At 33.4% G+C, this 72,089-nt stretch overlaps 6 protein-coding genes across 11 annotated transcripts; 2 read left to right on the top strand and 4 right to left on the bottom strand.

Annotated features, from left to right (window-relative positions):
• The first annotated feature begins 14,764 nt into the window (after positions 1–14,764).
• LOC111882275 (uncharacterized) lies at positions 14,765–16,003 on the top strand. The gene has a single exon (XM_023878624.3). It carries the CDS (start codon positions 15,146–15,148, stop codon positions 15,878–15,880), a length of 735 nt encoding a protein of 244 aa, XP_023734392.1. The 5' UTR covers positions 14,765–15,145; the 3' UTR covers positions 15,881–16,003.
• Positions 16,004–20,482: 4,479 nt separating this feature from the next.
• Positions 20,483–24,685, bottom strand: LOC111882284 (uncharacterized). Of its 4 annotated transcripts, none has more exons than XM_023878639.3 (6): positions 24,444–24,685; positions 23,807–23,874; positions 22,507–23,719; positions 21,082–22,413; positions 20,930–20,972; positions 20,483–20,828 (listed from the first exon to the last, which is right to left on the bottom strand). In XM_023878639.3, the coding sequence occupies exons 1-6, from the start codon at positions 24,565–24,567 to the stop codon at positions 20,678–20,680; spliced, it is 2,931 nt and encodes a 976-aa protein (XP_023734407.1). In that variant the 5' UTR covers positions 24,568–24,685; the 3' UTR covers positions 20,483–20,677. The 4 variants fall into 4 exon arrangements, with proteins under 4 accessions (XP_023734407.1, XP_023734406.1, XP_023734405.1 ...); XM_023878638.3 differs by having other exon boundaries at positions 20,930–20,975; positions 24,444–24,684; XM_023878637.3 differs by having other exon boundaries at positions 20,483–20,834; positions 24,444–24,683.
• A 2,707-nt stretch (positions 24,686–27,392) lies between these two features.
• On the bottom strand, positions 27,393–34,266 carry LOC111882289 (regulator of G-protein signaling 1). Of its 3 annotated transcripts, XR_006185866.2 has the most exons (12): positions 34,014–34,266; positions 33,069–33,189; positions 32,917–32,980; positions 32,736–32,820; positions 32,568–32,641; positions 32,291–32,482; positions 31,757–31,845; positions 31,024–31,262; positions 30,799–30,923; positions 30,591–30,712; positions 27,620–27,771; positions 27,393–27,547 (listed from the first exon to the last, which is right to left on the bottom strand). XR_006185866.2 is itself a non-coding variant. In XM_052766670.1 (11 exons), exons 1-11 carry the CDS (start codon positions 34,247–34,249, stop codon positions 27,682–27,684), a joined length of 1,437 nt encoding a protein of 478 aa, XP_052622630.1. In that variant the 5' UTR covers positions 34,250–34,266; the 3' UTR covers positions 27,619–27,681. The 3 variants fall into 3 exon arrangements, 2 of the variants coding, with proteins under 2 accessions (XP_052622630.1, XP_023734411.2); XM_052766670.1 differs by lacking the exon at positions 27,393–27,547 and having other exon boundaries at positions 27,619–27,771; XM_023878643.3 differs by lacking the exons at positions 27,393–27,547; positions 27,620–27,771 and adding an exon at positions 29,943–30,398 and having other exon boundaries at positions 34,014–34,259.
• A 6,198-nt stretch (positions 34,267–40,464) lies between these two features.
• Positions 40,465–47,204, bottom strand: LOC111882281 (trans-Golgi network-localized SYP41-interacting protein 1). Its single transcript, XM_023878632.3, has 9 exons — positions 47,006–47,204; positions 46,773–46,891; positions 46,131–46,403; positions 43,172–46,027; positions 42,613–43,093; positions 41,922–42,481; positions 41,666–41,819; positions 41,461–41,542; positions 40,465–40,878 (listed from the first exon to the last, which is right to left on the bottom strand). Exons 2-9 carry the CDS (start codon positions 46,887–46,889, stop codon positions 40,776–40,778), a joined length of 4,626 nt encoding a protein of 1,541 aa, XP_023734400.1. The 5' UTR covers positions 46,890–46,891; positions 47,006–47,204; the 3' UTR covers positions 40,465–40,775.
• A 3,954-nt stretch (positions 47,205–51,158) lies between these two features.
• On the top strand, positions 51,159–53,148 carry LOC111882287 (GDSL esterase/lipase At3g48460). The gene is made up of 2 exons (XM_023878642.2): positions 51,159–52,136; positions 52,612–53,148. The coding sequence occupies exons 1-2, from the start codon at positions 51,159–51,161 to the stop codon at positions 53,146–53,148; spliced, it is 1,515 nt and encodes a 504-aa protein (XP_023734410.1).
• Positions 53,149–53,288: 140 nt separating this feature from the next.
• LOC111882286 (E3 ubiquitin-protein ligase AIRP2) lies at positions 53,289–55,509 on the bottom strand. Its single transcript, XM_023878641.3, has 5 exons — positions 55,197–55,509; positions 54,285–54,447; positions 54,119–54,185; positions 53,762–54,002; positions 53,289–53,652 (listed from the first exon to the last, which is right to left on the bottom strand). The coding sequence occupies exons 1-5, from the start codon at positions 55,283–55,285 to the stop codon at positions 53,442–53,444; spliced, it is 771 nt and encodes a 256-aa protein (XP_023734409.1). The 5' UTR covers positions 55,286–55,509; the 3' UTR covers positions 53,289–53,441.
• Between the last annotated feature and the right edge of the window lie 16,580 nt (positions 55,510–72,089).

Raw genomic sequence — 72,089 nt, 5'->3', positions numbered from 1 at the left:
TACTAATTAATAATCATAAGTTAAAAATTCTTGAGTTGTAACTAATAAATATACATAAATTAGAAAAATTTTGAGTTGTAGCGTGAGTTTCAAATGAATGTGGTACTTGGAAATGTATATTTATTATTATTATTATTATTATTATTGTTGTTGTTGTTGTTGTTGTTGTTATTATTATTATTATATTCGTCTAAATAATTGGTTTTGATGCATCATTTTAATCCCTTCAATTATTAAACATAAAGGTATTTCATTATAAATTTATAACATACCTAGGTGCATATACATGTTAAACAAATCACATAATATATATATATATATATATATATATATATATATATATGTAAATGTCATATATAATCTTGTCGTAGTAATATGGATAAGTTACTTTTATATAAAGAACATATCATGATAAGTCTATCATAATTATATATCAAATGTTCAAAATTATGTTATCTTTTAAATATTGTCTTTTAAATATGTTGTGTAGGATAACCCAACAAAAAAATAGAAAATAAACATAATCAAAATAGAAAAACTACAATCAAATAAATAAGAGGATTAGGTGGTTGAATATAAACATGTTACATATGCATACATTTAAATCAAAAGAAAAAAACTAACATTCGTCAACTTTGCTCAAACAAAAAAAACCTATATCCATTTTATGAATCTTCTTTCTTCATTTAATACCATTCAATCATAGAAACTTGATGACAATTTTTCACTAACCTGCAATCAAAATATTTTCCTTGAAAAAGAAGAATCAGAAATATATTCTAAGCAAAACATTCAAGATTGAGTAATACATACAAATGATATATAAAGATTAAATGAGAAACTGAATATAAAGAAAGAATATAAAAAATTCATTTGTTTTGGTTGAAAGAAAAAATCATATTACAATTACCATCGATGCGACATAACTCATTTCTTCAAATCATCATATTTGGATCATGAATGCTTCAATTATATGAAAACTTTTGAATCACAATATCTTCAAATCCTTCATATATGTAAGATTTTATATAACACAAAATACACAAAATATTGGTCTTTTTATAGTAAACTTTTCACTAAATGCTAATTAAACATAATATAAGTTATAAAACTTTTGAGTGTTAAATCATAATTAAGAAAACTTTTGAGTTGCATTAGTTAAAAAAGGGAGTTTCAAATGAATGTGGTTTGAGGTAGTTAAAAAAAGGGGTTTCAAATGCATGAGATTCAAGAAAAAATGCTAGCTTTATAAGTATTTAAGAAAACTTTTGAGTTGCATTAGTTAAAAAAGGGAGTTTCAAATGAATGTGGTTTGAGGAAGTTAAAAAATGGGGTTTCAAATGCATGAGATTCAAGAAAAAATGTTAGCTTTATAAGTATGTATGATATATATATATATATATATATATATATATATATATATATATATATATATATATATATATATATATATATATATATATATATGCTACAAAAAACGGCTCGTGGCCAATTTAAATGCTAATAAATGGTCAGAAATATTGTTTCAAGAAATTTTAATTGAATCTATTAATATTACAACTATTATGATCATCCGCCTTAATTAAAAGGGAAATTGACTTGGTAATTACCTTTTTGTTTTGTTTATATTGGGTAACTTTGTTATGTTATACACATATAAATAACTTACTTGTTGACAGTGTTCACATATGACCATTATGATCGGTTGTAACTTGCTACAGTCGGTCATAATGGTCATATATGAACACTTCCAACATTTTCGTAACCTAGATGTATATAAAAAAAAGTTACCTAGATGTGAACAAAACGAAGGTAATTATTCTAATAAGTCGATTTTCCTTTTCAAAGATGTATGAATTATTGTAATTTTGGTACCTTATTAGGTATGTTGTGGTTTTGGTACCTTAATTTAACCCCAATCTATTTTTGTCTTTTGAATTGATCATGTTAATTTTTATAAAATTACAATTTTACCTCATTATTTTATATAAAATAAAGACAAAATTACAAAAAAAAATGTGTTTATGATTTACCAAATGTCATAAACTCCGTCTCTGCAAATTTATTTTGACAAACATGGTCCATATGATTTTCAAAACTTGTATCATTTTTGGTCACTTAACTTTTGGTTTTGTGCTCATTTGGTCACTTAACTCTTTTTAAGTTTTAAAAGGTCCTCAAACTTTTGTTTTTGTGTTCATTTAGTCACTTAACATTTGGTTTGGTCACATTTAGTCACTTAACTTTTAAAACTATGCTCATTTAGTCACTAAAATTTTAAATTTTTTCAAAAGTTTAGTGACTAAATGAGCACAATTTTAAAAGTTAGGTGACTAAATGAGCCCAAATCTAAAAGTTAAGTGACTAAATGTGACCAAACCAAAAGCTAAGTGACTAAATGGGCACAAAGTTAAAAGTTTGATGACCTTTTAAAACTTAAAAAGAGTTAAGTGACCAAATGAGCACAAAACCAAAAGTTAAGTGACCAAAAATGACCTAAACCCTTTTTTTTCACACTGTGACTTTTCAACTGTTAAGACATATCACATATTTCATATGTGGGGGTAATTAGGTATTTTAATTTCTGGTGCTCATTTAATGTTACTTAGGTGTAATGTATATAAATAACCCTTAAACTAAAAATTACCAACACACTCTTAGAAACCCCTTGTTAGGTGCATTTCATGTACCCATTTTGTAGCTTTATTTTATAAAAGTACATTGCATATAGGCTTAAACTCATGCATTTTGCATGTTTTTCGGGATTTTTCATGAGGCAATTTCATTCAAATACTTTTGTGATATTTCAGGGACTTTTGGAGGTAGGATATTGTTGGAGAAGGTAAATAAAAGTTGCGGACAAAATTTCAGGACTTGCGGAGCACCAAGGAGCAAGATATCAAAGAAATGAACATTTTGGCTTTACAGAGATTTACACGGCCGTGTAAATGCAAGCCTTGCGTTTACGCGGGCCGTGTAAACATAGATTTCTGCGCAGTATATGTTTGCGTTTACGCGGGCCGTGTAAATGACAGTGTTAATTTACGCGGGCCGTGTAAACGTAAACGTGGGTTTTAAAGCAGTTTTCACCATTCTTAAAGGGGGGAACCGGTTTTTTCTTGAGGGGGTCGACTTTTGGAGTGGAGAAGGCGAATTTCTTCAGGATTTTGAAGTTGATTAACACTTGGGAACATTTGATTTCATTTTGTAAGAACTTTAATTTTATTTTCTAGATTTGTGATCTTGTTCTAGTCATGAGTGGCTAGAACCCTAGATTCTCCAACTTTATGTCTTGACTTCTACTTGTGATTTCAATCATATGACTTGATGTTTTCTTTCAATTTTCTATCTAGTGAATTTGATTTTGTTTCAATCGAATGTTTGATTCTAATTGTGATTCTTATTGGCCATTTGAATTAGGGTTAGATCATTCACGTTATCTAATTGCAAAATCCGTAATTGTTTTGTAAATTAGACTAGGTAACAAGCACTAATCTGATTTCTATTGAATGAAATTAGTGTAAATCTTTTCACACATTGTTACGCTCCCGAGCTTGTGAGGAGTATTGAGTGTTGTTGGGAACATTCACATAAAGCTTAAAGCAACCTTTCAATCCAATTCTAAGAGCTTGTTTAGATTAGGTTAGTAAGGTTAGGATTAATCAAAGAGCTTGTTTTAGTTAATTATTGTGGTGAATGGGAAGTGTTAGAGCTTGTTAACACTTTCAAGTACCAACATAGATAGAATTAAACAAATATCTTGTCATCCATGGAATCACATTGCTAATTTGTCTTGCATAGAGTTGGAGTTCTCACAAATCCTGAATTTGTTTCATTTAATTGATCATTTACTTATTGCTTTATTCTTTTGTTTAAATCATTGCATACCAACCCCCCATTTATGTGACCATTATTGTACCTTCCGCAAAAAGGTATAAACATTTGTTCCGTGTCTCTGTGGATCGACCCTACTTACCTTGTATTACATTTCTAGTACAAAGTAGTAGTGTTTAAGGAGTCATTAGTACCCTTTATTTGTTGGGTTTGACACGCCTAACACCCCTTGGTCTCCACTCAACCTTGATCATGCTTTGTCAACATTGTAGATGAAATCCCTAATTTCCGCACTCTCGTTTCTAAAATTATGGTTTATCAACATGGTACTTTTTATGTGAAATGTACATGGTCCTAATACAATTGAACCATGCCTTCAAAAAATTCTGTTACGTCCAGAATTTCAAAGTCAAAAGTTTCATTTTTATTTATTTAAAATATAATTCATACAAAACATTACAATTTCTTATTATATAAAAGAGTATCTTAGTGGAAGTCTATAAAACTTTATTGATGCTTCCATGTTGATACAGTCATGTGTGAGCCTTTCCACGGTCGGATGAACAACTTACAAAGTAGTTATTCAACAATTGTAAGCCAAGGTTTAGTGAATTCCCTCAAAATATTTCATACCACAACACATATACAATACATACACATAAAGCCTTCAACATATAGTTGGTCCGCCCCTAGTCTTCAGCATAAAGTTGGTCCGCCCTATCTTTGCCTGCAGCATATAGTTGGACCGTACCTTGGCCTTTAGCATAAAGCTAGTCCTCTCGAGTCTATTGGCCTTCAGCACAGGGCTGGTCCGCGCTAAAACTCCACACACACACACACACACACATATATATATATATATATATATATATATATATATATATCTATCAACATACGTATAACAACAATCCACATAATAGACAACTAACTATCCTAATCTAATTGCCTAAATGGCTAAATGCATATTACAGGGAAACTATATCCTAACATATAGAGGATACATGCTGGAGTAGACAACATCGTGAGAAGAACTCACATTGACATATTCTTAGAGGATTAACAGTTAACCAGATGATTTAGTTGACGACCAACACATCAACGAAGATTAACCTATATTACTATAGTTTATTAATTCTTATGGTAATCTTGGTAAAGTAGGTTAGACCTATCACTACTCCCAATAAATACCGATAGTTCTATCAAATAAGGATCAACCAGGAGAGACAGTTGGGAGGCAGGACCATTTCGGCATATAACCTTTCTAAAATCCAACAACCAAGCCAACATGACCATTCTAGTCACCTATCCCGTAAGTAGATCCATCAGTATAACAACTAGGAATTACTAATAATTCTTAATTATAGGTTCCTAGTAACGATTATAACTATAATTATAAATTACACGGAGGGAGAGTAAGGGAAGCTCACTTACAGAGTACTATTGATGTGAATTGGGATCTAAGCAGGCAGAATACTAACTCGGGAACTTCTACAAGGTTACAACTAGTTGAGCACTCATGCGGTGTCTCAGAGCTTCGTCGTAGGCCATAAATGAAGGGAAAAAGGGGCTAAAATAGGGTAGAACTCGAGAGAATCAGCTGAAGGGGGTGAAGGAATAGCAGGAGAGATTGATTGCCATTTATAGGACGAATTGGGGGCAGGCGCGCCGCGCACCATATAGGCATGCCTTGCCTCTCTTTGGAATAGGATGACATGGAAAAATGTTGGCCTGAAACGTGGCACAAAGTGGGTGGGGCTGCGTTGTAACACCCATAAAAATCATGCCAATTTAAAACTTTTTTAAAACATTCTAAAACCAATAATTATTAAAAATTTGTTTTCAAAATAGTTTCATGTCAGAGTATCCTATAATCAAATCATAAAAATATAAGGAGGTGCACGATCACGCCTTCACCTTCCCGCGATCATCAGAAGTACCTAAAACAAAATCAACAAATGTAAGCCTAAAGCTTAGTGAGTACCCCCAAAATATCAACGCCATACAAACCATAACAATATCATACAACAACATGCATAATGAACCATCAGCCTGATTGGACCGCCTGGCAGGGCCATCAGCCTATCTGGATCGCTCTCCGAGCCATCGACACGTCTAGACCGCCTTGCATGCCTTCAGCCTATCTGGACCGCTTGTCAGGCCTTCGGCCTGACTAGTATGCCTTTATCGGGTCTGTAGTCTATCTAGGTTGCCGTGGGTATGTTGGCACAAAGCACAAAGCATGACCGCCTCAACCCAACCCCTAACCAAACAATCATGTGCACATAAATATCATACGTTAGCTAGCATGTATAAATAGTCATACATATCTAACCGATCACTACTCATAGCATCATCCTATATACCAGGATACCGATCTAACAAATCACTATCATAGCATCATCCTATAATCAAGATATAGATATAACATATTACTAACATAGCATAATCCTATAACTAGGATACAACCATAAAAGGGCCAGCCTTGGTGTCGAGTTAACTATGCAACTCATCGAGTTCCTTTAGTCCATTTCTCATTCAAAAACTTTTAAGTGAAACCAAAGCTCCAAACCGTAGATGTAGGCTCCTAGGGTGTAGTTACCACGTAAAGTTGCTAACTTTACGTGCATGAAAGGCTCCAAGAAGCTAAAACACTCATAACTAGCTTTAGAAGAATGTTTTGGACATGGAAGATGGCCAAAGCTTCATAAAGCTTGAGGCTTTATGTCCATAAGGGCCTAGAGGAGTACAGATCTGAAACCATGCCCTTGTGACAAGCTCAAATCCGAAGGTGACTCCATTTTGCACCAAGATGCCCATATACCAACATAAGAAGAGATCCAAGAAATGGAAGGCCAAGGTAAAGACTTTTTACCTTCAACTGGATGCCAACACGATGTAGATATTGGATCTACAAGCTTCTTCTCGTTCCAAGCCTCTAAATTTTCAAGCCTCTTCAAGGAATGCACCAAATACACACTTTAGTCTCACACACACTCAACAAATAGGGTTAGATCTATTAGGGTTTGCTTATGGCCGTCAAAAGGTGGTAAGGAGGCTGGAGGGAAGGACTTAAGGTCCTTTAAATATGGTGCAAACCCTAAAAATTAGGGTTTCCATGCACAACCTCTACTCATCGAGTTGGGGTCTACCAACTCGTATAGTAGACTCTAAAATCCATGCGGGCTTACCAGATTATACACGACGAGTTGGGGCCTCCAACTCGTCGAGTTTCCATAATAATATGAATATAAAAGATTATAAATTTGTACCTAGGAGTCAGGATGTTACATGTGTGGTCTTGTCTGGCGCGCCGCGCTCCTAGCGTGTGTGGTACCATTTTTCAGATTTTCAAAATTATGTATCATCTTCATACGAACTCCGTTTTTGACGTTCTTTATATCCACGTAAAGCCCTCGAAAAGATCCATAACTTTAATTTAGACTCAGTCGACAAATTTTGACTTTATTTATTTCACACGGGCTTAGACTGTTAAAGCCCGTATAAAATGCATAACTTTTTTATCTGGAGTCTGTTTTCGATTGTTTTTATATCGTTGAACTCATATTAAAGAGATATTCAATTCTCATTTATATTATGTCGGCTAAAAATGTACCGATCTAAAATTCGATTTTTGAGTTGTACACTATTATGCCAAATCTTAGAAAAATATAACTTCCTCTAATGAAGTCAGATTTAGACGTCTTGGTTTGACGAAAACTATGACCTTTGTTTAGATCACTTAGGTTAAAAGTTAATTTATCAAAATTTTACTCTTTACGATCCACAGAGTCGTGTCAGTTTAATCATGAAACTTTGAAGGATTATAACTTCTTCATATGAAGTCGGATTTACGCGTTTTATACATCTACAGCAATCATATCGGCGTTTCCTATGTAACTATGATGATATTTTGGCTTAAGAATAATATATCCTTTATTTCGTATTTTATTACAATCTATAGTTATAGTAAAAATGAGGTGTTACAAATTCACAGTAAGTTCTTGAAATTTTTTGTTATGTGTTTTTTGGTATGTTTTTTGAAAGTATTTTGATGCTCTTATTGTTCAGATGGTTCCAAAAATTTCTTCACCATAAATATACATCATTGTAGGTTTCTTACTGAGTATCTAGGAAGAAATTACATTGAAGGAAGGTTGTCATACTGCGACTTATTGACACTGATCTTTTTTATGTTTGCGATCTAAACAACATGGTTCCCGAAATATGGTATACTAAGGACACCACAATGTACTAACAGTAAAACCCAAGTTTTGGTAAGTTACCTTTAAGTCCCTAAAGTAAAATCTCTTTCATTTTAGTCCCTTGGCTAGTATGCGAGGCGTATTCATCAAGTACACTTAGCGTACTAGCCACAGTTTGGTCGTGGATCTTAACCGCATACGATGGGCTTACGTGGTGTACGATGGCGTACTAATGTCTGAAGAAAATCCTAGTTTGTAGGGTTTTCACTCTATTTAAGGACCTTAAGTCCCCTAAGTCCCTTACCTTTTCATCCTCCATTGCCCTTGAAGTGCAAATCTCGAACCCTAAGCCACCTTAGTGAATTTATGAGCTTCTTGAGTGATTTTTGGTGTTCTTTAAAGCCTTTGAAGAAGAATGAAGCTTGAGAATAAGCAAGGACGTGGGAAGAACTTGTAGATCTAGAAGTTTGGCACTATTTCTGACACATTGAAGGTATAAAGCTCAAACTTTGACCATTGCATGCTTCGATCTAGTTTTAGGGTGGAAAATATCACCTTTTGGTCCCATAGTTTGGATTCTTGGAATTAAGGAACTTTATACCACATTATTTGTCCTTTTGAGCTCTTGGAGGTGTTTTAAGTCATAAAAATTGGATCTTGATGGTTAAGCCTCAACCATGCAAGTATTAGGGACCAACCAAGTGTGCTTATGGACTTGATTCATGTTTTGCACCCCATCCTTGCATGCAAAAGCATAAAGTTTGCAACTTTATGGCTTAGGACATTTCCAGGGGTCTGGATTTAAGTTTTGGACATAAGGTCTTAAGGGATTAAGACATGGAGCTATGTTTGGGTTGGCAGACCAGTACGACGTGCATACTCAAGTGTACGCTACGCGTATTGGGTCAGCGCCTCATATTTGGTCAACACCAATGTAAGTTGGGGGTACAAGCCAAGTATGTCACACGTACGCGATCTGTGGGCTTGGAAGATTTTAGGCTCGTTTGGTGTTGGGCTTTAGACTTGAGAAAGTTGGGCCTCGAGCCCACCTGATTGTAGCAAGTCCTTTTTGGGCTTAAAGCCATAGTGGGCCTTAAAGGCCCTATGGTGGGCTTTGATGTACTTTTGGGTTTGGTGGTATCGGGCCTTGGAAAGAAAAAGGCCCAATAAGGCAAAGGTAAAGGATCATTATTGCCTTAAGTCAAGGACTAGGATTTTGGACCTTCGGGTTAGATTGTGACCTAACATCTAATTAGGGGTTTTGTACTTGTGCGATAGGGAGAGGAGTTCGTGTAACATTCTGTTTATTAAATAAATAAATAGATAAAATTGATGAATGAATAGTCTCCCTAAATCCATATTATTTAGTGGAGTGTTAGTTTTGGAGAGCCGAATGTTATAATTTGGATTATTCGGGGGTTAAAGCGTAATTTTGGGGCTTATTTTGTAAATATGTTTAGAATACAAGGTGTGTTTGGTATCATTTGGACTTGATATGAAAGGATTTTGGATGGCTGGGAATAAAAGGGTAAATTATGTACCTTAGTTTAAAAGAATTTGTCAAGCAGGGGCTGTTTTGTAAAATTCGGACTTGATTTGGAAAGATTTTCAGAAGGCGGGGTTTAAATGGTAAAATTAGGGATTTGTTTTGAAAGGAATAATACAAGGAGGGACCATTTTTGTTATTATGGGATAAAGCTTAAGGAACCCGGGTATATAACCAATCCCGTAAACTCTAACCCTAATAGAGGGATACAACCGCCATCGTCAGGACTCTTTCATCCGCCAACCCCCTTCCTTGCTCTCAGACGCCGCCACCACCAATCATGTCACTGGACGTCGCACTTAGATGGGGAGGAACCACCATGACCGATCGAATGAGCCTTGATGGAGGAGTTGCGTCGTTGATGGAACCGTGGGACCACTAGAAGCGTCGAGACCCTCCAGCTGCCACCTTGGTGAGGCGATCGCCTCTTAGTCGTTGCTACTCCGCCATTGGAGCCCCACGACCGCAAGCGATGCCGACGACGATGAAGATGGAGGAGCTAGAACCTCGTTGCTGCTACGCCACCCTGTTCGCTTCTCCTTTTGTTCCGTCATCAGCCACGACCTGTCACCGCCGTCTCTGGCTAATGGTGCCTCTACTGCTGTTTATGTTGAAGACGTGTGTCGTTGGTTCATGGGTGTCTTGTTTGCTTGTGTGTGTTGTTGCGTGTTTAGAAACCAAAGGAAACCACCGCCACCATCGTGAGGTGGTGTTTGTCATCGTGAAACAAATGCGATCGCCGCCTTATGCCACCAGGTAGGTAGCTGGACTTCCTTCATGAATAGAAGATGTGTGTTGTGTATGATTTGTTTAGTCGGAAAACAAGAACAGGCACCACTACCACCGTGAGGTAGTGGCTGCTGCCATGTACCACCGTCGGCCACCACTAGGGTGGCTGTGTATGTGTGTGTTTATGTTAGGGAGTGTGTGTATGGTGTTGTAAAGTGTAATCGTGACGGAATAATGAAAAGAAAACCCGTAACCACCATCGCGAGGTGGTGGCCGCCGTCGTGAGCCGCCATTGACCACCACTACCCAAGGTGGTAGTGGGTGGTGCCCGACTTAGGAAAACCCTAATTGTCCTAATGAAATCCTAATGGGCCTAAGGACTTAGCTTTTGGGCCTAATTGGATTGTAATTGGTTGGAAACCCTAATTAGGGTTTAGAAAACCCTAATTTTGGAATTATTGATTTGGACTTATCGGGACCCGCATTTTGGACCATTGGAGTGAAGATATGACTCAATCCCGATTTCATTGTATGTTTGGACTTAATGGATTAAGTCCTTAAGGTGTTAAGTAGGAACACTTAACCCTAATCGTCACTTTATGTGAAAAACCCTAACATTTATTGGACTAAGTTGTTGTAGGCCTTTGTGGGCCAATTGGGAACATATTTATGGACTAAGAGAAATTATTGGGCTTCAGAATAATACCCATTAGAGAGACTTGGGCATAATTTGGAAAATCAGGCCATATGTTGGGCCTTGGTTGATTATTGGCCTTTTGGGCCTTGAGAGTATGAGTTTGGGCCTTGGTTTTTGAACCAAGCTAGGTTAGGGGTAAAATGGTCCATTTACCCCAAGTGTAGATTTATGGTTATGCATTGAAATCCAGTTATTAATTGGGTGTCATTTTGATGTTGACAGTTCGGGAATCTGTCAACCAGCAATGGAAGTTTTATTCGGGAATCTGTCAACCAACAATGGGGGTCCCAGGGCACTTAGGTGTAATACCTTGGAGGGTTTCCACGGCATCCTAGGTAAAGACCTCAGGGGGTTCCCAAGTCACTAGGATGTAAGACCTTGGAGGGTTTCCGTGGATCCTTAGTTAAGACCATGTGGGGGATCCCATGGCATTGGGCTAAGACCATGTGGGGGTTCCCATGGCACCCAATGTAAGACCCTAGAGGGTTTCCAGGGCATCCTTATGTGTTTACATGTTTAGCTTATACGTTTGTACGTATGGTTTGATTGGTAGTTAGTGAAGAACATGTGGGGGTTCCCATGGCAGTGGGCTAAGACCCTGGAGGGTTTTCAGGGCACCCGGTGTAATACCTTGGAGGGTTTCCATGGCTTCCCTATATGTTTATATGCATGGCTTGTGTAGTTGATATGATTTACGTGAGTATGTGAATAAGACCTTGGATGGTTTCCATGGCATCTTTATATGTGTGTATGCATGCTTATGCTATTGTTATGGTTTATGTAGTTGTTATAGCTGACATGGATTATGTGGTTATGTGGATTGTGTGGGGTATGCTCTGGGGAACTCACTAAGTTTCGTGCTTATAGTTTTGTTTATGGTTTCAGGTATCATCGATTTGGAAAATAAGGGCTCGGATTGATCGCAGTGCACACGCCTATAATTTCCGCAATGAATGATTTTGGGATAAACTATGATAAATATTTTACTTAATGAAATAAATGGTATCAATGTTTTAGCTATATTAAAAATGAAAATTTTACCCTTGATTTTTGGGTCGTTACAGTTCGTGAATCATCTGTTGAGTGTGATTTGATACCCACAGTCTGAGGTGAGTCTTCCTTCGCAGTAGCCGTGGGTCGAAGGCACCAAGGCCAACCCTCTAGTATGTTATAGCATGATGATTTTCTTTGTGATAATTGTCAGTCATGTCTGTATTTTCTTGATGACTCGGTGATTATTATTATGATATTATGTGGTAGTAGTAGGGTGAAATAGACCTGATATCTGGTTGAAATAGACCGAAGGGTAGGTCAGCACCCAAATATGTTTGGCAGTATCCGGTTGAGATAGACCGAAGGGGTAGGCCAACACTCAGATATGTTTGACATTATCCGATTGAAATAGACCGAAGGGGTAGGCCAGCACCCAGATATACTTGTCAATATGTTTGTTTAGTATGCGGTTTGTTGGGGGAACTCACTAAGCTTTGTGCTTACAGTTTTCAACTTCTGTTTCAGGTACTTCTAGTTCGAAGGGGAAGGGCCCAACTTGATCGCACCGCATCACTCTATGTCTTTTCGCACTTAGTGATTTTCGGATTTTGTACTCTGATAATATGCTACAATATGACTTTTTTTTGAATATTTTGGTATCAGTATCTTATGAATTGAATAAATTTAAAAACAAAAATTATATCTGTATTTTTGGGATGTTACACTAACATTATAGAATTTATAATCTAGACTTACTATAACTGGATAAGTGTTTCATGAAAGGCATGTATCCTGGGTAAATCCTTACAGTTGTAGGTCTTGGTTCTAAAAATGCAATATACCTTGAGCTTATGTTATTGTTGAAGCTAAGACAACCAGTTCATGGACATAGTTTTCGGAGTGCCTTGGAGAGGATTTAGATCTAGATGCATCATGCAACTACAGATTTGTATATGATAGAAAAAAGGTTTGAATAAATATTAACTTTGTTTTTATGTTATCTTTTGAAGCTTTTACTTATGCTAAATTTGGTTTAAACTAATATGTAAGGAGTATTACCTTCCATAGAAAATGTGTTTCCAAATGCATAACATAGGTGATGTTTAAGACACATTTATAAAAACATGAAGCATCAATGGAAGGGGGAATGTTCAAGTATCATTTGTGGAAGTATGGTACTAGTACATCAATTAATCATTTCAAAATGGTAATGGCAAAATTCAAGGTTGTCAGTGACAAGGCACATGACTGGCTTACTAAGATTCCTATAGTTCTTTAAGTTAGGTCACATTTCTCTGATTAGGTCTCTACTACTTGGTTTACTCTGGACATTATTTGTGAGTCTTTAATTGTAATTTATACTTCACATGTAAAACACATTTAGATTGTTTGCTAAATAATTGTGAAGTTTTCAACTCTAAGCTAGATAATGGCACTATGGTAGGGACAAACTTATCATTACTTGTTTAAAGTACGTTAGGGTGTATTTGATGAAGAGGTGTTACATTGTCCAAAAAGAAATTGATAAATGAAGAGGTGCATTAACCCCCACTGCAACAAGTATTCCTGAAACAATATAAAATGAAGCAAGCCAGTATAGGGAAATGTTTGTGGTGTAGGAAAATATCATGTATGAAACACTCCTCGTCTAGGTAGTTTTAAACATCATTTGAAAATATTTTAATTCAAAATCATCATTTTCATAGTTTTAGATTGCAGAAAAGCTCAATGGTCCCAAAAAAAATTCTCAAAAGTTTAGTTATCAAAATGTGAGGTATCAATAGTTAGGTATCGCAACATAGTTTAAGTACCACATAAGTTATTACCTTCTCAAAGTCATTGTTATCCTTCTAAGTCTCTGAAGCCTTAGAAAGGAAAGAAAAAAGGGTGGGGTCTTGGGAAGAGTATATGTTTTTATTTTATTTTTATATATTTTAAGTAACTTATAGAAGGTATAATCATTATTTCACAAATTTTAACAGACAATATAATGAAGGGTTAAAGTGAAGGACCAAAACACAACAAAACATTCCCATAAGGACATATTGTGCAAAATTGGAACTTTAGGGACTCAATCCCCGATTTTTAGAAAAATATAGGGACCAATTTACAGTTTACTGGAGAATACGATGTAACACACAAATTTGAATTTTTGTCACTCAGATTCTATTTATAGAAGTTAGATAATTCAAGAAAAATCAATCACATTTAAACTGGTTAAACATATCGGTGCAAACGAGTCAAACTACTCGTAAACTACTCGAGATCGACTTGTTAAAAATTCGACTCGAAATCAATTTTAAACGAGGCCGAGGCAAGCTCCAGCTTAAGATTTGGAGTTTGAGCTTGTGTTACTAACCCCAATTAAACTCCCGAACCTAAACAAGCCTATATATATATATATATATATATATATATATATATATATATATATATATATATATATATATATATATATATATATAATTTTATTTTTAGCTATTAAAATAAACAAATATTTAATAAACACTATTTTAAAAAATTATGATATACCTTATATGAGTCGAGCCTAACCCAAGCCTAGGCCTGTATTATTTATGTATTATTTAAACCAGCCGATTTCGATCTTAGTCCCTTAATACTCGAAATGAGCATGTATTATGCATGTCAAATATCACATATTGAGAAAAGCAGTTATACATTTTTTTTTAAATATATATATAAAAAGTTTATAAAACGAGGAAGCAAGTGATAATTATGCTTAACCAACCATCTCTCTTCCACCATATATCATCATGCATGCTTTCTTGTTTTATCGCCCATTTGTCCATTCTTTTCTTTACTAATCTCTCTCTCTCTCTCTCTCTCTCTCTCTCTCTCTCTCACACACACACACAAACACACAGTTGTCATGAACACCTTCGAACATTTGTAAAGAGAGACAACAGAAAGGGATTTAGAGAGAGGTGAAACCACAGGAAAAAAACAGTTTTCAGAAAGAAAAAGAGTGTTTGATGGTACGAGAAGTGGAACATTGCTACAAGTCTTTCTCAGTAGAAATATTTTAAAGGGTCGATCAAGAGAGAGAAGCGAATATTTCTAGAGAGAAAGAGAGATTGATGATGATGAAATCATGCAAATAATATTGCAGTTGCAGTCGCAGACATGAAAGAAGCAATCAACCCACCAAAATCATCAACACCCAAAGCTTTCTTTCTCTCTCTAATTCTCCTCTCTCTTTTCTACCTCATCTTTCTCTCTCTACAATCCAAACACCCCAACTCCGGCCACCGTACAATCACCATCAACGGACTCAAGATCCGACCCGGATACACCTCCTACGACACCTACATCCACCACCAGCTTCACAAAACCACCAACCCAAAACTCCGAAAAATATGGACTTCCAGGGATTGGGACCGAAAGATTCGGGTTTTCACCCGTTTTTTTAGCCAATTAAAACAAGAAAAACTGCTCACAAATTCATCAAAGGCTCTTTGTGTTGGAGCTCGGGTCGGGCAGGAAGTGGAGGCTTTGAAACGGGTCGGAGTTAATGATTCAATCGGGTTGGATCTTGTACCCTACCCGCCTATTGTGATCAAGGGTGATTTTCATCATCAACCGTTCGATGATAAGACTTTTGACTTTGAGTTTTCGAATGTGTTTGACCATGCTCTTTATCCGGATAAATTCGTTGGAGAGATTGAACGGACGTTGAAGCCTGGTGGAATCTGTGTGTTACACGTGGCAATTTCTAGACGGGCGGATAAGTATTCGGCTAATGATTTGTATAGCATTGAACCGTTGAAGAAGTTGTTTAACGGGTCGGATCTTGTTCGGTCTAGAAAAGTTGACGGTTTCGGGTTGGATACTGAGGTGGTGTTTAGGAAAAGAAAATGATAATTTATTGAGTGATACATAAATAGAAGATTTAAAACACATTATTAGGTTATTTTGAACACGTTTTAGTCGTACGAGTTCCTTATGTTTCTTGTTTTGCTATTAGTATATTTGTTAAGTGAATGATCATGGTCACAATCTAATTGAACTATTTCTTGTTTGCTTCTTTATATATATTTTAGTAATTTTGATCTTTTCGGTTAACTTATTTAACCAAACATCTAGTATTAAAAATTCCTTTCAATAGATGGTAAAACAGAGTCGAACAAATTTGCTAAAATGTTAAAAAGAATTCAACTCAAATGGTGTTAGATTAACCGACTAACAATTATTTATTTATTGTTTTTGGAAAATGATTTGGAGGGTGATTAATTAATTATGGACAGTCAATTATAATAATGTGTGCTCCATCTTGTAGAAGCACGATTCCTTAAAATATATTTTAACATATGATTGATATGCCTTTGATTGGTAAGAGGTTCACGAGAATCGATGTTGTTGGTGTTAAATTAAGCAAACTTGAGTTTTTTTAGTTTCAGAGGATTTTTCTAGGCTTTCGAAAATTTACAAGTTCTTGTTTTAGATAGGAAATGGTCTGTTCATTGCCCTATTTTGTTGCATTGTAATCCGGTTGACTATGGGCCGTCTTCCTTTAAGTTTTTTAACTCCTGGTTACATGTGGAAGGCTTTGATGATGTTCTTATTGGAGTTGCATCGAAATTTGTTGTTAATCCATGATGGAGTAAGTTTGTTTTATTTAAAAATAAACTGAAATTTATTAAAACTAAAATTAGGAGTTGGCATTTAGCGTACAATGATCAATTTGATGGGCTAACTCTCGGTTGGTTGTTGGTGCGCTTGAAGGAGATTGATAAAGGTATTGATGATGACATCTCAAATGATGAAGTTATAGCAGAATGGTTAGGTATCTTAGGTGATATCGCCAAGTTAGAAAAAACTAAGTCGTTGGATGTTTCTCAAAAAACGAAGGTTAAATGGTCTGTGGAGGGGGATGAAAATTCGGTTTTTTTCATGATTTGTTAAAATAACGAAGAAGACAAAAGTTGATTAGAGGTGTTACTTTGGATGGGGAATGACTTGTTGAACCTAGTATTGTTGAAAAAAAACTTTTTTTGATTATTATGCAGCCAAATTTCAACCGTTTCAGGGTATTCCTATGGTTTGTAGAAGTCACAGGTTCAAAATTGTTGATCCGACTCTTGCTTCTTCTATCGAGTCTATGTTCAGGGTAGAAGAAATAAAAAATGTGGTGTGGGATTGTGGTTTGGATCGTGCTCCACGTCCAGATGGGTTTACTTTTTGCTTCATCGGGCACTTTTGGGATTTATTGGGTAATGATGTCATAGCCTTTGTTTAAGAACTTTTTGCTAGACCTTATTTCTCTATTGGTTGCAACTCCTCTTTTATTACTCTTATTCCAAAAGTCTCCAGTCCCATGTTAATTACCGATTATCGTCCTATTAGTCTTATCGGTATTCAATTCAAGGTCATTGCAAAATTGTTAGCTAATAGGCTTGCTTCTGTGCTTTAAGATGTTATTGGGTTAGAACAATTTGATTTTCTTAAAGGGCGTCAGATTTTAGATGGTCCTCTTATGGTGAATGAACTGACTAGGTGGTTTAAGAAACGAAAAAAGAAACTCATAATTCTTAAGGTCAATTTTGAAAAAGCATATGATTCTATTTGTTGGGATTATTTGGATAGAATCTTACTATTATTCATGGGTTTTGGAGAGAGGTGGAGATCTTGGGTTCGGGCTATGTTCTCTGATGCTAGATCTTCGGTTTTGTTAAATGGGTGCCCTAGAGAAGAGTTCCAGCTATTCAGGGGCTTGCATCAGGGGGGTCCTTTATCCCCTTTCCTTTTTATCATCGCCATGGAGGGTCTTCATATTGTTATGGAAGATGTTGTAGCGCAAGGAGTATTCTGTGGCGTTCCTTTGAATTCTGATGACATATTCCTTTCTCATCTTTTTTATTAGATGACGTGTTATTTTTAAGAGAGTGGGATGAAGAAAATGTGCGTACCTTATTCGTATTTTGAGGTGTTTTTACTTGATCTCAGGTTTAAGAATTAATCTTCTTAAATCTAATTTACATGGGGTTGGAGTTAGTGGTGACGAGGTTGCTACTTTGGCTCCTTTTATCGGATGCCACCCGAATTCGTTTCTTTTTTTGTATCTTGGGATTTCGGTTGGTGAATCTATGGTTCGAGTCAAGGGATGGCAGTCGATAGTGGATCACTTTAAGAAGATGTTGTCATCTTGGAAAATGAAGCTTCTTTCTATTGGAAGGAGATTGACCCTAACCAAGTCTGTTTTGGGAAGTCTTGGTATCTATTTATTCTCTATTTTTCGTATTCCTGCTATTGTTTGTCACATTCTTGAGACTCTTAGGTCCCTTTTTTTGGGGTTTTGAAGATGGTCACTACCGCCTTCACTGGATTAGTTGGGATGTGATTCTCAACTCTTGTTCTAATGGTGGCCTAGATGTCGGCAGTTTGGATACGTTTAACTTGGGCCTTTTGTTCAAGTGGAAGTGTAAATTCTTTTCTAGCCCTAATTCTCTTTGGGTTCATCTGATCAAACTCATTTAAAGGGATAGTGGTGGTTTTTTGGATACTTCTCGCCCGATAATTGGAGGTGGTGTTTGGAAAAAAATTGTGAGGTCTATTAATCAGTTACATGATACGGTATTATTCTTGAAAACTGTATGCATAGAGTTATTGGTAATGGTAATCAAAACTTGTTCTGGACGGATGTTTGGTGTGCGGGACTTCACTTAAAAGTGCATTTCCATAGATTGTTTGCATTGTCTACCAGTGAAAATGCCTTGGTTAGGCGATTTGTATTCTTCGTCTGGTTGGAGCTTCTCATGGAGGCGTTCTATTAAAGGTGGTGTTGAGTCTCAACAGTTAAACATTTTGTTGGCGTTACTCTCGAACATTCAGCTCCACTCGATCCCAGATAAATGGGAGTGGGACCTAGATCCTTCGGGTTTGTTTTCAGTGAGGTCGACTAGAAGAAGAATTGATGATGAGAGACTCCCCTCGGGTTTACGCCCTACTAGATGGAATCATTTTCTCTCTAAAAAAATTAATATCCTTTTTTGACGTGTTCTTCTTGACCGAATTCCGGTTAAGGTCAGGTTTGGTGGAAAGGGGAGTTAATTTGGATTCCATTCTGTCTCATTTGTCTTATTGATAAAGAGGATGTCAATTATATTTTTCTTCATTGCGTGGTTGCCAAACAGTTATGGAGACACATTGCTTTATGGGTTGACTTGGTTATTCCTTCTTTTTCGTCGGTTTGGGAAATGATGGAGTGGGTGGATGCACGGCCGATTGCTAGAATGGAACGAACGATCATGACTCTGTTTTCCTAGTCAATATTTGGGTGCTATGGACATATCAGAATGGTCTAATTTTCTCATCTCCAAAGCTTAAAAAAGAAATTTTGTTTGATTATGTTGTTGAATCTTCGTTTCGTTAGTAAGGCTATGATCAATTAGGTTATGTGGTTACAAAACCCAATCATGCCTTAATTTGTGTTTGTTGCTAGCTTTTTGCCAGTTTTGTAATGTTTTGTGTTTAATATATTTGGCTACCGTTCACAAAAAATTGATGGCACTATGCTAAACCAAATCTATTACTATTACTATTATTATTATTATTTTTGTAACGGTTGCATTGGGAAGAAGCCGATATAAATACGGTATTTAAAAGTTCTACTTATGAGAGGTTAGCAAAAACTTATGTTCATAGCTAGTTAACAGCATATAGTTCTCCCAAATAAAATGTCTAATCTTGAGCTATTATCAGTACTGTGTTATGTCAAAACTCAAAAGACGTTAAAACCCAAATACGCCATGACTGTTACATGGAAATGCTAGTCAATTTGTTATATTGCTGATAAAAGTTGGGTCAAACGAAGACGACATTTGGTCATTTTAGCAAATAACTCGGATAATAATGGGTTAAGTTAAGCTTAAAAAGTCAGGTTTAGTGTATTTTTATATTTGTCTTTTCTTTCTTCCCTCAAAGCTTTTCTCTGTTGGATTTGATGAATATTGTCATAATTTACTGGTATTTTGAACATTGTTGGTTCAAATATATGGGTAAAATGATCAACGGGGGATTAAAAGAAACAACCACAAAGTAAATAATACTTGTTTTCTAGAAAACATTTGAAAGGACAATGACGACAGAAGAACAAAAGGAGTTCAAAAAAAATAAAACAAGACAAGTATTTTTACATTAAAATCATGTCTCTTTCAAACCAATTTATGTTTAAAAATAATAATAATAATAAATAAAAACTATTTTATCTCTTTAACCTAAATGGGTTTAAAAAATCAAGGGCAAAATAGTTTTTTTTAGGTAAGACAAAAACTAAGCATGCAACAAAAACAAAATGTAAGGACCTTCCGAGTTAAAAAATAAGTTAGGGACCAAACGTGCAAATAACCTCAAACCATAGGGACCATTCGTGTAATTTACTCAAGTAACAAAGGGAACAAAATTTGTTATTTTTTGTCCCACTCAAAATGGTCAAACAAGGACTCACTCTTGATCCCTGGTACGTGCAAAAGACATAAATGCCCTCATCCTCAACCTCGTAAGTATTAATAGACAGCAACCAAAAACAAAATCAAAATTAAACCTATGTCCAAGAGAATTCACAGAAATAGGAAGTAAAAACCACACCTAAAAAGTTGTTGAATTATAAAAAATAGCCTTCCTTCCTAACCAAAATTTGAGACAAAAATGCCCCTAAACTTATCTCTTAGCCACGGGTTGACTTTCTGGAACAAAGTCAACAGGCTCGCTTTCTGTATCATTGACCTGCGACTGTGATGCAGCAGTGACTCTGGCTTTCTTGTATCTACTTGAACTTTTCAAAAGCTCAGCCATTGATATGTTCTTCAACCTGCTCCTATCATATCATACAAGTTCAAATGACCATTTTACCCTTAAACATACATACATCAAGCAAGAAATGGGAAACAAACTGTATATCACCAAACTTACTGTGAGTTCATATTGTTGTTTCCACCACCTTCCTTTCTTTTCACTTCTGATACAAATTCAAAAGAAATCATTATAAAACGAAATAAAAATCAATGCTGCTTTATGTGGCATAAATTAAAATTAGTGAAGAAAATAAATAAAAATCAAATTACCATATCTTCTGGAGTCTATGCTGGAATCACTTTCTCCTGGTGATGATGGATTTCTTGATGGAGTTCGTGTGCTGGAATCTGAATTTATGATTGCATTATCATCAGCAGAACTATCATCACTGTTATCCCCAAATATTGTTCCAGGTGTACTCAATAATCTCTTGACACCTGGCACATTTTTCTTCAGGTTTTTAACTTGAGTAGTTGGTTGCTGTTTTGTAATCTTTTTTTGACTTTTCAAAGACCTGCCAAATGATTCTGATTCTGAGCTCGAGTCCGATTCACTAAATGGTTGTGGTTGTGGTTTGTTAATCTTCAAAGCATCAATCTTTGTTGTTGTTTTTTGGGTTTTTGCTCTAGTAACATGAGGGGCATTTTGGTCTTTTGCCACACCTCCATTTGTAGAAGCTTCTGGAATCTTCTTCGAGGACAAGGCTTTGTTGTTTTCATTTCTTGAAAGAGATTGAATCGCACTATCGTCTTTTTGTTGGGTTTTTACTTTAGTAACAGTAGGGGCATTTCGGTCTTTTACCACACCTCCATCTGTAGAAGCTTCTGGAATCAAGACTTTGTTCGCATTACCATTTTGTTGTTCTTTTGATTTCCTTTTTGGTTTCTTCTCCTTCACAGACAATTTAGTGTCTTTCCTATTTTCAACATTGTCAAGAGGAGTAGTTTTATCAGGTGAAAAGTAGTCCATGAAGTCGATTTCATGAGATCCTTTACCAACATCAGAATTTACATCATTGCCCTTGGAAGCTTGAGATAGAGTCACATTCTTCGAGGTCTCTTGAGGAATTTCACTTTTCTCAATTTGTGCAGCTTTTGATTTAAGTTTGTCATCATCTGTTTGAGATACATCAGCACCTGATTTCGTGTTTCTCTTTTTCCTTTTTCTTTTGATAGTCTGTGCATCATCATCCATGTTCTCATTCTGCTTTTCTGAAATCTCTGCATTCAGTTGACTAGTTTTTGAAATTTCAGCATCTTTATCAACATGCAAATCATCATCTATTATTGATGTTTCTTTCCTTTCAATAACTTTATCCTTTTTTGAAGATTTTCCAACGTTTTTTTTCTTGTGTCTTTCTTTGATTTCCTTTCTTGATTTTGCTTCTGCAATCTTCACCTCTTTCACAATCAGATCATCAACTTTAAGAGAATCATCCATTGATGTTTTCTCTGAAACTTCACTAATTATGTTAGTCTTATCATTGTTTTGTTCATCAATGGTTTTCTCATCAAAGACTTGAGTAGGAACAGTTGAAGAAATGTCAACCACAAGATCATCAGCATGCTTCACTAGCAATTCATCTTCAGCAGTTGCTCCTTCTGAAAAGACATTTATTTAACTTAATCAGCTACAAATATTGAGAAAAATTAAAGTTATATGGATATAATAAAGGTATCATATGTATGACTTACTCATTGATGATGAAGGTATTTCATTCCCAATATCAGCCTCTTCAACAAGTTCATTGCATTTCTCCTTCTGAGAAGTCTCTTGCTGAATATTCTTTTCCACAGCCATTGCAACATCATGAATAACTTCACTTGCTTCTGTGTTTTTCTGATGTGTCTCCTCTTCAACAGCTTCTACACTCAAAGGGACAACAATGGCCGCTTTATCATGAGCAGAGGTTTTACCTTTTTTACCTCTTTTTGGCTTCTTCTGACTCACAGATCTGGTTCTTGTATGTTCATCATTCATAGCTTTGTTTACAACACCATCTAAATCTGCATCTTTACTTTTTGATTGAAAAGGCATATCTTGTTGAATATTATTTTCCATAACCATTGGAACATCAGGAATAACTTCACTTGCTTCTGTGTTCTTTTGAAGATGTGTCGCCTCTCCAACATCTTCTACACTCAAAGGGGCAACAATGGCTACTTGATCATGAGCAGAGATTTTACCTTTTTTAGTTCTTTTTGGCTTCTTCTGACTCACCAATGTGGTTCTTGTATGTTCATTCATAGCTTTGTTTACAACACCATCCAAAGCAGCATCTTTACTTTTTGATTTGTCTTCAATGGAGTTCTCATCGTTTATGCTTGTTCCCATGTTCTTTACCTTGTCAGCATCATTTGTTAAAACTCTATTCTCTTCTAGAGCTTTTGCATCCCCTTCTGTCCTCTGAGTCTTACGTCTTTTCATCACAGAAGCATCTTCATTATGCACTTCCCGTATCCTTTTCTTGGATTTTATCTCCTTATCAACAACAGCATACAACTTCTCTGTTACTTTAGGATCCAACTGCTGCTCTAAACTTGGTTCAAGATTAGATGACCTATCTTCCTCAATGTTCTTTGAAGCTTTTTTACAGGAACCATCAGAAGTAGGGAGTTTCTGATTCACAAAGGGTACAAAAATCTTGGGATGCTTTGATGATGATCCATGGATGAGAGACAGCTTTGAAGGTCCTTCTGCTTGAGTTTGACTATCATGTGTATCAATGGAACGACTATCTTTTACCCAAGGCAAGGCTAGTTGATCCCCTGGCTTATGTTGAATCCCATCACATTGCTCTAAGTGAGAAGCATCTACTGAGAGAAACCAGTTCTTTTGACTATTCCCAAATGCACTCTTAACAAGCATAGAGTCTGATAAGTGATAATAGTTTCCTCTACGTTTTACCTGCCACAAAAAAAAAGAGAAGTTTGAAGGATGAAAAGCTAGAAACAAGATTGATAATCTTTACACAATGTTATAGGAAGAAAATACCTTCAAACAATGGATTTTAATATCTCCAATGGCAGGAAAGCATTCACGATGTTCTAACATAATTTTCCCTGCACAAAAAAGCATGATAAACGTTTTGATAAGAATCAAAATCTGCATTTAGTGTGCATTCAGTATCCCTACCAACACACCAACAGATATTCTGTAAAATGAGCTTAAACCTACTCTGCTACTTTCATATTGTTGGAACCCTAACACTACTAAAGGGTATTGGTGTATGCAAAATAGGATTTGTTCATAATACACAGAGGCCAAACTAATCTTATATGGAACAACAGATTTGTAATGCAAAATAGGATTTGTTGCACCACATAAGCAAAAGTAATGATGATCTTAGCAGTTACAAAATTCAATTCCGTCACCAATTGGTTCTCAAAAATCGTGAAATTCACATCAAATTTTAAATCTGAGCAATATACCATTACATGCAGACTGGAAGCTAAGCTCTGTTCATGGAACCTTACACACACACAGTATAAGTTACAAACCAAAATAGTGATGTTCCTTCTCTACCGAAGACAAATATGAAAATGAAGTTAGGTTAAACTCAAAGACAAAATGTGTTCATAAACTGTATTACACGATATATATATTAGGGTAAACCGGTTACGAATGTTACCTTTAAGATCGGAAACAGTGTCGGAATCGGACACGATAGTAGCTAGATGAGTGTCGAGGCTGGTGTCGACGAAAACCGTTTTCCGATTCCCTTCTCCGTCACCGAGGCCATACTCCGGCTCCATTTTTGGGTATATTTGAAGGTTTTTCAGAATGGGGAGGGGGAAGCGATTATTCTTCAACAGTGACGCGCCATATTTGTAGGGTTTAAGGACTGCGCACAATTAGGATTTTGGTAATTTTGTAGTATTATTTTTGTTTTCTTTATAATAATTGATTGATGTAGCCATAGTTATTTATCTTGCATATATGTAGAAATGTTTTCCTTCTAATTTATTTGGCTCATAAGTGATAGGTTATCGTAAGACGTTCTAAACGTTGTTAAAGTAAATGTCAAAGTACTATCAAATGATAAGGGGTGTGTATGACTCCACTAGGTACCATGGGACTATAATGAACCATGTGTTTTCATCCAAAAATATTTCAAGTTCACCTAGTTTTTAGAGTGTGGAACATTAATTAAGATTAAGGGGGTGTTTGGATAGGAAAAAAATAAGTGCTTATTGCTTATTCCTATAATAAGTTAATTTGATTGTTTGGATAAAATCCAGTTTATTAAGCTAAATAAACTAATTTTAATAAGCATCTCTTCCCATATTTATTGTTTATTGCTTATTCCCACCACAAATAAGCTATAAGTAATAAGCTAATAAGCTAATCCAAACACCCCTTAAGAGGATGTTTGGATAAATTAGCTTACATCTTATTAGCTTATTAGTGATGAGAGTTGACAGTTTTTACAAAGTGTTTGGATTAGAAATAATCAATAAGTTGATTTTTAGTGTTTTCTATCCAAACACTTAAATTTAACTTATAGTGGTAGGGATAAGCAATAAGCTATAAGCTCCTTTTTTTTACCTATCCAAACACCCTCTAAGTATGGGTGTTAAAATTGAAATTTTGGTAAATCAATGACTTTACTGCAATCCGGAAAAAATGGTTACCGGAAGAACAAAGAGAATTGATTATTTGATTGATATTGCAACAAAATTGTAAATATAATAACATAATTGAGAAAAAAATAATTCGGTGTCAAAATCAAAATTTTATAGTAATATAGTGATTTTTTTGTAATCTTCTCGTTTAGTAAATGTAAAATAATTGTTCTTTCAATAATTAACTTGAATGTAAAATCTAAATGAATAAATTTTATGATTATAAAATACTTAAATAAAAAATATTTTTATAAATATGAACACTTACATGTTTTATATAGAAAATTATAAAATCATTTGAAATAATTAAATGGAAAAATTATTTATGAAGATAATGAACTTTTAACTTTGTATACCATTTACCAATGAATCTATTTTATGTATACCATTTACCAATGAATCTATTTTCTGTGTTCAAAAAATATTATTATGACTGGTTAGTGCAAGTTTATTCTATAAATCTATTTTTAAATCTCTTTCTTATCTTCATAAAAAATAATTAAGCATTAAAATATGACTTAACAACCATCATAATTATAATAAATGGAAATTATTTTGATGATCAAATATTATATTTATTTGGAACTTTAATCTTTTCAAGTTTTCACACTTGAAAATGTCAAGTTAATATGAACATCAAACACGTGTACAAACATTTGAGTGATACACAAAAGTTATATATATTTATAAAAAGATATTAGACTAATGGAAATTATATGATAAATAATTTATAAATTTTATATTTTCTCTTTTAGTACTTTGTGTTATAAATATTTTTATAAATATTATAAAAATTATTTTGTAAGTCCTTTTGATCTCGTCCTTATACCGATCAAAATCAATTAAGCAATTAAATATGAGTTTTAGTTATATTAGAAACTTTAATTTTTTCTTTAAAGTTATAAGAATCAAAAATGTCAAATAGATAAGAACATCAAACACTTACACCAATATTTGAGTGAGGCATAAAATTTTAAAAGAGAAAAAGATTGTTCTTAAACTTTTGAGATTTTAATAAAGAGTTTTGATGTTTCAAGAAAGAGAAATATTGTTCTTAATTTTTTGTATATCACTCAAACATGTATACATGTATTTGATATTCATATCCATTTGACATTATACTTATGAAAACTTGAAAATATTGAAATTCCAAAGTGAATATAATGTTTAAATGATTAATTAGGATATTGGTAATTTGGTTTCCCGCAAAAGAAATTTTGTTTTTTCTAAATTTTGGAGTATTATTTTTGTTTTCTTTATAATAATTGATGTAGCCATAGTTATTTATCTTACATATATGTAGAAATGTTTCCCTTCTAATTTGTCTGGCTCATACGTGATAGGTTATCATAAGACTAAGGTGAACATTGTTAAATTAAACGTCCATCAAAGTACTATCGAATACACATAAGGGGTGTGTATGACTCCACTGCTTTTTTTTTTGGAAACATAAACAAATTAAGCGGATACCTACTTGTAATATTTAAACAAACACCCTAGGTTCGAGCTCTTTTATAGGACAAACTCAGTCCCATAGAGATTTTCAAGGAAAAATTCATCATATGTTGCACCACAAGAGGTAGTTTAAGGGGAACAAAACTTCCAACTTCCGCTCCACATGAGTATAAAACCTGGATATCAACTCAACTAGATTGTATACCACTTGCAATCCACTAGGTACCATGGGCAGGGATGTTAACGGGAGCAAAAAAAGTTGCCCCCGCCTCTGGCCCCAACATCAGTTGTTCCCCCCGCCTCCGAATCTCTCGTTTACATAGCCTAGAATACATTCATCGCCCTCGATCTCGCCCTCGTTCCCTCATTTTTTTAGGCTTAAAATTGACTTTTTTCTAAAAAACTGATATATTTTAAGCTAAAAAAAACTATTTTACATAAGTTTAAAAGCTTAAAATCTAATTTTTTAGCAACTAAAAAAATAAAAATCCAACATTACTAAACGACAAATCCAACAAACTTACAAATATAAAATACGACAATCCAACATTACAAATATAAAATACATCTCCAAAAATATATGACCAATTCACTACATCATCAATATCCATCGATTGCCTTCAACTCTTCATTTTTTGACATTTGAATATCATCCCTAAATAAATAATAACAATAACAATAATATAAATTGTTATATTAGTTTAGTCAATACAAAACGACAAATTACCTCAATTCTCTCGTCGTCTTCATCGGAAGGGCGTCGGCAGGCTAAAGGCAACCAACTGCCGGTTACTCTGTTGTCAATGAAGCTGATGATGGGAATGGTCGGTGTTGGGTCTTGGTGTCTTGGGAGGGACTATGAGAGAAGTCGACATGAAGCTGTATGTGTTAAGTGAAAATTAATGAAGGAAACCCTAAAATTAGATAATGTGTTTTCTATATATATTTTATATTAAATATATTTTTTTCATATCAATATACAAACGGGGCCCTACGGGAGTACGCGACGAAAATTCTCACTCTCGACCCCGATCCCGAAATAAACGAGGTTTGATCCCGAAAATTCTCCTCTCTTGCCCTCAAAACCATAATGAGTTTGTATCCCGAAAGATGATCGACGATTTACGATAGAAATTTCATATCGAGATCTTTTGTTTCTTTGCGCAATTTTTGCTTATGTTCTTGCACTTTTTCTTTCTTGACAAATTTATCTTTTTTGAATTGCAAAAGAATTACGAAATTCAAATTATATAATTCAAAACTATTTGCCACTTTGCGTATGTCATCAAGTTTGTCGTCCTAGTGCAATAGACAAAGACTTTTTTGCCCTATCTCTACCTGAACAAACTATTTCTTCGAGCTCAAACTTTTCATCTTGGTTCAAGTGAACCCGAAACAAGCATCCAATGAAGTTGTGTAACCCGTCTCATAATTTTTTGTTTTTTTTCGATCCACCTTCTTCTTTCCAAAAACATCTTTCCATTTCTGAAAATCAGATAAGAACTTCCAAATATCAACAAATTTGAAAGGCCTCCCTTTATTGTATATCTTAAATATTTCTAGCGCCATCTTGTAAACATTTGTATCACATTCCCCGCGATTTCGTTGATTATTTAAGTTGTTGTACACATTGTTGAACTTTGTAAAAGTCATGTTCATTTCACGAAACTTAGTCGTCGATTGGTGTTTCGTACGATACTCGTTACTACTTATTTCATTGTGAAACTGTTCGATAATGCATAGCCAATTGATTATTAACTTTGCACATTTCCATGCTCGGGATCCTTGAAAATATTGACCCATGATTCCATTAACTCTTTTTCTTCTTGCGTTGTCCATTGTCGAGGGGTGCATTTTCCTTTCTAGCAGGCGCTTTTCCTTTTCCATCTCCTTTAAGTTCGGATGGTCCATGATGGGGTTCGAGTTTGAGTTTGACTTCAGGTGAGTTTGGTTGCATTTCTTAAACAAACTTGATTTCCGACTCGGTCGAGGATTGGCTTCTCAAAATGTATTATGAGAGGAGAAAAATCGTGAAATAAGGATGGGCTAATGGGCTGCATAGAGTAATATCGTGGTATATTTTTATGGTGAAATTGTTGGGACTGGGTCGGGGTGGGGTGCGGAAAAAAAAAACATTTAGTTGTGATCGGTAAATCGACAATAAACCGACCGAAAGAAAGCAAAAGCATTTCGAATCGATGTCGTTGAAACCACTTCCACCCGATTTGTTTTCGATTGGATCTGAGATTGGTGGGAGGGTTATTTAGACAGATTTTGGTAAATGGAGGTTTGAGTGGTAGCAGAAAATGGTAGAAAGTTATGTGAAATAAGAAGTAAAAGCTGTAATATTTGGTAAATTTAATAATTTAAAAAAAACAAAAACAAAAACAAAAAACAAATACTAGTTGTTAGGAGAGGAGAGGAGAGAAAGAAGGCGTCGATTTTCATCTGCTACGGTGGCCTTCACCACACCACCATGCACTACTCAATGGAGGGTTTACCGCGCCACCACTATGACAGTCTCCTCTCCACGCGGTCTGCAGGGCATGCACCCCCATCCGCCTTATGCAATTTCTTGCATTAAATAATAAATCCACGCATATAAAAAGTTTATCATATTGACATATATAGTTTATCAAATTGAGTCGTGAACCATAAGCCAAAAAAACAACTTATATATGTAATATGATTACAGGTTTTCTATATTATCAAATACCATTTTATATGTAATATGATTATAGGTTTTCTATTTGGATTAAATGTAGAACGAAAACACATCAACCCTTTATGCCTTTTTTTGGCTGAATTTTAACTAATATATTTTTGTAAATAGTTAACCTAATAATAGTAAATTAGATGGACCAGGTACATACGAAAAAGAAAGAAAATTACCTGTTTAGGACAAGAAAAATTGATAATTATTACAGTAACATAGTTTTTATAATCATATTTTAGACATTAACTATTTATAAAATTAAAAAATCAAACAAAATATAGTTAAGCGTCAGACCAAACAAAGCCATATCCAGCTTGGCACCTCTACAAAAATGGGACCCACAAACAAATGTAGTATGATTTTTTTATGTTTTTGTGATTCATTGAACTATACAAATAATTGTAGTACAAAATGGCACTAATCTAGTACTAGTGATCCTCACCAAAATTTGTACAAATAATATGGCACAAAATGACACCCTAAGGTCAATCTCCCAACATACCCTAGCTGCCTGCCTAAGGGATTGATGGTACTATGTATCTTAGTAGATGGAGACAAGGGCATTTAGGTAATTACAGTATTATAAAACACCTTAGTGGTAGTGGGTAGTAGTGGGATCCCTTGACATGTGGTCTTGATAGAAAGGGTCATCGGGACAATGGACAGAGCTTAATCTTGGAGAAAAATCCCAACCGTTAACTTGTTCAAGTTCATGGTCTACATTTCTCATAGCCGCTTCTTCTTTGAATTTTAAGAAGAACATCGATGACCAATAATCTTTTGCTAAGTTCTATAAAATAATAAAATATAAGAGATCAGTTTTTATTTCCTTTTTTTTCTTTTCCTAGAATAACAAACATATAACACATGACAGAACTATGGGCTTGCTTTAGTGTCTCATATGTGGAAAAGACATAAATACCCTCGATTTGTCATATTTTCTTAGTAAATATACAGATGGATATGAGGTAAAAAAACTAACCATGTTTATCAACTGAAGCAACTCATTGAGTGCGTTTTTGAAGAGATCCGGGTGTGCAATATCAAGAGTTGTGAGAATTTCTTGCCGGGTTCTGTGAGATATATTTACCTCCATGTTTGCACCTGTTTCAAAATTAAGAAAATCTATATTATATTTTTTACAAAAAGAAAAAAAGAAAGAAAGAAAGAAGGTTTAGACCTTATAATACCTGTGTTTATATATTTCTCAATAATGTGACGTGCCATGTAAATTCTTTTAACTGGATCATTTACTGGTATTTTTTCAAGCTGTTGTACTTCATCATAAAAATGCAGACTTTCCCCTGCCAAACAACTGAAATCATGGAGAAAAACATACTTTACTTGGAATTGGATCACTAAAAAGACTATATGGACAGGGCTATTTTCAATGAGGAGTAAAAATAAGAGAAGACCTGTCAGCGAATTCCATGAAGGATAAACGGAATCTTTTGTTGAGAAGAAGTTTATCCAAAGGTTGATTAGGATCGACATCTAGAGTTGGATCATTTTGTGACAAAAGCCCACTATCTGGTATTCCAAGAGCCTGGCCCATACTCTTTACTCCAAAGCTATCTTTCTTGTTTAAGCTCATAACCGACACCAGAGGTTGAGAGAATGAAATAGAGAAGAAAGCCACCACAAGAATACTTGCCTATAAAATAACACTCCATATCATTATCAGGTATCCATAAAAACTTCAACCTTCCTAGTGCTCTTTTCAATCACAAATGATGAGAAGGGTATTCACATCTTTTTACATACACGAGAGATCGAGAGCAAGCCCCTGTCCCACATTTTCGGATGGATAAAAAATTACAATTTTGTCTCATTGACATCAGTCTCAGTCCTAGCACAATGCACAACAAACACATTGCAACATGTTCTGTCCTGTGTAACAAACAAACGGGCCCAATGGGCCCGTTTTCTAGGACAAGACATAACAGGTTGTACTGCGTTTGACATGCATTGGACTGGGACTGAAACAGATGTCAATGTGACAAAGTTGCAATTTTTTATCCATCCGAAAATGTGGGACGGGGACTCGCTCTTGATCTCTCGTGTATGCAAAAGACGAGAATACCCTTCTCATCTTCATCATAGAAAATAGTTCTTTTAAGGAAATGCCATGAAAGGTATTAAACATACCACAACTAAAAGCACGCATCTGGTGGTGACTTGAAGCCACATGATCTCCTCATGTGTCTCATTCAAAACATAAGCAACCACCCATACACCTAGAATGGGAAACAAAAGATAAATCATAACCTATAGGAACTAAATAAAGGTGATATTGATTGTCAATCATTGTTAATAGCAACATACTTTCATTTACTTGTATATTATATAGCATCTTACTTGAAAGTCTTTTTATTACAACATTGTAGATTGTACTTCCCATTTTTTTTCTTATTTAACACACTGTATTTTGAAAGTACACCCAATTGATACAATCTACTTCCAATATTTTTCTTATTAGGACACTGTACTTCATAAAATCTAAAATCTAACCAGAGTGATAATTGGTTAGATTTTTCAAAGTGCAAAGTTGTAATAACAAAAGTAGAATGCTACAACAAATAAATAAATGAAAGTGTATATATATATATATATATATATATTTTGCATTTAACCCAACATATAAATAACTCCAAATTACAAAGAATTATAATCAAAACTTACTGATAGAAAACACAGTTACGAGTATTGCACGCCAGAGATCCTTAAGCTCATCAAATTTGAACTCAATATGATGAATGGCTGCAGTAATAGCAACCAAAGCAGAAATATACAACACAGGAAGGCAAATATGTGGAATAGCCCATTGAATCCCCATGTGGCAGTGGTTACTTAGAGGCTGCTTTATTTGAAGCACTACAGTAAAGAAACTAAAATATAAACAGCCTCATGGGAAAAATGGAGGTTAAAAGAAGTAAAAGTGGAAAATTATCTTTCTTACATGCAGCCCAGCAAATCCAGGGAAGAAGAGCAAGTGGAAGACTGATATATGATCTTATAGGAAAGAGACGCCTCCTGAAAATCACAAGGTAGTAAATAATATACAAAAAATATAAAATTGAGTAGTCTAGGAAAGAGTTCCTAAAAATGTTCAAGACTGAAAACTTACTTGACAAATACGGAATACAGGTGAGTTACTTGGATAAGTCGACAGCTCAATAACAATCCAAATCCTAGTGGAACATGAATCCAAACTGAAACCAAAAAGTTGATATAAGGCAAAGATGAAATTGACAAATGAAAATGAATGTATAGAGTGGATTTTAGTAATCAAGGAAAGGAAAACAAACCTCCCCAGAGATAGCAGGATTGCCACCAATGCGTCCTATGAAACCTCACAATATTAAGAGCCATCTGAAAACAAAATTTGAATTTCAATAGATAGATAATTAGGATTTAGGAAACATGAACTTTATGTTTTATTAAAGGACAGTAGGCTTACTGCAAGTGACAGCAAAAGATTGAAGCTAGCTATGATCTGAATAGTTGGGAGCCAAAAACTACTTCCTTTAGGTCGAGGAACCTTGTGAATTATAAAGGGTAAAGTCGACCTCAAAAATAGGCTGCAAGACAAGAACAATGTTCATCATACACATTGCCAGATATGAGAAGCAATCAAGTCAAGTGTGTTGATCAATGTCAAAAGTGATGGTGTAATGCTTCCTAATTTGACATAAAACAATTTTGAGACAATTGGCTTTCTTGCTTTAATTGTACAAAGTGAAGGGATTTAAGTTATTCTTCTTCTACACCAATGAAAGATGACATAACAACCACAATTCAAAATTCAAAAGTAAAGTTTGCATTTTAGTCAATTCTAGTAGAAGATATGCACTTGTATAATAGGGTGATAAAGCAGCATGAACAACTAATTTGCTATTTACTTCTATGTACATCATTTCTAGCATCAAATAATCGGTAATAATTTCTTAGGAAATATTGAAGGTAACTTTAAGGACATAAAACTATCTGCGAAAGTTGACGTTAACCTACAGAACTAGTGTTGTCGCAACGCGAATCTACAGAGCTTAGCAAAAGTTTTTTTGTGATGAATTTCTAAGCAAATCTAAGACCGATATTATTTCAAATGGATCTGAAGTTCATGAGGTTTCTAAGCTTCTTCTTAGAACTCAAAAGACCAAAACTCATATCGGAAAAGTAACAAGTTTAACATCCAAATTCAAGGCGTAACTGCGTTTGGATTGAAAGTAGCATGAAATTATTACAATCCTGGATTAAATCAAACTTAGATCACAATTCGAAGTTCAAACTTGTATAGTAAATGCGCATAAGCTACGTAATCTTCATCCAAATAAGCAAATGAGATAGCGCAATTGCATACATTCATGTATAATATGTGTGCAAATTGGGGGAAAAGGAGACGTACGAGACGAAAGAGATGATAGAAACGGAAAGAGCAACGTAGTCGCTGGAACAACCGCCTATGACATCGCAGCTAGTCATCTTGCACAGGCATACGGCGGCAAACGGATACCGCCGGCGACTCTTGATCGGAGAACCGCTGTTGTTATTGGAAAATTGAAACTTAAGTTCATATATTGCCTGAAAGTTCAACTTTAGTCCATTCCCAAGTTTGACCATTGACCAAAAAAGATTTAGCATTTTCTCAAAATAAACGTATAATCCAATTGTCCAAAAGATAAAAAAAAAAATCAAAAGTAGAAATATTGTTAATTGTCATCTGTTACGAAAAGCTAGAAATAATGTTTGGTGTGGAATCCTGTTAGCTTCTTGAGTTTAGAACTAGATAGGCAATTGTTGTAACAGAAGCTAGAAATAATACTTGGTATGGAATCTCGTTAGCTTCTTGAGTTTAGAACTAGATAGGCAATTGTTGTAACAGAAGCTAGAAATAATACTTGGTATGGAATCTCGTTAGCTTCTTGAGTTTAGAACTAGATAGGCAATTGTTGTAACAGAAGCTAGAAATAATACTTGGTATGGAATCTCGTTAGCTTCTTGAGTTTGGAACTAGATAGAGCAATTGTCTGAAGAGAAAGTTTTTTTGTAACTATAATACAAGGTATGTTATGGAACATTTGGAAGGTAAGAAATGTCTTGCTTTTCAATAACATTTACAAGTCATATACAGCAACGAGAGATCATTGCTAATTCATTCATATGGGTGAAACATAGGAGCAAATTACCTTGTAATTGGGTAGAATGGGTTGCTTGTCCTCTTTAATTTCCCTGTAAAACTTTGATCTCTTTGATCTCTTTGCCCACTTAGTTTCTTGCTAAGCCTATATATATATATATATATATATATATATATATATATATATATATATATATATAGGGTTAGGTTCATTTGAGACCACTTATATTTTGTGAGACCGTGAGACGCATTTGTTTATTTTTTTTTATTTTATTTTTATTTTATTTTATTTTTTTTAGTTAATTCATGTTCCGAAAATAATATTTAAAAAAAGAATTTTTTGATTTTTTCATTTATTTTGCATTTTAAAATTATTTTTAGAATATGTACAGTGTAATATTCTATTTAGAATATTTCACGTATTTTTCAAAAAAAATAGAATTTTTTTTTTATTTTTTTTAATTTTATATTTATTTTTTTTAGTTAATTCAAGTTCCGAAAATAATATTTAAAAAAAGAATTTTTAGATTTTTCATTTATTTTGCATTTTAAAATTATTTTTTAGAATATGTCAGTGAAATATTCTATTTAGAATATTTCACGTATTTTTCAAAAAAAAAAACGGAATTTTTTTTATTTTTTTTTATATTTTTTTTAGTTAATTCAAGTTCCGAAAATAACATTTAAAAAAATAATTTTTGGATTTTTCCATTTATTTTGCATTTTAAAATTATTTTTAGATTTGGTCTCACGGTCTCACAAAATTAGAATGGTCTCAAATATATATATATATATATATATATATATATATATATATATATATATATATATATATATATATATATATATATATATATTTGTCATTTCAAAAAAAAGTTGGTTAAAACATCCATAATTTTGGTAATTGTAACGGTTCATTTTGACCTTTTATAAGTTGTCAAAACTTCAAAAATTGTCCATGTAGTTTTCGAAAATATCAAGTTTAATCCATAAGTTCAAAAAACCTCACAGATGGTCCTTGTGGTTTCAAAACTTTTAACATTTGGTCCTTCTAGCTCACTCCGTTACCATTTAGCTGTTAAGTAAGGGGTATTCTTGTCATTTCACTACCCAGGGTCCATTTATAAGGTTTTGTATTATTTTTTTAAAATGAATAAATAAAATTTAATATGCAAGGGGTCCCACCTCCCCTCTCTCTCTCTCTCTCTCTCTCTCTCTCTCTCTCTCTCTCTCCAGAACTACAATCCATGGAAGAAATCAAAAGTTTTACCCACGACCCTTATAAAAAAAACCCAATTTTGTTAATCTGCCCTAATTCATATCATATCAATGGCCAACATTTTAGAAAATATAACAAACGTCAATCACATTAGATAGATCCAAAATTAAACCAATCAATAAACCAGAAATGGATGGAGATGACGAAAATCAGTGATGCTCTTCCAGTTGAGCTATATGTGTATCTTATCATCGACTCCTATCCACCTCCAAATGTTCCTCCACATCACCTTCACTTGACCCACCTTCTTCACGAGATGGAGAAAAAGACGGTGTCTGGAGTACAAGAGTAATAGGGCATGGAGAAACTAGAGATGTATTCAGTTTATGGGGAATTAGTGAAAAAATGGAAAACAATAGGGGTTTTTACCCTGTGATTTCGCAGCAAAATCTCTACCTGAAACTCAATGGATGAAGAAGGATATAGCGAGGGATTTGCTTGGGATTCGAAAACAGAAGGAAACGGGAGGGAAGTCGGAGGTTCTCCGCTACCTTTCTTCTTTGTTGAACAAAACTTACTAGGACCTGTTGTAATGATGGGTTTCTTCAACTGGGAATGGTGGTGATCAGGGGGTGGTTAGGTCGGCTTATCATCGAAATAGAAGAAATGAGGTGAAGTCAAGGGAGGCATCAACTCCGGTTGCTGCTGTGTTTTTCCGGTGATTAATTCATTTTACTTCGTTTAAAGATGAAGACTTAATCCATTAGGGATTGAACCAGGTAGAGTGAATCGAGAAGTGTTGAAGGACACCAAATTGGTTAAATTTGCAAGTGAATCGACTGCAAATTGAGGTTTTTTCTTCCGGCTCGTGTTCGCCTAAACCCTGAAATGTTGATTTCGGTAACATTGTCGTTCTGACATGAGATTCCGACCCAATTGAAACACAGAATTGATTTTATCGGCTATTGTTATGATCTTAAGAGAGAGAGAGAGAAGTGGGAACCCTTGCATATTAAATTTTATTTATTTATTTATTTATTTTAAAAAAAGTAATACAAAACCTCATAAATGGTCCCTAGGTAGTGAAATGACAAAAATACTCCTTACTTAACAGCTAAATGGTAACGGAGTGAGCCGGAAGGACCAAATGTTAAAAGTTTTGAAACCACAGGGATCATCTGTGAGGTTTTTTGAACTTAGGGATTAAACTTGATATTTTCGAAAACCACAGTGACCATTTTTGAAGTTGTCTTTTCTCTTTTTTGACCAATTTTTTTTATTTTTTTATTTTTAGGTTGTAGTTTTATAAAATCCATAGGCTCCAAATAAAAAGATATTGTTATCTTGTTTGTATAGATATAAATATTGAAAGTATTTTTGTCATTTTAATAATATATTAATACATATATTTATTAATTAATATAATAAATTTATTATCTTAAGTCGTCTACATTGGAGCAATGTTAATTAGTTTTTCAAACAAGTTACATTAGCTTTGCAATTACGTCTACATCACTACAATATCATTTTTATTTCAAAATTGGTCCTCACTACCACCTCACCAACCATTTTATATTTTTGCTTTAAAAATATCATAAATAATAATAATAAATAAGTAAATAAAATAACACTATTATAATTATCTATAAATCAAATAAAAACATTTAACATTATAAACATGAAAATCCAAATATCAGAAAATTCATCATCGGCAACATCATATTCTTTCCAAATTCATTTTAATTGAAAAAGGAGGTATATATATATATATATATATATATATATATATATATATATATATATATATATATATATATATATATATATATATATATATATATATATATATATATAAAACTGGTTTTGATATTTAATTAATGTCTGATTAAAAAATTAATAAAAATCAACATACAAGCCTTTCAAATGGTGAAAGACAAAAGCATACGTGACATTTCAAATTGATGAGGTGGCATTGCAAGTAGTCGAAGGTCTTATGTGATGAATGAGGATAATGTCATACAAAGCGATGCACTTTCACAAATATTTCGATTTATATTATGTAATTGAATATAAGATTATGATCTGCTAAAGTTATTTTTTAAAGATAAATCTATAAAATAGTCTGATCTTCTAATTAATCACTCATAAATAGCTAAAAATTGCATTTAGCCGAAAATAGCCAAGAAAACCGCATATGAAGCTAACACACATCATCTGCTCACATGTGATTTCCTAAACTCGTATGTGATTACGAATACGCTATATGGCCATCTGCGGTTTCCTCAACTGTTTTTTTTTATGATCCAAATGTAAGTTTAATTACAACTTTTTATATATTGACTACCATTTCTAACATCTTTAAATATAATTTCTGCAATTTTACTAGTATATGTATGAAATAAATGTAAGACAATTTTTTTTAATATTAGTTTTATTTTTTGGAGTAGTTATAGTGAATATTTCATTGTGATTATAACCGGTGGGAGATGTGATATAGGAGAGACCGATGCAACATTAGTTGGATAGATTGATGTGTTAGTCCTTTTATCATTATGTAATTTTGCTTTCCTTTCATGTATCTGTTCTCTCCCTCCTAGCACCTTGCTGGAGCTTTGTTTGCTTTCTTTTATAAAATTATTTGCCGGTCCCAAAAAGATTGGGAGGGAGATTTCTAGAAAATTCAATTTCGGTGTGATATTTTCGAGGATTATTAATTTTAGTGGAATTTTATATTTGATGAAAACTAAGACTTGTTTGTTAGATAAATCTAATATTAGTTTTACTTTCCAACATTTTGAAATGTAGTATTATATAGCCATGGTTGTTAACGGTGATGTTAGATACTTGATCAATGTAATTAAAGAGACAAAGTGGACGAAATCATAGTTGAGTTGACTTGCATGCGGTTTGTATGGTTATTTCGATAAATGCAATTTTTTTTGCTATTTTGGGTTAAGCCATTAGAAGATTAGATTGGTTTTAAAATTGTCACTTTTTTAAATTGGTAAATGGTCGTACATGTCAATTTGATCAGTTGACATTCATGTGTGTCACATGCTCAATTTATCTTTTAAAAGTCGTAAGATAGTGGAAAAAAAAATAAGATTTAAATGTTGACAAATTTTAAAATATCGTTTTTATTTTATGACTTTCGAAATCACATTACAAAAATCCAGCATATGTCTCCCCCCCCCCCCCCCCCCCCCCCCCAAAAAAAATAAATAAATAAATAAATAAATAAAAAAATAATACATAGATCAACTAATAAAATTAACATGTAGAGCACAATCAACCAATTTAAAAAAATAACTTTAGTGGAATATTTTTCTATTGTTCAACGACATGTGATGTATAAAAGAAAGCACACCACACTAAAAAGAGTACATGTTACTATTCTCTGACATTAAAATTTTGTGTAAATGTTACATTTTTTGATACGACATTTTATTTTTCAATTCACATGATTCCTATTATCGCACAGACAAGTGGTTACAACTTTACTTCCTTACTTGCTTTTCATCCACAAAAACAAATGTTATTTATCGTGATATATCTACTATAATAAATGAAGGGTTTTTTTTGCCACATGTCTTCTTTTTCTTTATTTGGACACATGACATTTTTTAATATTTTTAAATTTTTTATTTTCCACTTGTCATTTTATTGTATTTTTCATTTTATTAAATTAAAATTTCATATTTAATATGTAAGATAATATATATGTAAGGTATTTATTAAAAAAGATTTATATATGTGATGTATCTAATACATTAAAGTTTCATTAATAATTCAAAAGATTTCTTATTTTTCTTTTAAATTCAAACTTTTCAAATTGTTAAAATTTTATATTTAATTTTCTACTCTAATAAAAATGAAGATTTTTTTTGCCACATGTCCTCTTCTCCTTCATTTAGACACATGATATTTTCTAAAAATTTTAAATTTTCTATTTTCTACTTGTCATTTTATTGTATTTTTCATTTTATTAAATTAAAATTTCATATTTAATATGTAAGGTAATATATTTGTAAGGTATTTATTAAAAAGAGTTTATATATTTAATGTATTCAATACATTAAAGTCTCATTAATTTTAATAATTCAGAATTTTTCTTATTTTTTATATAAATTCAAACTTTTCAAATTGTTAAAATTTCATATTTAATTTTTTTAAAATAAACCCATGTAATACATGGGTCTCACACCTAGTATACTTATAAGGTTAGTATCCTTCTTTTTGTAACCATCTTATTATTTTAGTTAGTTTCTTATATAATATAGCTCTCCATTTCAGTCAGGTAGAAGAAAATCAAAAATGACTTAACCAATCACCATAGTTATTTGTGGTTGTGTGCATATATATACCGACGTGGACACCATGTGTCACATTTTTTGCTGACATGGATTAGAAGAAATTAATTAATTAAGTTGATATGGATGGAGTTTCAAGGTCTTCAATAGATTAAACCTAGACGACATTTCGACCCAAAAAAAAATCATAGAGATCAAATATGTAAAATTTAAAAACATAGCACTACATATTACATATCAGTCAAAGTAAAGTGCCTAACAGAAAACCAGATTTAGATATAAAAACAAGACTGGAACATTCTCCAATAACATGGAGGCTTATGGTTATGGATTCTCTGAATCCCTAAAATCTGATTTCAGAGAATCAAAAGAACAATTAACTATTAATTTTTTTTTTACATCTACATCAACTCTTAAAAAAATTAATATTAAAAATTAAAAAGAAAAACACTCAAAAGTAAAGTTGCACCTACTTGTACATGTATGATGTAATCATAATGGTCACAAAATAGTGCCCAAAAGCCATAGGTGCAACACAATCCAATACACTATAAGCCCCAACCTTGCCCGAGGTCGACGCATCAAAGCCCGATCACCAGATACCCTGTACACACAGATAACAAATAACAGATAACAAAATTAAATCCAGTATCACCAAATAATTTTTAAGTAATAAAACTAAAATGTTTGTTTGACTTCATAAAAAATAAATTTATATATAAACTGTATATTTTTAAATTTTACAAAAACATAAATATTAGAAAGTTGGAAACTTGAAAAGTTATAAAATTAGATACTTTGTTATAAAATTATTGTAATATAAAATAAATAAAAATAATACAAATTATTATTATTATTACTTCTAACAGAAATAAAAACTAAATGCGTAGCAAATAATTTGACATTTTTTAAGCATGCCTCATATTTTCAGAAAAGACATTACTTAATACAAATTTGTATAAAAAATATTCACTTTTATTATGTATATTTAATTGAAATATAATAAAGATTTCATATTTAAATATATTATTATCCAGAGTGTAAGATGAAATGTAATTAAATCTAGGAGCCAAAATATTAATAACATAAAACATGATTAAAAAGTTGGAGTGACCTTTCCAAAAACCCTTAACATTGATTTAATGGTAAAAAAAAAACTTAAAGCAAGTAAGTTTAAAATAGTTACCATATTCCATCGACTCGATCTGCAATCATTTTCCCCTGAATTGGGACAAGACCCGATGTGTTGAGTGATTTGAATATATGACCTGAAAGTATTTAAAAATTCAACACTTTTCAATTAAAACAAAATTTTCCCAAATAATCTGTCTGGTGGTGACCCAAGGGTAAGGGTACAAGTTATTATTTATCAAAAAAAAAAAAAAACAAACCTTTATCTTCAAAAGATTCGGATTTATTACTAAGCAAACGTTCAGATTCTGAATCAATGGTAATGGCAAGCTGGTCATTTGATCCCTTTCGTAAGGATCTCACCTGGGCAGCAGATGGCACTAAAGGCAACCCCCCTACTTTCCCAACTGGGCTCTGTACCAACAAAAAAAAAATACAAGGGTAAAATCGTCAATTACCCATCTTCTACTTTGTGTATACAATACAGCATTAACTAACTCCAAACAGATAACATACCAGATCTTCAATTTCTGATATCTCTGATCCAGCAGGCAATGAAGGAGGTTGAAAGATCCCCCCTCTTTCCTGTATCTTATCCTGTACACCTGTCCTATTTTCAATATAATCTTCAAGCAATTTAACCCTGTTTGTTAATTCCTCTTTTACCCTTTGGCTCTCCATCAATTTAAATCTTGAATTTTCGCCATCCAGAACAACACCCTGAACGAACCTCTCCAACACTGGGACCAGTCCTGCCACGTCAGCAGCAGATTTCTTGACTCCAGAATACTCCTCGCCTCCAAACTTCTGAATAATGCTCTGTAACCCTAAAGATAACTCCCCCTTCAAATGCTCAACTTCTAGGGTTTGTTTTGAGACAAGATCCTCTTTTGAATGAGACAATAGGGTTATCTGCTCTAGTAATTCATTTACACTATCAACTATGTAAAACAGCTTTTTAACAGGGTCCAAGGATTCTGAAATTACAAGGTTTGAGAAAGGGAAAGGGATTGCGATTCCATCTATCTTATCAAACAGCATGTTTATCTCTGAAGCTGATAAAACACCCTCATACTCTGAAATACAAAATCATCATGTATAAAAATGAATGGAATGTGTAATTTTAACTATAGTGTATGACTTTCATCGCTAGAAATTATAATGAAATGAATGTATGATTATAGTAGGAAAAAAAAAAAAAGTTTACCATGATCTTTAATGGAGGAAGTACTTTGAGCAGACAACTCCCTTTCTCTTTCATTCCAATTCTCCTCTTTTGTCTGATAATCTACTAATTTAGAGCTTATCTCTTTGCACATGTTTCCAGATGCTTCTAATTCTGTCTCCAATTTAAATACCTTTCCATGGTATGCATCATTTTCTTCTTTGGCTTTATCATACATTAATCTAGCTTTCTCTAATTCACCCTCTAATTCTTTTGTTTGCTTAACCAAAGATGGCATGGTATTCTTTATTACCTCCAGTTTTTTCAACAAAGATGCAATCATGTCATCAATCAGTATTGAGAAACTACCAAATTGATCAGCAAGAATTTGGTTTCTAGCATTCAACTTATCCAAAGTTTTTCCAACATCTGAACCAATAATAATACCCTCACTATCTTCTGCATTCAACTCTTCAAGCATCCCAATGTTCCAATCATTGCCAAATCCAGCATCCCAACTTTCCTGTAAATCATAAGAAATGAGATAAAAACATGAAACTAAATGACTAAAATTCTAAGAACTGATGATATTATTTATTACCTCAATTGAACGATGATCTTGAAACTGTTCTGAATCAAAACTACAATTTATGTCTTTGAGAACATAGTCGATTTCTTTTAAGCTTTCGATTTTTTTCTCAAAACTTTTCTTGAACAAAGTGAATAAAGATTCATCCTTTAACAGCACTTGAAGATTTCCTAAGAACCTAGAGAGCTCTTGACCCCATTTATCATTACATGTATTTAACTCGGTTTTGAGGGTCAAAATATCCTGTTCAGCTTTCTTCTTTTCCCCAACAAGATCAGAAACAGTGTTCTTATGGTACTCAGCTTCTTCTCTGAGCTTCTTTATCTCACTCTCTAATACACTTCTACTATCTAATGCCTTCTCGTTTTCTTGTGAAAACTGAGAAACATTTGTCTTTAACTGTGACATTGCATCTTCAAGAGACTTTATAGTCTTGTAAGCTTCATCTAGATTAATGGAATGTGTGGAAGCTTCCTCCTTAACTTTCTGTAGCTCCATTTCAACAGCAACTTTGCTAGCTTGAGCCTCTTCTTTTTCACTCATGAGCACATGTATGTTGTTTTTTGCAAGTGAAAGTGCCTCTTCAAGGGAGTTTTTATGAGCAGAGGTTTCTTGAAACCTGTTTGTTTGAGAAGTAGCTTCCCCTATTGCTTTATGTAACTCCTCTTCAACGTGTATCTTCTCTTTAGTTAGTTGGGTGATAGTTTTCTCTGAGTTTGAGAGTGTATCTTCAAGTGATTTCAAGTTTGTCAACACTTCCACCAACTTGTTGTTCAATGTACTGATCTCCTCATTTAGAATCTGTACTTCTTGTTCTGAGTTTGTCTTTAAAATGTCTAATTCGTTCTTTTCTTGAGCTAATTGAGAAAAATTTCTCTCTGAAACTGATACTGCATCTTCAAGGGATTTCATGGTTGTCAATGCTTCGGTCAACTTACTGGTCAACACACCAGCTTCATCTTTTATGTATTCTAGCTCCTGCTCTGTCTGTGCCTTGCTGACTTGGGTTTCACTTAAATATGTTGCTAACCACTTCACCTTTTCAACTGGCTCTTTTAGATCAACTGGCAGAATAATACCATCAATTGTTTCAAGGACATTCTGCAACATGCTATTGCTTTGATATAAAAACTGTTCAAGTTGACCCTTTTCTTCTTTCAAAAGCAGGAGATCAGATTCCAAGTTATTGATCTGGTTCCTGTATTCACTCAATGTTGATTCTTGTTTCTGTAAGTCGAGAGTTAACCCCTCAATCTGAGTGTTCTTTTCAGCCATTTGTTGTTTCATGTTCTCACGTTCTTGAACAAGACCCTTGCCCTTTTTAACTGCCATAGACAATTTCTCCCTCAATAATGAGGCTTTCTCTTCGGATCTTTGAAGATTTATTTGCAGTGTGTTCTTCTCATCTTTTGATCCACGAAGTTCTTCAGAAAACTGAAACTTATGCATCTTTTCTTCCTCAAGAATTTGCTCATACAGCTTGGATTCATGATCCCTAACATACAAAAGATTTTGAATCTTTTCAAGTACTTCATTGTCCATAGGCGATGATTCAGTAGAAGCTATGTGTTGTTCTAATCCTTCATACTTGGTTGTCAAATCTTCATATTCCTGTTCAAGATAATACTTCCCCTGTGATTCTGCTAAAAATGATGCAGTCAAACGATCAATCTGGACACGTGCAGCCTCCATTGTTGCATGGTTTTCATCTTGAAGCTTAAATGATTGATCTTGAGCCAGATTATATGCATAAGTGAGTCTCTCAAATTCAACAGATAGGGATGCAAGTCTACTTCTTTCATTTGCAAGCCATGTAATCCCTTCAATGATATCTGATGACTGAAGTTCAGCTGCAGCACCACTTACCAATAAAATTTCTCCACATCTTTGAAGGATCATGTCTCTTTGTGTAAGAGCTTCTTGTAGCGAATTAGCCAAAAATGCAGTCTGCATCAACTCATTATTCCTAAACTCAGCAGCCTCTAGGGCAGTTGACTTTTCTTGCAATTCAGTCAAACATCTTTCTAGTTCACTGGTTTTTTCAGAAACTGATTGTTTCAATGAGTCACGCTGTTGGACCAATGCCTTTCCTTTTGTAACAGCCATGCTAAGTTTTTCTTTGGTATTAGTATACCTTGTCTTCTCCTGTTCAACTTCCCCTTTAAGTTTTGTGACCTCTGTGTTTAGAAGCTCAATTGTTTCTCTGTTTTTGTCAATTTGCTCCATGAACTGTCCGTATTGATATTCTAAATGGGTATTTTTGTTGGTTACCTCAAGTTCTTTCCTTTTTAACTCAAGCAACTCCTCTCGTACAGTGATGAAAACTGTCTCTGTTCCATTTTGCATATGGAAATCTGGCTTAACCTCAGCCAAACAATGGCTAAATGATTCGATTTCAGAAAGGAAGTTGTAGTACTTCTCAAGTAAGAAGGAGGTAGTTCTCTCAAGATGAGATAATTTCTCACTAACAGATGTATTAGACAATCCTGCATCGCCAAAGGCAGGTGCAAAAGAATATAAAATCCTATCTACAATGGAATCAACAGATGATAACTCATCAGACTTGAGTGCTACTACATCTTGAGATATAGAGTGGTCATTGACCCTCACCATAAGATCCTCAATCTCTTTATCCTTCATATGTAAGGTGGCATTGAGTTCACTGATTGTGGCCTCAGCATGTGACTGCTCATTCAAAGAAATCTCAATAAAATTGGAACACTCCTTTACCATCTCATGCAAAGACAACAAAGACTTTTCACCACCCTCGACAACATCAGTCCCATCAGTAAGTTGCTTTTGCTTGCTTAGAGCTTTAAGCAGATGATGAAGATTACTAACTTCCTTTATCAGAACTCCATTCTCTTCCTGCAAGAGAAGCTTAGTTATTACAATTGCAACATCCCTATGGCATTGGAAGAAGAAGAAGAAGAAGAAGAAGAAAAAGAAAAAAGAAAAGGTTATAGCCAACCTCATTGTCCTGTGGAAGGGGAAGGATTTCCCTTTCAATGTCAGGTGCAGTATGTTGAGTAACTTCTGTATCATCATCCCTAAATGGAAGTTGGTGTGGCCTATTGACAACAGCAGGGGATCTCGCTTCATTAGAAACCAAGTCATCTGGACAATCTACAAACTCATCGGGTCCCACATCTTCAGTTGTCCTTACATTAAGTGGCTCTGGCTCATCCTGTACAGCATCTACTCCTGTTACCACTACTCCATCATCCTGCTCGAGACGCTCAACCTGAAGATAGCTTGCTAATCTTAACTTATCAACACGAATAATACAAGTGTACAATAGATACAATAAGTGATTCGAGAAACTGTGTTGGCAAATCATTCAAGAGAAGGGAAAGGTTCATAAACCATTAAATAAGTGCTAAGTTGTAAATGTAAAACCTTGCAGCAATAAGTTTAATCTATTTGTCAAAATTTCCATGGAAGCTCTCGAATTGAGATGATTTGAGGTTGAAAACTAGTTAGTTGGACATCAAAAAAATCGTATCACAACTAAATTTCATCAAGTAGAATATACTATTTACCCCAAAATTAAAGATTACTAAAGTCGTTGATAATGGAATCGAAGATTTAACTAAATAAACACTGGACTCACCTGATCAATTGAACCGCCATCCATTTGAGCAGAATCAACTGACTCTATATGAACAAAACCATTCTCTCCAGCTGTTGGACTCCCCGTGACCTGCTCCAAATCATTATCATCTTCCATATCTGTGGATCGTGATATAAACCGATTAGATCTAACGCATTGAAATCAAATCTTCCTCGGGTTTTCATTCAATATGCATGATTTAACCTAAAAATAATTATAGGTTAAGATGTTACCTTAGATTTGAGAAGGAATACGACTATAGTTGAATCGGATTTGAAGCATATGATCTCGAAAACGATGGAAATTGGGGGTTTTCTCGTTGTTGATCTGGCGTGGAAGACGGTCGAATTTGGTTTTAACGTTTTGCAGTGTGCGTAAACGATAGTCACCCGCTAAGTGAGAACTCGTTGAATACGGCGTCGTAAGGACGTTGAACGAGAAATTATAAAAACAGAAATTACATGGTACCTTGATTTGTTGTTGATTCTTTGTTGGCCGACCAAAATAAAATAAAGGTGCTGTTTTTTATTTTAAATAAAAACATTTAGTAACTAAAAATTATTTACAGCCAACTGTTGTTAATTATTAATATATTTTTTTTTTGAAAAATAGGTTTTTAAACATAAGTACATGTCTTGTCTAGACAATAATAAAAAGTAATCCCTAAATAGTGATGTTAAAATAATGATATTTGATCAGATGGTGATGAAATAAAATTGTTGTTTAAAAAACGTCGAACACAATTTTTGATTTTATTTATCGAATTAATCGTATTTTCAGTTATAATTTGTGTGCTTAAAAATGACTTAAACATCATAATGATTGTTAAACACTTTCATCGGTTATAAAATGTGTCTTTAATACCGAGTTAATTGTGATTGTTATGATTTTTGTATATAAATATCGTCATCAACCACATATAAAAGAGACGAAAAAAATACAACACAAGATTTTGTTTTGGTTTCATGCTTCATGGGGTTGTTTTATACTCTCCGATTTGAATAAATAAGATAAAATTTTATATTGACAAATCTAGTATTTTCGATAGTTTAGAAGAGTTTCCATTATATTTCATGCGGTTCTTGCATATTCTCAAGTTTGAAGAAATGAGGTAAAATTTTACATTGACAGATCTAGTAACGTTCGATAATTTAGAAGAGTCACTTTCGACTGTTGTATCCTACGAGACAGACGTCCAATAATATGATTTTGAATGGGTTAAATATGAAAAAGTCAAATAAGATGATGATGATAAGATTTTGAATGGGTCAAAGTTTGACCAAGTGTTCCTCATATCCAATTGAATCGGTAAATACTAAATCTTATCCGGTCAACATTTATGAAAAAGTCAAATAAGATGATGATGATAAGATTTTGAATGGGTCAAAGTTTGACCAAGTGTTCCTCAAGTGTTCTTCATGTTCATTTGAATCGGTCTAGTACGATGTACATGTTATAAAAAAATTCATATAAACTGGAAGAGGCGCATTGATCTAGCATTCGTCTATCATGAATGTCTTGCCATTGACCGCAAAACCATGGTTATCTCTCATGCTCGCTACCCCCTCCTTTGTTTTTCTTTCTATTAAAATCGAATAAGCCCAAAAATGTCTTACCTTTAATCCTAGCCCAGGTATAAGAAATCTCTATCTGTTCGTCATTTTATTTAACGAATTTTTTATGTCATTTTGTTGATCCGCACCCGTCGCTTTGCGCGGGTAAACGACTAGTATATATATATATATATATATATATATATATATATATATATATATATATATATATATATATATATATATATATATATATATATATATATATATATATATATATATATATATATATATATATATATATATATATATATATATATATATATATATATATATATATCAGTCTACTTTATTCATGTGTATATTATCATCATACTTCCATCTTTTTCCTAGTATAACATTGTACCTCCACTTTCTTTCCTACTTAGTCATTGTATTGTACTTTAAAAAATACACCCGTTTATAACATAATACTTACATGACTTCTCTTATTAAAACAACCTGCTTTTAAAAAAAACACCATAATATTGTAGTGAAATTGCTATAAGTGTGTACATTTTTTAAAAAGTACAAAATCCATGCTTTTACAACATTGTACTTACATAACTTTTTCTTATTAAAATGAACTACTTTAAAAAAACACCCAAATGTAGCAGTGGAATTGCTATAAGTGGGTACAATTTTTAAGTACAATGTTGTAATAGGAAGAAATGAAAATAAGATGTTATGATAAACAAAATAATAGAAAATAAGTTTATACTCAGGCATACTTTTGGTTATCTTTATACTACCTAGGGGTGTGCAAAAAAACCGCAAAACCGAAAAACCGAGCCGAACCGGCCAATCCGAAACCGAAAAAACTGAAACCGAAAAAATCCGTAACCGAAAAAAACCGAAACCGAAAAAACCGGATATCAACGGGCCGATTTTTGGTTTTCATATTTAGGTATCCGCGGATACCCGAACCGAACCGTTTGATTATATATATATATATATATATAAAGTAAAAAAAATATTATTTCATTAGTATTGTTTTGATTGATCTACCAGTTCAATAACCTAAACAAAAATCCATATCGACAACTTCAATTTTGTAATTCTAAATTCATTTGATTTTCTTGTTATTTTTATTATTGTATTTATTATACAAATTATAAGATATAATATTTAAACTTCATTATGTTTTTTTTTAAACTCTTTGACTTACTAATTTTAAGAAAGAGATAACTAAAATGGAGTTTGTAGTTTCAATTTAATTTAATTTTTTATATTTTACCGGGTACCCGTGAACCGAACCGTGGTTACCCGTTTTCATACGGATCAGTTCGGTTCGGTTTTTTTGTCAATATGGTTCGGTTTCGGTTAGTGCGCATGAGGTACCCGCCCCGTGATCACGGTTCACAATTTTATTACTATCCGAACCGAACCGTCCCGTGAACACCCCTAATACTACCTCATTATACTGTCATTACTTATGTTTTTTTATACTACATCATCATACTTTCATGACTTACTACGTTGTACTTTTTTTTTCTTTATATTAAAGATTTAATGTTTTGTAATTTACAAAATCTACCCAATTATAACAATCTAAATATCAAACTTCTCCATCTTTTGATATTTATTTTCCTATTAAATTTGACTCATAATATTTCATTGTAAGTGAAAAGAAGTAAAATTCAAAAAGATAAAGTAGATTGCCACTGAAGTAGACGTGATGATAAGTACAAAGGTAATTCTTTGTATTTTTACTTTCTCATTTTCTTATATAATTAGTGATGCTCATTTTCGTTTAATATGGTTATCTAAGAGTTTGATTACTTATGTTACTACGTTGTACTTTTTTTTTTGTATTAAAGATTTAATTTTTTGTAATTTACAAAATCTACCCAATTATAACAATTCATATTATGTTTTTTTTTATTCTTTGTATTTTTACTTTCTCATTTTCATATTTAATTAGTGATGCTCATTTTCGTTTAATATGCTTATCTAAAAGTTTGATTATACTGGAGTGTATCATACTTTTTTACTTAGTAGTTGAATAAAAAATAAGAAAATGTATATTAAAAAGTATAAACTTGAATTAACACAATACAACTGAACAGTTGCAGTGTTTTTCATTTATACTTAAACCGAAGATAAGAAATGTGAACAAAAAATTAGAAACTTGAATAAAACATCAATTCAGCGAAGTAGTAGCAACAGTTGAATACTTGAATGCAAAATAATAAATTGGTAGCAAGGTATTTTAATTTGTATATTTTGTTATAGGATTATTGTTTAATATTTTTTTTTCAATTGAATCCTTACATTTTTTATATTTTTACAATTAAAGCATTGTATTTAGAAGACATCACAATGACATCTCATGAATCTCTTTTCCAACCTGCAGCTTCAATAACAGCAAAAGCAACAACCGTTGTACCACAATTACTCAACCAAAATGCAAGTAATAGCAATATACCATTTTCTTTACTACGTTCTATTGTTTTCTTTGTTGTTGCATTTTTATTTATTTATAGCATTCTACTAAAAATGAAATTATACCAGAATGTTTGTGCAGTTAAAGAGTTTTAATAAGGAAAATGCATGTCCCTATATTTTTTGAGAATATGAGAATCACACAAGTTTTAGAAGTAGGATAATTGCATTCGAATAGATTTTATACAAACCACCACCTATTTGTGAAAAGTCCAGCCGATAACCATAAAACAAGTTTTAACCTTTCTTGTTCCTAAAAGTCAGGGACCAGATTCTATAAAAACGACCAAGATTTCATGATCTAAAAACTAATTTAAGGAATCAAGATTTGATTCTTGAAAACTCGAAAATGGCAAATATCAAATCTATATATCTCCCTCTTTTCGCTCTCCTTGTAGCCTTACTTCTTTGTCCCACATTTGCACATGAAAAACCTGATAACCCGAATTGTACACCTCCATCTCACCCAAAGAAACATAAACCTCCACCACCACCACACGAACCGAACTGTCCTCCACCTCCATCCAATCCGAACTGTCCTCCACCTCCATCCATCCCACCTCCATCCAACCCAAATTGTCCTCCACCTCCATCCATCCCAAAGAAACAAAAACCTCCACCAAAGGCCCCGAACCCAAAACCACCACCACAGGAGCCCATCCAAAACCCACCACCAGAGCCGGTCGAACCCCCTCCACAAGAACCGGAGAAACAAGAACCACCACCACAAGAACCAAACGAACCTCCAAAACCAACTCCTTTCCATGGTATCTTCAAGGGTCATTTCACCGCCGTTTATGCTTTTGGAGACTCCTACACAGACACCGGAAACGCCCAATTCCTCGGTGGTCTCAAAGCATCATTCTCAGGGTCCCTGAGCTCACCCTATGGCATCACCACATTTGGCAAGTCCTCAAACCGATTATGTGATGGTCGATTAGTTCTTGATTTTATTACCGACTCCCTCGGTTTACCTGCCGTACCTCCTTACCAATCAACCACGGCTAACTTCACCTCCGGGGCTAACTTTGCGGTTGCTGGAGCCACCACTCTTGCGGTTGACCTTTTGGCTAAGATTGTTCGAACCGCGTTTCTATGGAAAGGCACACCGTTAGGTATTTGGACTCAACTTGATTGGTTCAAGAAGTTTCAAGTAGATCATGCTTGTAAAGGATTGGATCAAAAAGCATGTAAGGTTAAATTGAACACGGCTTTGTTTTGGGTTGGGGATATTGGACTCAATGACTATTCACGTGCGGTTGGATCTCCGATTTCACTTCGTTCGATAGCTCGGTCGTCCACATTGTACGTGATTGAACTTGTCAGGGTACGTATTACAGATATCTTATACATGACCAAACATATCTTATTTGTTTTATTTGTTATGTTGGACTGGACACGACAAAACATTGAACGAAAAGTTTGTCCCACCCAAACACAATAAAACAAAATAAGATCGGTACTCGCACTTGATATTTCATCTATGCAAAAGATGACACCTTCAGTTAGCGTCAATAGGATAAAAGTTGTAATTTTTTTGTCTTATTAACTTAAAACTAAAAACATATGAATCTTTTATCTATGCAAAAACAAAACTTGTCTAGTCTAGTTCGGTCCAATCAATCTAGCTGTTTGTTCAATTGGGGAAAAACTATTAAACAAAAAGACTCATTTTACCTATTGCCACATCTAAAGTCTACACATTGGTAACCATGAAATCATAATTGAACTTCTTTTTGGCTTTCATCATTATTAAATCCTCGAAGAGTGCCATTATTACTAACATATATATTGCAACCCAGACACTTATAAAAACCGGAGCAAAGAACATAGTAGTCCAAGGGTTGCCACCTGTCGGTTGTCTCCCAGTAGACGTGACATCATGTCCCATCAACCAACGTGACAAATCCGGGTGTTCCTCAATCGTAAACGGAGCCATAATGATCCACAATGGAATCCTACAAACCAAATTGGAAATCTTAAGGAAACTATTCCCAGATGTCACAATCATATACGCCGATTCATGGAAAGCATACTTCACAATCGTATCCAACCCAACAAAATACCAATTTCAAGAAACCCATAAAACTTGCTGCGGATTCAGTGGCCAAAAGTCCGACCTCAACTTCAATATTCAATCAATATGCGGATCTTCGGGTACTTCAGTGTGTAAAGATCCAAGCAAATACATCAATTGGGATGGAATTCATCCCACCGAAGCTATGAATTACCAAATGACTGATCAATTTTTTAATCAAGGGTGTACAATTCCACCGTTTAAACAGCTCATAACAAAAACCAAAGTCAAAGTCTCTATAAAGACACAAACACCCGAGTAAAATTCAAATTTACAGTACTTGGTGTCCTAAAAGTAAGAAGGTGAGAATCCATAAGAAATGTCTAACATGAATCACCTTTTTCTTACTAAAGTGATATCGTGTGTTATGTGTATACCTTTTTTTAGAATAAGATTAGTGTATAACATAATAATAAACAAGTTTGTATTTATTTTGATGTAACAATTTGAAGGAAATATAATTACAACCTGACTCTATTTACATTTCAAGGGTCGGCTTTTTTTTTTTTTGTTCGTCTCATTGGGGTTTTCTATACAATAAATTATGTAATCTTGTTATATTAGATACTCATAGAACATGAAGAAAAGGGCATCTGGAGAATCTTTAGGGAGATTATTTATGTATAAATAGAAACGAACCAAATCTTCTTTTGAAACAAGATCAGCATCAATAACTTCATCATTACATGTAAGAACCCATAAATCTCGTGACTTCACTCTCTTTATATTACCCCTACAAAATGGGCATGATGCTGATCTTGAGTTCCTGAAGAAAACAAGCACAAGATTATTAGATTAGTACAACGTATCAATGTATTAATGAGTAAAGAAAAGTAAAAAGTAAAAAACACAATGCAAGATGTTTAGTAAATTACCAATCACGATAACAATTGATGCACATTGCATGACAGCAATTAGGTAAAACAATTTTAGTGCAAGGTTCTAAACAAATCCCACATTCATCTTCTCTTTCCAAATCAATATTAGTGAACTCATTGTCTTTTTCTGGTTTTTTTTGGGATGAAACTACTAATTCTGATGAGCTCTCTCCTTTAGTAGTGTTGTCAAGCTCCATCAAGTCATAATGTAGCCTTCTAAGAGATGGCAATATGACAGCTGCATATTTTAAATCATATTTTTATCAATGAAAAATCTTAAAACGTTACACAAAAAAAAAAAAAAAAAACGATTTAATGATTGTCGCGTTGTATGTGTAATTGTGTATGACTAACCATAAAAGTCACTAACTGTCGCTTTCCTTCCATGTCTAGAAATCTTTGGTCTTCCATCTGTATATACCTATAAAGAAAGAGAATTTACATATTTACATATTTACATGTCGTTTATTCAGTCTAAAAAAGATTTACAACAATGGAAGTTGAGAATTGAAGAACTAACCTTGTAAACAAGAACATGGAAAAGATTCAAGTATCTAGGGAGGAGACACGTGCAAGAAGAATCGATCCATTGTAGCAAGAACATAATGAGAGGTGTCAATTGATCATGAACTAATTTCATTTGAAATCGAGCACCATCTTTGGATCTAGGAATTGCAGCAGCCCTGAAAATTTTAAAAAAATAAATTAGAATTTGGAAACTCTAAAGTAAATTAGTTTATGAAGCGCGAAGCATCTATACAACTAATAAAATCTTATATATATTTGTTTATGTGTTAATACTTGAGTTTGTTGACTATTCAAACAATCACGCTTCACATTTTATTTGAAGATAATGTTTTTTTTAGCGAAAATGAAAAGAAGCTTTATTTTTGAAAAATTAACGATTGCAATTAGTTGATTTCGTGCAAACTATATTATTTCGCTTTTCCTTTTCAGGAAAAGCCAATAAAATGGTTCAAAAATTCAATCAATTTACAGAAGTCAAAAGGAACTAGGAAGAACATAGGCGCTCAAGAGCTTGGATTTATAAACCCATGTTTTTCACCATCTAAAAAGAAATCTTTTTAGTATGCCAACAACTTTGGACCAAAAAATTCCAGATGAACATAATTAACAGAAGTATCTTGATAATAAGAGCTAAACTACCAAAAACCAGTTTCTTTGATAATCTTTTCCCCCATGATTCATCAAAGATTCCACCTTTATGAACTAAATTTCAAGAATCGCATGATAGTTTTGCTTTTCAATTTCCGATAACTTTCCCCAGATAGAAAAATTGAAATCGTCAATTGATGCTAAAATCCAAAGACTCAAACACCATAACCAAGTATGAGTACCTTAAAACACACACAAAGCCCTAAAAAACAAAAACCCATATGAAAAATCAGAAAGAAAGGTTAAGAAAACTTACAAAGCATTAGCGTGTTGTATATCGGCCTCAATAGCCTTCAAAGAATCTTCATAAGAAGACCTCCCAAGTGGGTAATACATCATATCCATCTTCCGAAATTTCTTCAAGACTCTTTCTTTTTTATTTCTTTCTAAACTTTGATTTCTTCCTTTGATCCTTCGCAAAATTAAAAATCAATCACCACTTGATAGATGATCGACTATTTCTAAGAGGGATGCCTTGAAAAGAAGGGAGAAAAGCTTGGAAGAAAAGGCAAAGAATGGGGGGTTCTTATCCTTTTCTTCTCTGGATATGGGGGGCGGCTTTGAGTTGGACACTTCTTTAATTGGGAATATTTTGGTAAATGAATAAAAAATTTAGGAGGGACAAAGACTGCAATTATCCACAAATGAGGTTAGGAGGGTGTTGGTTGGGTGCTTGGGTTTGTTAAAAAGACGATTTGGTGTCTCCTACTCTTTAAATGGATTTTATATTTATTCATTTTGGCCCAAATGAATTCATCAATGATTTTTAATGTGAAACAAAAGTTATATTATTAAATTAAAAAGGTAAGATATAAAATTTAGCTCATTAGTAATGTGTTTTGTTCGTTTTATTTTACTTGTATTTAAAAATTGAGTTACTCATGAAAACATTAGTAATGTGGTTTTAAGGGGAAAGTTTTTTAAAAAAATTTCGAACTATGCTAAACTCTTGTAATTAACAAAAATAAAATAAAATAAAAATAATAGTGACACAATTTTTTTTGAAAGGAACTAATAAACTCTTGTGACAAAAAAAATTGATTTATTCATCGACAAACATCCGTGCCTTGTAAAGTTATATGTAATTTTTTTGTCAGAATAATTATTTATTTTGTTTATGTTCATGCAAACTTTTTTTTTTGTTTGTATAGATATTTTCATTTCATATATTAATATTGTTAGCTGCTATATCATGTGACAATAATAACATGTAAACATATTTAATAAGTTTAATAGTCAAATTTATACACATTTTTTATAAAACTTTTAAAACCTTTTATAATTTATTACAATATTTTAAGATAAACTTTTTCTTATATGTTTTTTAATCTGTGTATAATTTTTTTTAACTTTTTTTTTTATACTTTTATATAATTTTCATACAACTGTTTTTAAATCAAATATTTTCTAAATGTTTTAAACTTTCCTGACAATTTTTTTTACCATACAACTTTTTTATAACTTTCATACAACTCTTTATAAACTTTCTTTTACAATATTTTTAAAACATTTAGTAGATTGTATATAACAATTTAATACTCTTTTATAACAATGGGTTAATGAACTAAAAGGTAACGAACTTTGGTCTTTGTTCACATTAAGGTAATCATGTTTTTTTTGTACACATTTGACCATTGAACTTGTTTGACCTGTCCATAATAAGGTAATATAACTGGTAATTAGCGGTAACATTACCCTATTATGAACATGTCAAACAAGTTTACTGGTCAGATGTGTACGAAAAAAACATGGTTACCTAAATATAGACAAAAACCAAAGTTCATTACCCATTTTGGTAATATTGGGTTCTTTATGTTAAGTGCAAGTAGTCATAAGATCCATTGATGTGACATGAAATTGGGTTGTCCGGTCTTTGTGTATCAGGAGATAGTCAAATATTGGGCCAGCCTAGTTTAGGCCTAACTAGTTAGGGTTTAGGTTGTATACGCTTAAGGGGCTAGACTGTATGTGCATTAAAGACCTAGCAACACAGCCTAGCCCATGACTAGTCGGGACTGAACTGGGTTAGACCAAACCTAACCTAGTTGTTCATTGAGTGTCGGAGCCTGATTCTAGGGCACAGTCCCTGAGACGGTTCTTGTCCAGTATTACCAAAACGGGTAAGAAACTTTGGTTTTTGTCCATATTTAGGTAACCATGTTTTTTTCGTACACATTTGACCAATAAACTTGTTTGACATGTTCATAATAAGGTAATAATACCGTAATTTCCAGTCATATTACCTTATTTTGAACAGGTCAAACAAGTTCAATGGTTAAATGTGAACAAAAAAAAACATGGTTACCTAAATGAGAGACCAAAGTTGGTTACCTTTCTAGGTCATTAACCCTATAACAGTTTAAATTACTTTCATTAAATACAAGTTTAGACCGTTGTATTAAAAAATTAAAAAGGTTATAAATTTCTAATTAAAAAAGTATAAAAAAGTTGTAATAAATTTAAAACATTTACATTATAATTTTTTATATTTTTTATATGCTACATAATATTTTCTTTTAATTTTTTTTAAAAGACCCTACATACTTATTGTTTAAAAACAAATGAAAAGAAAATATAAGTGGCTATATAAAATAATTCATACAAATTAAAATATATTTATAATTTTTTTTAAAAAAGATTAGAATTAAATAGTGATTAATTAATATTTATAATAGTAAGTTTTTGCTAAAAATAAATTAGTAGAAAATTGATTTATCAAATCAAAAGGCTATAAATGAGATAGATAACCAATCATTAATGATGCTTTTAAAAATAACACTTGGAAAACAAATACAATTATACAAACAAATATGAAAAATAAAATTCATATTAAAAGTGAGGATAATGACTTACCAGGGTAATTAACTTTTCGTTTTGTTTACATTTAAGCAATTACTATTTTTTTTGTACATATTTGACCTTTTAATTTATTAAATATGTTAACATGTTACCATTGTCACATAAGATAGCATGTGGCAATGGTAATATGTGAACACATTTAACAAGTTAAATGGTCAAACGTGTATAAAAAAAGTTGCCTAAATGTGAACAAAACGTAAACGTGATTACCATGATAAGTCATTTTCCCAAAGTTGTAAGGTCTTGTGGAGCCTTATATATATATATATATATATATATATACACACATACATATATATATATATATATATATATATATATATATATAATCAATTTATACTAATAAATAATCATTTAGTAGTAACTTGCTATAAGGTGTGACCCTATAAGATCATATGTCATCAACAATATCATTCTATAATAACTCTTGAGCATAAAGATCTTTCAATCTCTCACTTTATACAAGACTCATGATAGATGTATATAGATAATGGTGAAGATCTAGCAACATATCACTTCCCGTAATAACACACGACAAAGAATGTCATTCATCAACAGCTAATTCCCAGAAGCTCAAAGCTGCAATTTATGTATAAGATAAGTTTACCAATTTATCCCTTCGTTACAGACATCCAGTTGAACATGAGACTTGGATCACAATGAATCTAAATTGAAGTTCAAATTTGGGTAACACGCATAAGACGTGTAACTCTCAACACATAAGAGGGACAAATCTCATCTTGACTACATAAGCCTCTTGCATAGTTCACACTACACCTGAAAATAGCCTTTATAATTGCCCTCTTAAGGATCAACATTTGACCACATCAAAGCACAACACTCCCTACACTTAAGTCCAAATATGTATATCAAGTATTAAGGATACAAAAATAGTACCTTTTATCAAGTATCACTCCTAATAGCGATATATAAGGTGATCTTGATGAGGGTCTATCCAATACCAGTTCTCTCAAATGTACCTATGATTCTTGGTTACAACCACTTGCCTACTTTCATCTGGTGAAAGTCAACCAATCCAATTCATATTAGTCTTACTTCATAATTGCTCCCACAATTATAATCGAGTATGAACTTTTAAAATAATAAAGTTATTCATGTATTAAACATGTTAATATAGAACACAACAAGTATTGATGTGATGATTATATCCCAATATATCAAAACAATATAATAGTAGTTGTCTTAATGTTCTAATATCTAAATACTAAATTCAAATTAAATCCTATTTCTAAAATAACAAAGTCTTATATCTAAAGTGTGACCATTCATATTTAGCTTAAAGAAAAGACTTTATTAATGGACCTGACCAAATTTAATTTGTGTGAATTCTTCAAATATTATTATCTCCATATTTAACTTTATTCTATGTATAGTTAAATATCTTGGAGAATATGATTTGTGTTCTGATGTGATATATAGCTTCTAAGCTTGATTTCTATTTCATCCTTGAATTGAAGGACTCAACATAGTTTTCAATGATCTTGTTCATCTAATCATATTTGATTACAACTTCTGAAGTAGCAATATATTATGATTATGTAGTAGACTATGCTATTATGTTTTGCTTGAACCTCATTCCAACAAAACTTACTCTTCATTCCATAATGAATTCATAATCCAATTATAATTTATAATTATATCTATCTGGTTTGAAGTCAACATCTTATTTATCTCTTTACATAAAGATCTTCTTCTAAATTGATTAACTTATGTACAACCTCTTAGTTCTTCTTAAGTATTCTTATAATGTTTTCATAGTCATCCAATGACTTACCTATGTATTCAATTGGCATCTTATGATATGTTCACAACATAATGATATACCTTATCTTGTGCATAACATGGCATAAATGATGGATTCATTTGCCAAGAAAATACAATATAAATAATTTTATCTAGTTCAAACCTATGTTCTAGGTTATGTTTTAGATAGGCTCAAAATGGTACCATGTGGAAATTCTAAGAGTCCTCCAAATGATTCTTATATCTTGATCTCTTTCAAGATATTGTCAGCATATGCAAAAGATTTTAAAAACTTTAACATTCATTCTTTATCTATTTGCATAGATTTTACATTCCAATAATGTATTTTGTCTTTCCTAAGTCTTTCATCTTAGAAACACTTTCCAAGTCAAGGCGAAAAGGCGTTGCATAGTTAGAATGTAATTTCTCATGATTAATTATGTCTTATTCATACAAGATTAGGAATATCATTATACTCCTACTAGTTTTTAGTAATCAAATATGTTCTCTTAATTTTGATATAAAAACATACATTGTATTTTCATATTAAAATGATGATTCCAAACTTGAGATGTTTGTTTTATATACACAAAAATGGATCTGAAGGCTTACTCATTTTGTTAGGATAACTTGGATTAAGAAAACTTCCAGTCTAAGCTATATAGACATTTTCAAGTAAGTGTTTATTAAAAAAAACGAGTTTTCTTGAAATCTATTTTACATATCTCATAATAAGAATATGTAATTATGGTAAATAATATCCTTATTGATCTAATCATAGCTACTTGAGCAAATGTTTGATCATAGTCATTGAAATGAATATGATTAATGCCTTTTCTAACAAGTCCTGCTAAATGTGTACATATCTCTATGTTTGTATTCTTTCTAGAAGAATGACTTACTCCTTCTAGCCTTGCTATAGAGAGTAAGATTAATCAATCCTATACTTGATTATTATACATGAATTACATCTTAGTGTTCATGAATTTAATTCATATATCAAATTTGAGATTTGATATAGCTTTTTGGTAGTTGATGGATTTTCCATAAACCATCAAAAAGAATTCATCAACAAGAAATTCCATTTTTCTCATGTCGAAGATGATTTCTACCATATAAGCGAACAACTTGTGTTTATGAATAGCTATTAATCATGTTTAACAATTTCTTATTAAAACCAATGCCAACAATTGCTACATCAGGATATGGTCCTTAATTTACTTCAAGTTCCATGGGTCTCCCACTTGCTTTGTCACTAGATGTTTGCTTTATAATAACTCAACTTTCAGATGAATAAGAGAAATTATTCATGGAGGGTTTGTATAAATAATCTCAACACCTTTTCGATTATTCTACAAATATGTAATTTGTAGATTTTGGGTTTAGAAGGTTTAGTCTAACATACACTTCAAATCCTCAAAACATTAGTAAGATAATAATGGAACCTTTTCGTATTAAATCTTACAAAATTTTTTATCTACTCATTAGTTGGTGTTTGTATTCAAAGTACACGTGATAGTGATTAAGACATAATCCCAAAAGAATAAAGGAAGATAATTTCAACAAATTAGAAAGTAACTCATATCTAGTAAGGCCTATTTCATCTTTTATTATCACTAAGGTTTTAGATGGTATTATTGGATTATATCTCAACTTTATATTTTAAAACTTCAACAAAGGTTTCATAAATGTTTTTTAACATGTAAAATATAATTACAACGACTATAGTTGTTGATAAAGTTGATTAGATATCTTTTAATAAATCTAGAAATTTAATAAAAAAGGAAGTCATACATTATAGTATATTGTTCCGTAATAATTATTTTTTCTATAGATTAGTGAAATGTATATAAATATTTACATATGTCAAATAAAATATATTATTTATCTTCAAAAATTCATTTCTTTAAGTTGGAATATATGTATATCATTTATATAATAAAGATAACAATCTTGTAGATAAGTTTGATTCGAAACAAGTTTAAATCAAAAATGTGTTTGCATATAGAACTTTTTATTTAAAAAACATTGATAATTACTTTATGATTTTATTAAGAAATCTAATTCTCAATAACAAGATTTTAATCATTTCAGAATATGAATGTGATTGTTATGAAAAATGATTTAAGCAAATAATCAAACATCTAATAAATTAACTAACATATATATATATATATATATATATATATATATATATATATATATATATATATATATATATATATATATATAGACAGACTAAATTAAAACATACAATGTTCCAAAACAAATATTCTTTACTTTATGTTCCAAGTATATAAATAATAAACTAAACTTAGAGAGTGCAGTTCCAACTTGCTTGTGCTCAATTGGTTACTCTTCTTGAATACCTGTAAGTCATTTATTAAATATTAAATTAACATTATGTACCAAGTACTTGAGTATTATATGAAAAGCATAAGTTATATCTTGTAGATACGTAGAGTACTAGTCTCTCTAGACTTTCTTCTTAGATTAGAAGAGCAATTCCTCTTCTGGTGTCTTATTTCTCCATAGAAGAAACAAGATCCATCTTTTTGTCCTTTCTGGATTTCTTGGGTTTAAACGTGTCCTTTCCATAAACTATGTGTCTCTTAGATCACACATGGTGACTCTTTTTAGTTTTGCATTATTCCATTGTTTGAACTGGCTCAAAACAAATATCATTGTAATGTTGAAATATCTACTTAACCTGCTGGAACATCAAATATATATATATATATATATATATATATATATATATATATATATATATATATATATATAAGTTATCCAATACTTCCTAGAAGCTAGGAATAATTGTTCGTAATATGATGTCAGAAACATCTTCAACATCGCAATGCTGGCACCAGGTATCATGTTCAAGTTTCCTGCTCAAAGTAGGTGGTTTAGGAATAGGGCCTTTTAAAAATGTTATTATTTCAGCATGTGAAATATGATACATGGTTACCAGACTTGGTTTTGTTTTATCTATAATATTTTAACAAAATTCATTTAGTATTTTCAAAATTTAATCTTCAATAATTAGTACGCTTTTAGTTTCTAAAAACTTTAATTATTAAAGTCTAGGATCCAAGTTGCAAAACAAATAAATGGTTAGGTATTAATCCAACTAGGTAGATATCGATTATCAATTATATATACTAATAAATAATTCCTATATTTACGGGATTGCTAATAATAAAGTTTAATAGACATGTGTGATCTCATTTATGCCTCATATATCTGTTAATTAGGTATCATTTATTAGAACATATTTCCAATCAAATCATCCAGTTTGAAGAACTTGTGTAATCGGCCTACAACTTGGTTATAGAAATCGAGAATACACCCGGACCATCAAAAGATAACATTAAGCGGTTCGGTGACATTTATCCCACTAGGGTACCAAGAGACGTACGAGTGATTTCAAAGTGGATTGCATAGATTTGAGTTTAAATAAAGGGTCTTTAATATTTTTATAATTCTAGTTTTAAGTGACATATTTATCATGGTATTACATGCATCCAATAAGCCATGCTATATCATTTATTTAAAATCACATTTTAACAACGTTCTTATAAAATCCAAATTTATATTATTGATGCGGTCAAATTTTAAAGTTAATAACTAGTATTAAGTTTGGACGTCTGAGTGCTAAAGAACATTTATAAACCTTTTATTAAAACTTCCTTTTATAAAATAAGGTTTGAAGTTTAATAAGTTTCTATAATCTCAACTTTAAACTTATATAATTTTAATCGTAGGAATTTATTGTTAAAACCTTTTTACCATCTTATGTTAAATGAAAATTTTCATTAAAACCAAACTCCTTGTGATCATTTTTATGCTTAAAAGATTATCTAACATTTTAAAACCTAATTTTACAAAAATGCATAATACATATAAACATAAAACAAGCATCACAAACAATTACAACATAAGTGCATAAACCAACCATCTAGTGACATTTTGTGAGTCATCACAAAAATACAAAGTCCATTCCTAAAGTGACATTAAAGGACCAAAAATTTTATAATGTCTTCATGCTCTCACTTGTTTCAACACCTTGTAGCAAATTTATAAAAGTAATATTATAATGTTTGTGAAACTTTAATAAAATCAATTTTATAAAGTTTTGATCTTCAAAAATGGTCACCGTCTTCATTCTTGTTATATTTTTATAAAAATAAATTATTTTTAAAACTCATCTATTACTTAAAAAATAAGCAAAATGAAAACTATCCATTTAATTAGTACATACCATATGAATAAATAAATAATACAACTATTTTAACAAATCAACACAAACACAAGAAGTCTATGGCTAGTTTATGCACCTCAAACATATATATATATATATATATATATATATATATATATATATATATATATATATATATATATATATATATATATATATATGTATGTATGTAAACTTTTCTCACTAAAAAATAACAATTATAAAGTTGTTATAGAAAATATGTACAAATTTTCTTATAAAAAGAAAAACATGCATGTTTTCCAAAAACAAAGATAATGCCAAATTATCAAATAATCTAATAAACCTTGCAAAAATGACTTTGATACAAATTGTTGGGTTTTATTCAAGAATAGTCTAATTATAGTGTCAAAAATGACATGATCAACAACGAAAGGAATTTTTTATTTGAATAAACTAAAACCATTTTACCCACCAAGGATAATTTTGCAGAGCTTAGGAAGATTAAACACAACCATAAAAGGAAAGAATTTACAACCTTTGAAGACTTTGATTCCTTTTGGCAATTAGGAAGTTGATGAAGAATGACAAGTGTGACATCCCCATTTTCACGACCAGAAAAGACCGATATTGTTTATGCTTGTTTAAAAATCAGAGTAACATTTTAAAGAAAAGTGTTGTGGCATTTGTTCCCAAAAGAAAATATGATAAAGATTTAAAGCATTTCCGAAGAAATATATTTCATTAAAAACATCGGGATGTCATGTTCGATACATACCAAAAGCATAAACAGTACAATATAAGCCATACAACATTTATTCATATCTACAGGCCTATAATTCGTAATCCCTCATCCAAACATCACATCTATGCTCGAGTGCCACTACCTATAATACAAGAAACTGAGTGGGTCAAGCGTGGGAGCCTGGTGAGCACATAGGGTTTTCAACCCACAATAAATAAGTTATTTAATTTCATCAACCAATAATAACCCGATTACCCATTCCCGTTATCCTTATTTTACGTCCCTAAACACCTATCATAAGGGACCTAGCCTAAGGATCATCATCGGGATGGACACTACTGCTAAAGGGGTTCCTCAACAATAAATGTCCTAAAGGCAACCATTAGGGGGATGGAGTACACCGGTGAACACATAGTTCACAAACACCTACAGGTTGCGAGCTTGCTAGCGTTCCAATGGACTGTCTAGAAAAGTTTGTGGTCGTCATCTATACTCCGCTACATGATTGGAAACATCGTCAACATCGAGGTCTCTCATCATTTTATTTCATCACACCCAACTATTACATCTACCCATGTTTTACCCAACAAATTTTGTAGATATAAAATACATATACAATTTAAATAATTTAAAACATGTATAAAATCTTTCATCCACCATAGGCAGCAAGTATTCAGACAATATGAGCACATAGCACATAATTTATATAAAATACTTCATATCTATGTGTAAGATGAAAGTAACTATGCACTCACTTGTTATAGTGACGACTTGAAATTCGAGCAGTGCTTCGCTTCTTAACGATATGATTTCCTTCGACGAAACCTAGTATTTTACCACTAGATTTTAGTCTAATATTTATTGCGACTACTTATTAGTCTAGATTCGTCATTAACTCAGAGTCTACTTCGTGGTCTATCAAGTAAGGATCAGCTAGGCAGGACAGTTGGGAAGCAACACCATTTCAACATATAGCTTTTCTGAAATCCAACAACCAAACCCAACGTGGCCATTTTAGACACCTCTCCTGTAAGTAGTTCAATCAGTATAACGACTTTGAATCACTGATAAATCTTATTTATAGGTTCATAATAACGATATTATATTTATATATAAGCTATATTTAAAGTATGGTAGGCGTATCTCACTTACAACAAGTTTTTATTAAAAATCGGGCTTCACTGGAGCAGCATTTCCGAGCCGAAAAGCTCTTTTTCTCGGAGCCGTCGGGAGCTCCGGGGCTTCCTCTGGCACTTAGAAGTTGCTAGGGATTGGGAGGGAGAGATTGGGAGGGAGAGATTGGGAGTGTTGAGAGAGAAAGAAGGGTGAAGTAGTGAGTTTTTGGGGTGATTTACGCCTCTATTTATAGGCTGTCTGGAGTTGTTCCACGTCGTGGACTTGCGTAGGCTCCAAGGCTTCGCTTGGTGCTAACATGTGGTGCTAGACGCAACTAAAACAACCAATCTAAAAAAATTATAACTTTCGTATATGAGCTCCATTTTTTATGTTTATTTATATCCACACGTTGGTAATGACAAGATCTACAACTTTTCTTTTGACTCCATCAGCTAATTCTCGACCGATTTTAAATTTAACAGTATGAGAAGATGATATTGTTAAATGACTGCATAAAATTCATAACTTTTCATACGGACTCCATTGTTGTCTGTCTTTTTATAACTGAGCTCTTTTTTAATGTGATCTTCAATTCTCATTTAGGTTGCATTGGCCAAAAAATTATCGATCTAAAATTCGAATTTCCAGGTTGTGTATTGCTATTCCAAATCTTAGAAAAAACATAACTTCCTTATACAAAGTCAGATTGAGCGTTCCTTTTATGCACTCTCTCGGTTTAACGTATACTACAAATTTCGTTTAGATCGCTAAGGCCAAAAAATCCTCTATCGTAAATTCACTATTTACGTCACGCAATGTCGTGTCAGTTTTGTTGTGAAACTTCGACAGACCATAACTTCTTCGTTATAACTCGGATTTCGGCTTTATTTATATGTTCAGAATCCTTGTCACGACCACTAAAACGTCATTCATCGATATCAGTTTTATCTCACACTTAATTTTTGACGCTTATTTTTATCCTTTATTTATTATATCATTATAAACAAGTATAAAACACATAAATTCACATAATCACATAATATTCAAGTAATTCATCTTTATTACTTCAAAATAGGTTACAATGGCTGTCATTGACTATTACATTATTATACTAATGCATAGCCTAGAAACACGGTCGTTACAATTCTCTCCCCCTTAGGATGATTCCGTCCCGAAATCATGCATCAGCAAACAGATGTGCGTAGCAACTCATCATGTCACTCTCTGTTTCCCAGGTGAGGTTTGGCCCATTCGTATGTTTCCAACGCACAAGCACTAAGTCGACCATCTTGCGTCGTAACTTCTTAGTCTTACGGTCAACGATTGCCTCAGGCTCTTCGATTAGCCTCTTATTTTCATCCATCCTTAACTCTGAGATTGGAATTATGTCAGGAACTTCTCCCGTGAACTTCCTCAAATAACACACATGGAAAGTGTTATGAATACCATCTAGTTCTTTGTGTAATTCGAGCTTGTAAGCTTGGTTCCTAATCTTCTGAAGAACTTTTAACGGTCCAATAAATCTTGGACTCAACTTTCCTTGTTTCCCAAATCTTATAAGTCCCTTCCAGGGTGAAACTTTAAGAAAAACTGAATCCCCAACTTTGAATGTCATTGGTTGTCTTTTCTTGTCAGCATAGCTCTTTTGACGATCCTGAGCTGCTAACATTATTTCCCTAATCAACTTCCACTTTTCAGCAGTCTGATGGACTATCTCAGGGCCCATAAACTGCTTTTCTCCAGCTTCAAGCCAACAAGATGGCGTACGACACTTCTGTCCATATAAAGCCTGATAAGGTGCCATCTTGATGCTCGAGTGGAAACTGTTAATGTAGGAAAACTCTACCAGAGGTAAGTGTTCATCCCAATTGCCTTGGAATTCTAGGGTACATGCTCTCAGCATATCTTCAAGTGTTTGAATCGTTCTTTTGCTCTGACCATTAGTCTGCGGATGGTAAGATGTACTTTAACATAATTTTGTACCAAATTCCTCCTGTAGACTTCTCCAAAACCTTGATGTGAAACGACTGTCTTACTACTTCCTTCACGTATGCAATTGCAAGCTTATCCATAGACCATCTTTCATTGGCTGCTATGAATCGTTCTTTTGCTCTAACCATTAGAGGAACACCGTGAAGTCTTACTACTTCCTTCACGTATGCAATTGCAAGCTTATCCATAGACCATCTTTCATTGGCTGCTATGAAGTGTGCACTCTTAGTGAAACAATCCACGAACACCCAAATCATGTCGTGATCGTTCTTCGTCCCGGGCAATTTAGTCACAAAATCCATGGTGATATCTTCCCATTTACCCATAGGTACAAGTAAAGGTTCTAAACTCCCATATGGTTTCTGATGTTAAGCCTTAACCCTTGCACAAGTTACACACTCGGTCACATACTTTGCAACATCGAGCTTCATCGTCGGCCACCAGTAGTAGGGTTTTAGGTCCCTATACATTTTAGTGCTAATGGGATGAATCGAGTATATGGTCTTGTTAGCTTCTTCCATCAAAAGATCTCTTATTCCTCTCGTCTTAGGTACCTAATTCCTATCTTGTAATACCTTCAATCCTTGATTGTTTGTACTGAACTCCAACGTTTTGCCCAAACGTTCTTCCTTTCGATCATTTTTCTCTGAAGCTTCTTCCTGATCTTTCTTTATGCTTTCCACAATTGTCGATACAACTTTAATTCTTAACGCTCTTGGCCTTTTCCTTTCAAGGTTTACTTTCCGACTTAGAGAATCGGCTAGAATGTTGGCTTTACCAGGGTGGTAAAGTAACTCATAGTCTTAGTCCTTGAGTAATTCTAGCCAACATCGTTGTCTCCTGTTCAATTCCTTCTGATTGAAGAGATACTGGAGACTCTTTATGATCAGTGAAAAGTTTACACTTCGTGCAATAAAGATAATGCCTCCATGTCTTTAGGGCGAATACTACCGCTGCCAACTCCATATCATGAGTGGAGTAGTTCTTTTCATGTTCTTTCAATTGTCGAGATGCATATGCTATCACCTTTTCTCTTTGAGTTAGAACACATCCTTACCCAACTCCCGATGCATTGCTAAACACTGCAAAGTCTTCAACTCCATCGGGTAGAGAAAGAATCGGTGCTTCACATAATTTCTTCTTTAGCTTCTCGAATTCTTCTTCGTGCTTCTCACTCCAAGTATATGTAGCTCCTTTGCGAGTCAAAGCTGTCAATGGAGCAGCTATCGAAGAAAAGCCTTGGATAAATCTTTGGTAATATCTGGCTAATCCTAAAAAGCTTCGAATCTCTATGGGACTTTTTGGTCGTTCCCACTTCATCATAACTTCGATCTTTGCTGGGTCAACTATTATCCCTTATTGGTTAACCACATCACCCAAGAATTGGACTTCTCATATCCAACAACCGCATTTGGAGAACTTTGCATATAAATTCTCCTTCTTCAATACTTCTATCACTTCTCGCAAGTGTCTGCCATGCTCCTCCTGGATTTTTGAGCAAATCAGAATGTCATCTATGAACACGATCATAGATTTATCGAGGAATGGTTTACAAATCTTGTTCATTAAATCCATGAACACTGCTGGAACATTGGTTAGTCCAAATGACATAACCAGTAGTGTCCATATCTTGTTCTGAATGCAGTCTTCTCAATATCCTACTCTCTCACCTTTAGCTGATGATATCCTAACCTAAGATCGATCATTAAAAAATAGCTTGAACCTTGCAGCTGATCGAATCGGTCATCAATCATTGGCTATGGATACTTGTTCTTCACCGTTTCCTTGTTCAGCTCTCGGTAGTCTATACACATTCTCATGCTTCCGTCCTTCTTTTTAACGAATAACACCGGAGCTCCCCCGGGTGATGAACTAGGTTGAATGAAACCGTTGTCCAACAACTCTTGAAGTTGCGTCATAAGCTCCTTCATCTCCGTCGATGCTAATCGGTATGATACTTTCGCTATCGGTGTTGTTCCTGGTAACAAGTCTATTTGGAACTCCACTTGTCTATCAAGCGGTAATCCAGGAAGATCTTTGGGAAAGACTTCTGGATAATCACACACCGTTGGTATACTTTGCATTTCCATCTTTTCCTTATTAGCATCGATCACGAATGCCAAGTATGATATGCATCCTTTAGGCAAACATTTCTTGGCATTCATTAGGGAAATGATTCCAGAGTTTATTTTGAATTTGTCCCCGTACACTATAAATGACTCTTTTCCAAGTGGGTTTACTCTTACTATCTTCTTCCTGCAAAGTATCTCGGCATCGTTGGCGCTAAGAGAATCTATTCTTAGAACGATGTCAAAACCGTTCAACTCTATGGGTAACAACTCTTCGTTGAATTTGTTTCTGTTTAAGTCGATGACGATCTTCTTAATATGATCACTAACAGGTACAAACTTGCCACTGGCAACTTCGACAATTAGGACATTATCAATTTTTTCTATAGGCAATGCTAGTTTCCCACCAAATTTATGTGATACAAAGGAGTAGTTCGCTCCCGAATCAAATAGTATATTGGAAGGTAATCCATTTACAAGAAAGATACCTGAAGCGACATCTGCTGCCTCCTTCATAGCTTCTAGCGTCATCTGGAAGGCTATCGCCTTCGGCGTTGGTGGAACATTGGGTCTTCCTGCCTCTTTCTTCTTCAGGCAGTCCCTCGAGATGTGCCCTTCCTCGTTGCACCCATAACAGACCTTCTTATTAAATGTGCACTTGTTGGCATAGTGCCTATGTTTTCCACATTTAAAACAAGTGACTTCTCTGTCACATTTCCCAGTGTGTTTCTTCTTGCACTTGTCGCACCACTTCGCGTCGGCTCCTCCTCCTCCAAACTTCTTTGAACCAAACTTGATTTTCTTATTGGGCCTTGCAGACCCTTTGAATTTCCTCTTCTCGCCAACCTCAATCTTGCTGGCGGCTCTTCCTTTAATCATATCTTTTACAGACTTGGCAACCCAAATAGCTGCCTCTAGAGTAGGTGCCTAACGTACTGACACCTCATACTCCCACAAAAGTCCCTTTGCATACTTTTCAATTTTTGTCAGCGCGTCTTGAACAAGGGGCAAAGCAAACTCCATTTTGTCTATGAAGTTGTTGGTGTATTCATCAATGGACATGCTTCCTTTCTTCAAACTCGGGAATTGGTTCTCTAGCTTAAGCAGGTTTTGGGTTGAGCAGTACTTGCACTTAAATTACACCAAAAACTCTGCCCATGTCAGTTGTAGGGGCTCATTGGGGCTTAGAGTCTCCCCCAGGGTGTCTCACCAACGAACAACTCCTCCTCTGAACTGACGTACTGCAAATGTGGTTTGTAACTTACCCTTGCAACCACATGTCATGAAGGCAACTCCATTTCCGAGATCCAGTCCATAAATCCAATTGGATCTTCCTTCCCAGTGAAAGTCGATGGCTTGAAAGTTAGAAAATCTTTGTACTTGCATCCATTCCTCTCGACTTCGTCATCTTGGTTGTTCCTCCTAATCACTGGAGGATTATCTTGACCGAAGGTCCTGCTGTAGTTTCCTTCCTCTAACTGCCCATCATACAATTTGGGTTGTTCGACAGGCATTGTAGGTTCGTCCCTATCTTCATGCAACATCTGTCTCATCTCTTCCCATTAGCCTATATCATGGCTTGTAGGGGTGAGCAAACCCAAGCCAAGAAACCGAGAAACCGATTAAAACCAACGAAACCGAAACCAAAGCAAAACCAACGGTTAGGGTTTGAATTTTTTAAAAACTGAAAAATCGGATTTGGTTTTGGTTTTTACCCAGAAACCGATCCATCCAACCTGAGAAACCGGCCCATACTTTAAACCAACAAACCACCCCAAGAAACCGACCCATCCAACCCGAGAAACCAGCCCATACTTAAAACCAACAAACCACCCCAAGAAACCGACCCATCCAACCCAAGAAACCGATCCATACTTGATTGTTTTTTGGTTCTAATAGACTATTTCGGATTTTGGTTGTAACTTGTAATAGACTATTTGTTGTAAGACTCATGTTTTTTTGAAGTATTTAACTTAAATTTGGTGTTTTTTAAAGTATTTAACTTGTTGCTTCATTTATGGAAAATGGGTTAAAACCCAAAACCCTTGGGTTTAAACCCACAACCCATGAATGTATGGGTTGAACCCGAGAAACCGAAAAACCGCCCAAACTGACCTCAGAACCCGAGAAACCGAATCGACCAAAAACCGATCCTATTGGGTTCTAAAAACCAGAAACCGACCACTTATGGGTTGGGTTGGGTTTGGGTCCAAAACCGACCCAAACCGACCCATGCACAGTCCTAATGGCTTGTACTCTGGCCATTGTGATTGGCTCAGGTGCAACTGCTGCTACAGGCACTTGCTTAATCACTTGGAGTTGGGGTTGTTGATTTCTATTTCAATTCGCGTTTCCACTTCGGGTTCTTTCCATCTTGATCTACGA

The sequence above is a fragment of the Lactuca sativa genome, chromosome 8, assembly GCF_002870075.4.
Source record: "Lactuca sativa cultivar Salinas chromosome 8, Lsat_Salinas_v11, whole genome shotgun sequence".
Lineage (NCBI taxonomy): Eukaryota > Viridiplantae > Streptophyta > Magnoliopsida > Asterales > Asteraceae > Lactuca > Lactuca sativa.
The sequence above is the reverse complement of the archived record's forward strand: the minus strand, read 5'-3'. Positions and strand labels throughout refer to the sequence as shown.

What these genes read in the sequence shown, in the direction of transcription:
- LOC111882275 (XM_023878624.3), top strand. Translation starts at nt 15,146, where the DNA reads ATGAAAGAAGCAATCAACCCACCAAAATCATCAACACCCAAAGCTTTC.
- LOC111882289 (XM_023878643.3), bottom strand. Translation starts at nt 34,249, where the DNA reads ATGCTAAATCTTTTTTGGTCAATGGTCAAACTTGGGAATGGACTAAAG. An exon ending in TCTATCATCTCTTTCGTCTC is followed by an intron (nt 33,190 to 34,013) that starts GTACGTCTCCTT and finishes CTTGTCTTGCAG; the next exon opens with CCTATTTTTGAGGTCGACTT. An exon ending in ATCCTGCTATCTCTGGGGAG is followed by an intron (nt 32,821 to 32,916) that starts GTTTGTTTTCCT and finishes TTTTGGTTTCAG; the next exon opens with TTTGGATTCATGTTCCACTA.
- LOC111882287 (XM_023878642.2), top strand. Translation starts at nt 51,159, where the DNA reads ATGGCAAATATCAAATCTATATATCTCCCTCTTTTCGCTCTCCTTGTA. An exon ending in ACGTGATTGAACTTGTCAGG is followed by an intron (nt 52,137 to 52,611) that starts GTACGTATTACA and finishes ATTGCAACCCAG; the next exon opens with ACACTTATAAAAACCGGAGC.
- LOC111882286 (XM_023878641.3), bottom strand. Translation starts at nt 55,285, where the DNA reads ATGGATATGATGTATTACCCACTTGGGAGGTCTTCTTATGAAGATTCT. An exon ending in GACAGTTAGTGACTTTTATG is followed by an intron (nt 54,003 to 54,118) that starts GTTAGTCATACA and finishes TAAAATATGCAG; the next exon opens with CTGTCATATTGCCATCTCTT. An exon ending in ATCAATTGTTATCGTGATTG is followed by an intron (nt 53,653 to 53,761) that starts GTAATTTACTAA and finishes TGTTTTCTTCAG; the next exon opens with GAACTCAAGATCAGCATCAT.
- LOC111882281 (XM_023878632.3), bottom strand. Translation starts at nt 46,889, where the DNA reads ATGGAAGATGATAATGATTTGGAGCAGGTCACGGGGAGTCCAACAGCT. An exon ending in ATGGCGGTTCAATTGATCAG is followed by an intron (nt 46,404 to 46,772) that starts GTGAGTCCAGTG and finishes AGCTATCTTCAG; the next exon opens with GTTGAGCGTCTCGAGCAGGA. An exon ending in TATCAGAAATTGAAGATCTG is followed by an intron (nt 41,820 to 41,921) that starts GTATGTTATCTG and finishes TTGTTGGTACAG; the next exon opens with AGCCCAGTTGGGAAAGTAGG.
- LOC111882284 (XM_023878636.3), bottom strand. Translation starts at nt 24,567, where the DNA reads ATGGAGCCGGAGTATGGCCTCGGTGACGGAGAAGGGAATCGGAAAACG. An exon ending in TTAAAATCCATTGTTTGAAG is followed by an intron (nt 23,720 to 23,806) that starts GTATTTTCTTCC and finishes TTTTTGTGGCAG; the next exon opens with GTAAAACGTAGAGGAAACTA. An exon ending in CATAGACTCCAGAAGATATG is followed by an intron (nt 20,976 to 21,081) that starts GTAATTTGATTT and finishes AATTTGTATCAG; the next exon opens with AAGTGAAAAGAAAGGAAGGT.